Source organism: Rutidosis leptorrhynchoides, chromosome 7, assembly GCF_046630445.1.
Source record: "Rutidosis leptorrhynchoides isolate AG116_Rl617_1_P2 chromosome 7, CSIRO_AGI_Rlap_v1, whole genome shotgun sequence".
Taxonomy (NCBI): domain Eukaryota; kingdom Viridiplantae; phylum Streptophyta; class Magnoliopsida; order Asterales; family Asteraceae; genus Rutidosis; species Rutidosis leptorrhynchoides.
The window spans coordinates 183,263,323-183,335,411 of record NC_092339.1 but is presented as its reverse complement, the minus strand read 5'-3'; positions in this window follow the sequence as shown (position 1 = coordinate 183,335,411).

The window sequence follows — 72,089 nt, the reverse complement described above, 5'->3', positions numbered from 1 at the left end:
GGCTCTAGCTGCTTTAGATGATCTAATGATATCTTTTTCTTGGTGCCACTCATGTGAGTGGGAAGCAGTGTTATCAATAATTTTGTAAGCATCCGTTTCGGTTTTCTTCATAATAGAACCACCAGCTGCTATATCTATGTCTTTTCTTGTAGTGATGTCGCATCCTTGGTAGAATATTTGTACTATTTGACAGGTGTCTAAACCATGTTGCGGACATCCTCTTAACAACTTTCCATATCTTGTCCATGCCTCATATAGAGTTTCATTTGGTTTCTGTGTAAACGTAACAATTTCTGCTTGAAGTCTTACGGCTTTAGATGCAGGAAAGAATTGTTTAAGAAATTTGTCAACTAAAACGTCCCATGTATCGATCGCCCCTTCAGGTAACGATTCCAACCAATCTTTGGCTTCTCCCTTTAAAGTCCAGGGAAATAACATGAGATATATCTGTTCATCCTCCACTTCTCGGATTTTAAATAGTGTGCAGATCCTATTAAAGGTACGTAGATGTTCATTTGGATCTTCCTTCGGCGCACCACTAAATTGGCATTGATTAGTCACCATGTGTAGAATTTATCCTTTGATTTCATAATCTGGCGCATTAATGTCTGGATGAGTAATTGCGTGACCTTGGCCAGTGCGTTTAGCTCTCATTCGGTCTTCCATACTTAAAGGTTCCAGATTTTCCATAATTGAATTTGTTGAATCGGTATCACTAGATGATTCTGATTTAATGGTTCGTTCCTCAACAATCTCTGTTTGAATGATTGGTGGCTCTGGAGGAAAGTTTAATGGTTCAGGATCTACGAACCGTTCCTGAATATTCTCCGGATTCTCAATTGTGAGGTCGGGTTCAAAAAATGGATTATCGGAAATTTGAACTGAAATACTTGGTCGACTGGATGACGATTCTAAAGAAAAATCAACGGCGGTTATATTTGCTAAATGTCTTGATCTAGTTACAGGTGGTGAACGTACAAAAGGTGGTGAACGTCTTGCTCGGTGCATTCACTGAATATCCTATTAGTTTTTAAAAGGAAAGAAAAATTATAATAAGTTATCCAATCAATAGACTTTTCTGATTTTGCCCACGTTTTGAATAGCCAAAAGATGCAGCAGAGGGGCAGGATTCGTTTGGCTCCAATAACCCGGTCCACGTACAAATCCAACTATTACTACGAACCAGAAAATTTTGATGTCTATTAATTTAACCACTTAAAATAAATTTTCGTAATTTTAAGAAATTTAGATAAGAAGTAGAATAAAAATCTATGTCCTAAAACTAGAATAGCGAGAAATAAGAAAGAAAAAGAGTTCGTCGGAAAAAGGTTGAAAAAGAAAAAATGGTTGAAAAAAAATAAAAAATAAAAGGTGACGGAAAAATAAAAGAAACTTATAAAACTTAAAAATACTTGACTAACCTAATCTTATTACTACAACTAACTTAAAATTATAATCGCAAATTGAAATTACTAATCGGAATGATAATTGGTACATAGTAAAAGGTCGTCTAAAAATATTAAAGCTCACAGGAAAAACTAAATCCCAAATGGAAATAACTTAAAAAGAAACTAAAACTTAAAAAGGCGTCGCAAAATTCTAAAGTACCTAAATCTTAGTCTAAAGAAAAAGCACTTAAGGAATTCTACGGCAAAGCCTAAAAATCTAGGAGTAAAAATAACTATAGCAAAAAACTAAGTTTAAAATTAAATATGAGCTAAAAATACAAATATTACGCTAAAACGATTAAAAAGGGACAAAATATAAAAATATACAAAAAGTTGTAAAAAGTACAATTTTTATAAAAATATTATTTTTATATTATTTATTTAATAAAACTACTAATTTTACAATTTAATAAAACTAATTAATACTAAATACATAAATTAAATAAAAAGTAAAATTTAAAATAAAATTAATTATAATAATAATAATAATTAGGGTTAATAATAATAATAATTATTAAATAACCCGTAATTAATGCTGGATTAGGGCTTCCTGTTCGCGTGTCAGAGCAGCTCCGCGAGTCGCGGTAATTAATGCAGAAAACTCCGCGAGTCGCGGGGTTCAGAAATTCAGATGACAGCTTATTAAATTCGACGCGTTTTTCTTTATTTATTTTTTTTTATTTTCTATTTTCTGTTTTTAAATAAATAAAAGATATTTAAATAAAACTTATATTTTTATAAACTAAAATAAAAATAAAGAAACTTATAAAACTTAAATATTTAACAAAATCTTAAAAATACTTATATTTTTGTTTTTCTTTTTATATTTTTGAATAATTAAAACGTATTTTTACAAAAACGAATTTTAATAAAAGTTAACTAAAAATCTCTTTTTTTTATTTATTAATATTAGCGTTGCGCTTCCGGCGTTTAAGAGGTTCCCCGGCAGCGGCGCCAAAAATACTTGATGTCAAAGCTAAGGTATACGAAATAGTTTATATTTTACTAGGAAAATACTATTAAATACGATACAATTTTACACAAGATATTTATTTATTTATAGAATGGATATACTTAAACCTTGCTACAACACTTATAGGCAGTGTACCTAATCGTACAGTAGTGTAGTTTTTAGTAAGTCCGGTTCGTTCCACAGGGAATCTTTTTTAAACAAAGCTCAACGCTATATTAGTTTACTTTTATAAAAATACAAATATATATATAAGTAATATTATTATTATAAAGGGGGGTTTTTTACCGTTTAATGACCGGTTTGTCGATTTTAAAACTTTAGTCGCAGTTAAAACCAAATGTAAAATATTAAAAATAAATACAAGACTTAAATTAAAGCATGAAGTAAATAACGATAAATGAAATTACGAATAATAAAAGTGCGAAATAATAAACTTGCGATAATTAAAGAGTACGATAATTAAAAGTGCAATTAAATAAAATAACAATAAAAATGCGATAATTAGAAGTGCAATTAAATATAAAATAAAGGAAATTAAATATGAAATAAAAGAATTATGCTTATTTAAACTTCCGTAATCATGATGTTTGACGTGTTGATTTTAGTTTTATGCCCATGGGTTAATTGTCCTTTGTCCTGGATTATTTAATATGTCCGTCTGGTTTTTGCCCATAACAGTCCATCAGTCATAAATATAAAGTGCGAGTGTCCTCGTTAAATTATCCTTATACCCGAAGTTAAATATTCCAACTAATTGGGGATTCGAATTGTAACAAGGTTTTAATACTTTGTTTAATGAATACACCAGGTTATCAACTGCGTGTAAACCAAGGTTTTACTACTTTGTTAGCAATTACACCAATTACCCTTGAATGTAATTTCACCCCTGTTTTAATTATTCTAGTGGCTATTAATCCATTCCCGTGTCCGATTAAATGAACGATTATTCGTACATATAAATACCCCGCCCATCGTGTCCGATCGAGTGTATATGGTAATTTATAGGGACGCCCAATTGTAAATCTTTATATTAACATTAACAAACTATCATTTAGTTAAACAAATATAAAGCCCATTAATAGCTCATAGTCTAATTTCCACAAGTGTCGTTCTTTTGTCCAAACCCCAATTATGGTACAAAGCCCAATTACCCAATTTTAGTAATTAGCCCAACATCATGATTACTTCGTTTTAAATAAGCATAATAATAACTTAGCTACGAGACATTAATATAAAAAGGTTGAACATAACTTACAATGATTAAAAATAGCGTAGCGTTACACGGACATAATTTCGACTTACACTCTTACAACATTTGCTAACATACCCTTATTATTAGAATTATAATTAAAATTAAAATTAAAATATAAATTATATATATATATATATATATATATATATCTTATGAATGAGGAGAAAAAAGATGATGAATTGCGATCAGAATTCGGTTGCTTTTATAGGAAAAGTCGAATTTTGGGGCTCCGCGACTCGCGGTGAAAACCTCTTCAAACTCCGCGAGTCGCGGAGAATGAATTTACAACTCAGTCCCTTTGGAGTCTTTCTCTGCCGACGGTTTTTATTTATAAATATAATATATATATAATTAATTATATATTATATTATATTTATATACATAGTTAACTTGTAATTTTTAGTCCGTTGCGTCGAGCGTTAAGAGTTGACTCTGGTCCCGGTTCCGGATTTTCGAACGTCCTTGCGTACAATTTAATATCTTGTACTTTGTGTTTTGAATCTTGTACTCTTGTAATTTCGAGACGTTTCTTATCAATAATTGGAACCTTTTTGATTGTCTTTTGTACTTTTGAGCTTTTTGGTCGTTTGCGTCTTCAATTCGTCGAATCTGTCTTTTGTCTTCACCTTTTATTATTTAAACGAATATCACTTGTAAATAGAACAATTGCAACTAAAAGCTTGTCTTTCTTGAGGAATAATGCTATGAAATATATGTTCGTTTTTAGCATTATCAATCACTATACCATTTATTCCGAATACCGTTAAAAGGGAAAGATTTCTCAAATCAACGTGGACCTCACAACCGAGACCCCTAGTCATATCATTATGTATCTGATAATTCAATCATTTGATATTATCTTTTAATTACGTCGATAAATATATTAAACATATATCGAAACAAATACGTTCATATAAAGTATTATACATCTAATACTTTGTTAACGTTTTTAATTAATATTATTATATATACATATCTATATACACATAAATGTTCGTGAATCGTCGAGCACAGTCAAAGGGTAATTGATTACATGAATATAGTTCCAAAAGTTTTAAGACTCAACATTACAGACTTTGCTTATCTTGTCGAAATCATATAAAGATTAAGTTTAAATTTGGCCGGAAATTTCCGGGTCATCACATTCGGATGAAAGAATTATGATTGGAGTCTCAATCCAAAAAGTGAGCGTAATGGTTGACACGAGACGAGGAACCGTTAGAGGATTTATCACTCCTATGTCTCAAAATAGGCGATTAATATGAATAGAGTAGGGAAGTGAAGTTTCGGTATTAGAGAGTTTCGGTAAATTTACGTTCCACAGCTTCTTAAACTCAGTTACAGTGCAATGGCTATATAATTAGGACTATTAAGGTTACTTATATAACCCTCTTCTAAGGAACCATCTAATAAGCTTGTTTCACATTAACACTTTTCGAGGTCCTAACAATCTCCCCTTAGTGTTAAATGTGAAAAATTACAATGTAATCCTATTTGAAACATCTAAAGGAAATTTGTTCCTCTGAAATGAATCTTTGTTTCGAATCATCTGAGCCTCTCATATCTCCTTATATTCATTCTTGTATTAAGACGAATCCTCAATCTTATGATGATATATTTGACTATCTCACTGCCTTATATTAAATATCATTTACTGTTCAGTCTCCACCTTAAATATTTAAGAGCATACCCCAACGTTCCGTATGAGTATCTCCTGAAATCTGAAACTCCGATGAAGATCTTTGTGTAGTGAGAGTTGACAAACATGAATCCATATGGACAATCACTCACTTATAGTAAGGACATGTATTGTGATCCATCAACCACTTGATTCGGTGGTTTGATTCCAATCTTCTTATGTCCAGATTCTAACCCCATCTGAAAGTTGTGAATGGACTTCCATCTCATTGAATCAAGAATAAACTTGTAGACCGCCTTTAATGCAGTAGCATGATATATTGTCACAGATTTATTCAGATCAGTCAAGTAATTATAGACAAAGATAATGTCGTTATTCCTTAACTTGTCAAAATCTGCCTCTGAGAATTGATAGTCCTCATCATCTGTTCTTGTCACATAGAAAAGTGGCATCTTCACTCCATCCTTGTTGATCATTAAGATCTTGTTAATGCTTCTGATCTCCGAATTTCGTTGATCTTGAAGTTTCTCTTCATTTTTCAGCTTAAACTTATTTCGAACCTTCAGATAAGCTTTGAGGTATTCTGGTTTCTTATGATATTTCCAAGCACGAAGAATACACATTGAAGACACAAGTATGAGATCAGATTCACCATAAATCTTGTAAGCTTGTTGTTCCACGAACGGTGAACGAAGAATTAGCTTCCCCTCATCATTACTTAGTTGATAGTCAGCATCATGATCAAGAACAATTTCTGATATTTGAAAAGGAACATCAGGATTAGGAGGTGTCGTAGTATCTACTTCGCCATTAGAGAAAATATCCTTCTTAAAATGTATTCCAAAATCCTCGGTTAGAAATGTAATGTTGAAAAATTGATGTTCATTGAACTCATTTACAGCACTCTTCCCTTGTAGAATGTCCTCGATTTTATCAAGATAACGATTATCCACGGGTACTGACGTATCCTCTGTTTGTTCTACTGTATCCAAAATCATTAACGTCCCTGAGTCACCTTCTCTCTGAGTAACTGATTCATCTATAAAACTATCACGTTGAATCTCTTCAACCTTATCACTGTCAGAATCAGAAATATAAACTACATCGTCATTTCCCCAATGTTGACTAGACGAACCAGCTTCATAAGATGAGCGTTGAAAAGCACCGGACCCATAATAACCATATATATTCTCCCCCTCATTAAGATTGTCGGGATCGAAATCGTCATGGTTTGTCATGTGAATTAATCCAGGTAACATGCACGGTGAAAGAGGAAACACTACTCTTGCTTGTTTAAGATAGATCATCATCATCTCACGAAATTCGTCAAGATCTGTTCGTTTAGAAAATTCAGCAAGATATAATGCCTCCAACTCATTATCAGAGAGATATTGAAAACCATAATTTTGTGATGTTCGAGAAGGTGACCCAATTGGTTAAACAACTTTGTAGCCAGGTGGAGCCGATGCAGATGATGTCGGTGATGTCGGTGGAAGTGTGTGAGTTACCGTGAAGGCAGGAAAGGATAAAAGTGTGGTATTATTCTTATATGTAGGTTGATACGTACTACTAGTCAGATTATCCCATTCTGATGGAGGTTGATTAACAACCGGAGTTGTAACCGGCGAAGACTCTTTCGGGTCACTCGCCTCCATGATATATTTATTAAGTGAAACAACCTTACTTTTTCAGTTACTATCGTTACTTATCCGTAAAAAGTTTAACGGTGATTACATATGTGTTTAATGGATTTAAATGCATACTTGATCGTAGTGGATTACTTGAATTAATATGGTTATCTTACCTAGAAAACAACACAATTAAGTTAATCGCCTAGAAAGCTTTTCAGTTTATGGAACTCAGAAAAACGATAAAATAATTATTTTTAATAATTATTGACTTTATAAAAACTTTATCTAATTTATTATTTATTTAATGAATTAAACCCGATGATTTCGTTTCAACGACTAGTTAACGTTCTGGAGACCCGGTACGGTTAACAGAACTCAAAACAGACCTCGCGCACATGAGTATTTAAAAAAAACTGAGCCTGAGACCCCACTAAAAGGCCATTCGGCCGAACCCCCTAATGGACCCCTTATTTTGTTGTTTTGGGCTAAGATTTGCTAGTATTGATTTAAGTGAGGCCCTAGTCCATGCTTTAAATAGAAATTAGCACTACAAACCTAACCCATAACCCTAAAATAATTGACTGAGCTCTCCCTCCTCCCTCTTGCTCATCGTTGATCATCATCAACATCAAAACACCATCATCAAATTGAAATTAGAAGAAACCTCGTGACGAATGTTGTTCCTTGTATCATCCTCTACGCGTACGTACTAGCAATTCGTGATTTTAAGTTATAATTGATAACCCTAATTTTATTAGATCAGTTTTTGTTCAATTTCATAGTGTAATCATGTCTAGTGCTCAATTAAATGCGATTAGAGTTGTCGTTAGTCGTTAAATTGCTCGATTGTTGTCGTTTGCATGTGTCACAAATTTGTTTGTTATGAATCTGATCAAATTAATTATTATACTGATCTTTTATTGTATCTATATGGATAGGTATCGAAAAGTTAATAAATTTGGACATTGATTTTGCTTGATTTCGTTATCGTATGCTCAAGTTATGATTAATCGAAGTTTCGTGTAAGGTTTTGCATGCTATACGAATTTTCTGAGTTATGTGCTTTGTGATTTAGTTATTGAAATGATAACCATTGTATTCCTTGCTAAAAATCATGCGAGTAGGACTTAAGAATTGCGTCAAAAGGTTTTGTTATTCTTTCGGTGTCAAAACGAAGATTGGTGTTTTATAGTGAGCTGAAACTGTTTTCGTAGTCACGAGAAATGACCTAATATGAATTATAAGTTAATTGAGACTTTGATCTTCTGGAATATGATTATTTATATGTTCCTAAGCATGTTAAATTTGTATGCTAACTTCTGAAAATGTGAGTTGCTATGTGTTTTACGTTACGCCAAACGACATGTCTGATTGTTGTTTAAAAACTGAAGGTCTGAATTTATTGAATTAACTGTACAAATTGGCTACATGAAAGTCTTTGGTTATTTTATCACTAATACGTTGAAGTTCTTGGAGTAAGCTCCAAATGGCCGTTCATTAAAAGCCATTTTTGATTTTAAATGAGAATTTTTCTAAAACTGATGCCCGAGCAGAAACTAATTTGATAAACTGTAACTAGACCCTTTCTGAAACCTGACTTGTAGACATCGTATGAGGCCCTGGCTAGACTTTTTGGAATCTTTTTTGAGTCTACTTGTGATCTGGAGTTTTCCATGTTGTCATGATTTATGTGCTATGATTTGTGCTTGTTGCTTCTTAGATGTGCGTATTTTCGATGCCATGCAATAAACTGTGTATGTGTAAATTGATGAACTATGAGCTAGAACATGTTACTTGACTTAGGATTGATATGTTGATCAAGATTGCATGACCTACTAAGATGTTTCACTTTAGTTGACCACTTTGACATAGTTGAGTTTTGGTTTGACTTTGGTTGACTTGCTTAAACTAGTTAACTTTTACTTGCATAATGAGTCAGTCTGAGCACTAGGACTATACGTACACTATGGGTTTACATAGTGTGACTTATGTATTTATTTAAGGTAACATATTTGCTTAGGTTACATTTATCGGTCGTGATTGTCCGACTACCGTACGACTTTACTAAGACGTTTTTCAGTGCTTTTGCCAAGGTGAGTCTACAGTCCCTATTAGTTTTTATATGGGATGAGATAACATGCTTTTTCAAATGTTTTACATATTAGGCACGAGTAACTTAAACATATACATATGAGTTTAGATCAAAAATCCCTTAGCTTGATTATATTAATTACTTTAAGTAAGCTCGACTTATAGGGACGGTACCGTTAGGTTTGACAAACCTCGCCTCAACCTACGAGGTTCTTATTCTTTTGTAACTTGTACACTTGATTGGTGTATGCTTAGAAAGGTTATAAGGAAGACGTGTAGCGCTTTAGCTATTTGCAGGGTTAATGTTTTATAATCAATTGCTCATGACAATGTATAACTTTTACGATGCTTTTATTTCAGAAATCTCATGGTCTAACTTACGAAATGTTTTAGTAAACCTTTAGATTCACTCAACGTTTTCGTTGACCTTTTTGCAATTTTTATCTCAGGTCCATAGAGGTACTGCTTCCGCATTGCTGAATATGTCTTGTTTGTTTGCTGCTAGTTCTAGAATGTTGTCCAGCATGCTTTTAATATGATTTATTTCAAGAACTTATATTCGCATTGAATACTGTTGTTTCAAATAATGTTTTGAGTTTACTTATGTTGAAAATTTATGTCAACTGCTTTTCAGATTTGTTTCTTTAATAAATGACTTTTCTTTTGAAACTTATTGCGAATATTTTTCAGAAACTTCTCATATAGAGGGCGTGACCGTTAACTGTGGGACCATAGTTAATACACCGTTAGTGGATTCTGACGGGGTATTACATATGGTATCTGAGCTAAACAGTTACCTAGGCTTAGGCTGCATTAGAGTGTTGGATTTTAGGACACCTTTTGAGTCTAGACCGTAACCATAGACTAGTTAAGTTACATAGAGTATAATTACACTACTTGTTACCTTATTTGATCACTATATCTTAAAAATAATGACTAGTGTACTAACTTGTACTTTTCTTGAGTGCTAGATAACTTCTTCCAATTACATCATTCTTGCTGACTCCAACACAGAATCCGAGGAAACCGTGCAAGCGCAGGGAAACACTATACTCGAGTTCGTGGATGAGTCCGAGCCTGAGATAGAATCTGAAATGAAAGAGGAACCTGTGGAGGATCCCAAGGAGGACCCGGAACCCGATCTCGAATCCGAATCTGAACCTGAACTACCTAAATCACCTACTGGCACCGAATTACCTTTCAGGAACCCTGAATTTGAAAACCCCTACAGACCGAGAGGCCACCGTAGGATACCAAAGGGGCCAGCCAGAGCCAATAACCCATTTTGGAGGAGCTTTCATTATGACAACCAATCACTTAAAATGTGCCATCGTTTCCATCCCTATGATGCTTCTACTTCCCAACCTAACACCTCTACTGCTGCTACTAATGACAACAATACCGATGACCTTAGATCGAGAGTTGAAAACCTAGAAGGGATCATCGAGTACTTATTGTAGGAACTTCAGAAACCGAAATAGAGATGCTAATTAAACTTGTTCCACTAGATACTATTTTACATTATTGCTTATTACTTGGTGCTCGCACATACATTGCTAGACATGGTTTTTCTTTTATGGTTTTTACGTATGACTTGAGGGATATTTTACTTCTTTGTTAACGCATGAGCAATGAATGAATAATTTTGCTACTTAAAGTGCTTGGTTTACTATTATTCTGTAATGCATGATAAGTTATAAATAACTGTTGTGAATTGTTTATTTTCGTTACTGTTATCACTTCATGTTGTTACTTAGTGTTGATACTACTACTGCATACTATCACTGCTACTATTACTACTAAGCACTATGTACCACTACTACTTACTACTGGCACTACTAGAATCTCTGCGATTTAATATTATTTACTATGCAGCACTACTCGTTGCTAGTATATTTGTTTATAGCCTTGTTTATTATTGGAACTACCATGCTATGCTATTCTACGTCGAAGTGCTCCCTATGGTGAAGAACATCGTGGTCGTAATGCTCTAATTTGTGACTGGTGCAAGAAGGCGGGCTACATAGCCAAGGACTTCAGAGATAGAGCTCCAGTTCTTTTCGTTAAGAAGAAGGATGGATCAATGAGACGTTATATAGACTACAGAGAACTGAATAAGCTGACTCTCAAGAATAGATATCCGTTACCTAGGATCGATGATCTGTTTGTTCAGTTACAAAGATCAGGATGTTAATCTAAGATTGATCTGAGGTCATGTTACCATCAGATGAGAGTAAGGGAGACAGATATGCAAAAGACAGCGTTTAGAACACGCTATGGACATCATGAGTTTATAGTAATGCTATTTGGATTGACGAACGCACCAGATTTGCTCATGGATCTCATGAACCGTGTGTGTAAGCCATATCTAGACAAGTTTGTTATTGTGTTTGTTGATGATATTCTGGTATATTCCAAGGAAGAGAAGGAACATGAACAACATCTCCGTATGATACTTGAGATGCTTAGGAAGGAGCAGTTATACACAAAAATTTTGAAGTGTGACTTCTGGCTGCAAGAAGTTCAAATTTTGGGTCATATCGTAGGTGTCAATGGTATTCAAGTTGATCTTGCAAAGATAGAAACGTAGATTCGATAATTCTTAGGTCTCATTGGTTATTATAGAAGATTCATTGAGGGATTTTCTACTATTGCTCGACCGTTGACAGCATTGACTCACAAGGGTAAGAGGTATGAGTGGACTGAGCTACACGAGTCTGCATTTTAGTTGTTAAAACAGAAATTGACTACTGCTCCAATTTTGTCTTTACCCGAAGATAATGAGGACTTCGTGATTTACTGTGATGCTTCACGACAGGGTTTTGGTTGCGTATTGATGCAAAGGAAGAAAGTGATTTAGATCATGACAATTGAAGGTACATGAACAGAACTACACTACGCACGATTTAGAACTTGGTGCGATGATCTTTGTACTGAAGATGTGGAGACATTACTTGTATGGTACTAAGTTTACTGTTATCACCGATCACAAGATTTTGCAGCATATCTTTGATCAGAAACAACTAAACATGAGGCAGAGACGTTGGGTAGAACTATTGAACGACTACGACTGCGAGATACGTTATCATCCTGGAAAGGCTAATGTCGTTGCAAATGCCTTGAGTAGGAAAGAGAAGGCTAAACCTCTCTGAGTCAGAGCGTTGAATATGACTGTCCGAATGAACCTTACTTCTCAGATACGCAACGCACAACTTGAGGCATTGAAAGAAGGGAAAATTACTACTGAGTCACTTAGAGGACTGGATAAGAAATTTGTCGTCCGAGAAGATGGAACCCGATACTTCGTAGATAGAATTTGGGTACCGAAGTTTGGCAATTTAAGGGAACTAGTGCTAGATAAGGCACACAAGATGAGGTATTATATTCACCCTGGATCTGACAAGATGTTTCAAGATCTTAAGGTACTGTACTGGTGGCTTAATATGAAAGCTGACATTGCTACTTACGTTGGAAAGTGCTTGACTTGCGCTAAGGTCAAGGCTGAACATCAGAAACTGTCAGGAATGTTAACACAACCAGAGATTCCCCAATGGAAGTGGGAATGTATTACCATGGATTTTATGACAAAAATGCCAAAAACGGTGGGAGGTTACGACACCATTTGGGTTGTTGTGGATCGTCTCACTAAGTCAGCTCATTTTCTACCGATTAAGGAGATGGATAAAATGGAGAAGTTGGCACAAATTTACATCAAGGAAGTGATTTCACGACATGGAGTGCCGATATCTATTATTTTAGACAAAGACAACATATTTACATCTAAATTCTGGCAATCATTGCAGGATGCCATGAGAACTCGTTTAGACATGAGCACAGCATATCACCCACAAACCGATGGACAGAGCGAGAGAACCATTCAAACATTAGAAGACATGTTGAGAGCGTGTGTTATCGATTTGGAAATGGATGGGATAAGCATCTACCACTGGTAGAATTCTCGTACAACAATAGTTATCACGTAAGCATAAAGGTAGCGCCGTGCGAAGCACTTTATGGCCGAAGGTGCAAATCACCCGTATGTTGGACTGAACTAGGGGATAGTCAATTGACTGGTCTTGAGATTGTACATGAAACAACTGAGAAGATCGTACATATACAAGAGAGACTGAAGATGGCTCAAAGTCGTCAAAAGAGTTATTCCGACGTTAGAAGGCGAGATTTGGAATTTCAAGTTGGAAACAAAGTTATGCTCAAAGTATCACCCTGGAAGGGTGTAGTGCGTTTTGGTAAAAGAGGAAAGCTAAGTCCAAGATATATTGGACCATTTGAGATTACCGAGAGAATTGGACCAGTAGCATACAGACTGAAACTACCGCAAGAACTCAGCGAAATTCATGATACTTTCCATGTTTCTACCTTGAAGAAATGTGTATCGGACGAAAGTCTAGTAATTCCTTTGGAGGAAATATAAGTTGATCCCAAGCTTCACTTTGTTGAAGAACCCGTGGAGATTATGGATCGTGAGGTCAAACAACTAAAACAAAACAAAATCCTGATAGTTAAAGTTCGATGGAATGCCCGCGGAGGACTAGAGTTTACGTGGGAGCATGAAGATCAGATGAGACAAAAGTATCCGCAACTGTTTCCCGAGGAGACGAATACGGTGGACGTGAACTAAAATTCCGGGACGAAATTTTTAATAACAGGTGGGTAATGTAACAACCCTACTTTTTCCGTTACTATCGTTACTTGTCCTTTAAAAGTTAAACTGTGATTACTTAGAATGTTATGTGTTTAATTGATTTCAATGCATACTTGATCCTAGTGGATTACTTGAATTAATATGGTTATGTTAATTAGTGAACTTGTTTAAGATAATGAAATACCTAGAAAACGACACGGTTAAGTTAATCGCCTAGAAAGCTTTTCTGTTTACGGAACTCAGAAAAACGATAAAATAATTATTTTTAATAATTATTGACTTTATGAAAACTTTATCTAATTTATTATTTATTTAATGAATTAAACCAGGTGATTTCGTTTCAACGACTAGTTAACGTTCCGGAGACCTGGTACGGTTAACGGCACTCGAAACAGACCACACGCACATGGGTATTTAACAAAAACTGAGCCTGAGACCCCATTAAAAGGCCATTCGATCGAACCCCCTAATGGACCCCTTATTTTGTTGTTTTCAGCTAAGATTTGCTAGTATTGATTTAAGTGAGGCCTTAGTCCATGCTTTAAATAGAAATTAGCACTACAAACCTAACTCGTAACCCTAAAATAATCGACTGAGCTCTCCCTCCTCCCTCTTGCTCATCTTCGATCATCATCACCAATAAAACAACATCATCAACTTGAAATTAGAAGATTACATGATATAACAATGAAGAATAATTACAATAGCAATTACATGAATATAATCTAGTCACTTTGTCATTTCCATGGTGGTTGGAGCATCAATCCACCATGGATCCTCCTCACCATGAAGGTGAAGAGGAGGAACACATACCTCACACACACTCAAGTGTTCTTGGTGGAAAACCTCAACTCTCAATGAACAAGGAAAACTCTATTTATAATGTCTGTCTACTGTCAGCTCACACGTACGGTTGACCTTTCAACCGTACGAATGACAGTTATCACCCGTACGAGTGACATCAATCACTCGTATGACAGACCTATATTACACCTTTGGTCACATATGCTCCTGCGACATGAGTTTTCTAGTTCAATAACATCCTAGGTGTACAACGTAGACCTAAACCATTCTCAGGTTGTTCGACAGTGATGGACAACTCCATTTAGTGTACCAACAACTCCCTCTTGGACATTACAGACCTATATTACACGTTTGGTCACATATGCTCCTGCGACATGAGTTTTCTAGGACATTGCAGACCTATATTACACGTTTGGTCACATATGCTCATGCGACATGAGTTTTCTAGTTCAAACCTATCCTATGTGTACAACGTAGACCTAAACCTATTCTCAGGTTGTTCGACAGTGATGGACAACTCCATTTAGTGCACTAACAACTCCCCCTTGGACATTGCTGGTGAATCTTGCTGTTGATTAGTCGTTGAAAACACCTCTTGCAATCGTCAGTTAGTCTCCGCAGTGGTACCGGGTCTTCTGAATCTTTAGGTTTCATTAAAGGTATTCTTGAATGCATGTAATGCTAAGCTTCACTCCTCAATAATTTTTAGGTCATTGAGATCCGCCTTACGATTTTCCATTTGATATTCTCAAAGAGACTTCAAATCCACTTGTTACCCACAGAACCAAATGCAGCAGTACTCCCCCTAACACTGAAATGAGATCAATATCTAACGAAATCCTCTGATAAAAGACACTCTCAAAGTATCTTGATTGTAGAATCTTCTTTCTCAGCGTTTAATGTATCCCATTCTCTCAACAATTTGCTCAAGCATGCTCGTCTCATGACTTTACTACTGTAATGGGCAAAATATCAGAGAAATTCGATCCAAAGTTTATCTGATTCATCACACGTCATCAATCTGGTATCTCATGATTGCGCATCACTCTCATCAATTCCCTTGACAGAGTGGAATCTTCTCAAACAAATCCTCTATTTCCAGTGGAATTTCCACAACCAGGTTCCTTCACACGATGAAACTCTCAAATTGCGGAACTTGAAACGTTTTGGCCCATAAATAATCAGATGGTTCTGATTACCCCAAATAGATCTTCATAACACTCGTGTCTCGTATACTCATCTTACACGGATGATGCGGAATTAATCACGTTGTTGGCCCATAAACAGTTAGATGCTCCTGGCTGCCCCACTAATCTTCGCATAACATAAGTGCTTTACATATACACTTACTAAATCAGTTCAACGGACTAAGGAAGTTGTCTACTAAACTTTATCCATCAATTCTTCAGTGAATAGTAAATATCTATCACTATCAATAACGCTTGAGTAGGTCGATGTTGATTTTGCATCTTATAATTACACCCCACGAATAAAAATCCAAAGTAGCTTCGCACAAGTTCAAATCTTCATTCGTACAGATCAATCGAACCTATACGACTGAATTTAAGATACGTGTGACATCACTTAACCCATAACAACAAAGGTTCACGGGCTCATGATGTCTCGTTGGTACTTCTGTTGTGCAAACCAAGTTCAGGTCTGAATTATCATGATGCAAGACCCAGTGAGTCACTAAATTCTTAAATGTGTAGCTTAATTCATATTTCCTGCACAAATCACCTTCTCGTACGCTTCTCGATATAATCACATCTCAATCACATCTCGATCGCATCTCGATCACACACCAATCGGTATAAATTAACTTTGTTGGTTGACAAACGCATAAGCTCATGGGTTACTCGAGTTGCAGTATCAAATCCGGAAAAATATACTTGAATTTCCTTGTATTTCATAGCTATTTTGTTGAAAACTTAAGCATATGCGACCATGGATGAAAAATATAGTCACTTACAAGCTTCTAGGACCATGGTTGAAAAATTCACAAAACTTAAGGGACCAAAAGTGTAAACTTTGAAACTTTAGGGACCAAAAGTGTAAATTTTCCAAAGTTCAGGGGCTGAAAATAAAATTTCAGTAAGTAGAGGGACTAAAACTTAAAATTCTCAAAATTTTTCCAAATTTTGCACTGGAAGTCCCTTGGAGTTAACAGCCGTTAAAATTTATAACTGGAGGACTAATGGTGTTAAAATTGAATGGTATGCTGTTGGGTCGGATCGGGTTAGATCCGCGTTGGATCCGTGGATCTGGTTGGATTTAATTGCTTATGGGTCATGGATCTGGTACTGTATACGGTTCATGAATTAAGGTTGGACCAAATGTGTTGGGAATTAAATAAAGGTTATGTTGTCTAGGGTTAGGGGACAAGGGACACGTGGACCAGCTGGCTTTCATTCTTTCCTTTTCAGCCGACAAACACAAAGAATTCAGTGGGACCCGCCATTAAAAATTCCACTTATTTACTGTCTTGCCATCGACCTGGTACCAGCTATTGTTTCCTGTTTCTTCTTCATCCAAAAACACGACCAACCGTACGAGTAACATGAAATCCTCAAAATATTCTATAATATTTACAAGTCAGGCGTGCGTTTCATGATGTATACTCACATAAACCAAGTTTAATCGTACGGTTCGATAACCCAACATAAATTCTGTAGTGACCCGAACTTTTCCATGTTTATATATATATTAAATGAAATTGTTATCTACATGATTAAGTGTTTCCAACATGTTAAGCAATCAAACTTGTTAAGACTTGATTAATTGAAATATGTTTCATATAGACAATTGACCACCCAAGTTGACCGGTGATTCACGAACGTTAAAACTTGTAAAAATTATATGATGACATATATATGGATATATATATATATATAGTTAACATGATACTATGATAAGTAAACATATCATTAAGTAAATTAACAATGAACTACATATGTAAAAACAAGACTACTAACTTAATGATTTTTAAACGAGACATATATGTAACGATTATCATTGTAAAGACATTTAATGTATATATATCATATTAAGAGATATTCATACATGATAATATCATGATAATATAATAATTTAAAATCTCATTTGATATTATAAACATTGGGTTAACAACATTTAACAAGATCGTTAACCTAAAGGTTTCAAAACAACACTTACATGTAACGACTAACAATGACTTAACGACTCAGTTAAAATGTATATACATGTAGTGTTTTAATATGTATTTATACACTTTTGAAAGACTTCAATACACTTATCAAAATACTTCTACTTAACAAAAATGCTTACAATTACATCCTCGTTCAGTTTCATCAACAATTCTACTCGTATGCACCCGTATTCGTACTCATACAATACACAGCTTTTAGATGTATGTACTATTGGTATATACACTCCAATGATCAGCTCTTAGCAGCCCATGTGAGTCACCTAACACATGTGGGAACCATCATTTGGCAACTAGCATGAAATATCTCATAAAATTACAAAAATATGAGTAATCATTCATGACTTATTTACATGAAAACAAAATTACATATCCTTTATATCTAATCCATACACCAACGACCAAAAACACCTACAAACACTTTCATTCTTCAATTTTCTTCATCTAATTGATCTCTCTCAAGTTCTATCTTCAAGTTCTAAGTGTTCTTCATATATTCTACAAGTTCTAGTTACATAAAATCAAGAATACTTTCAAGTTTGCTAGCTCACTTCCAATCTTGTAAGGTGATCATCCAACCTCAAGAAATCTTTGTTTCTTACAGTAGGTTATCATTCTAATACAAGGTAATAATCATATTCAAACTTTGGTTCAATTTCTATAACTATAACAATCTTATTTCAAGTGATGATCTTACTTGAACTTGTTTTCGTGTCATGATTCTGCTTCAAGAACTTCGAGCCATCTAAGGATCTGTTGAAGCTAGATCCATTTTTCTATTTTCCAGTAGGTTTATCCAAGGAACTTAAGGTAGTAATGATGTTCATAACATCATTCGATTCATACATATAAAGCTATCTTATTCGAAGGTTTAAACTTGTAATCACTAGAACATAGTTTAGTTAATTCTAAACTTGTTCGCAAACAAAAGTTAATCCTTCTAACTTGACTTTTAAAATCAACTAAACACATGTTCTATATCTATATGATATGCTAACTTAATGATTTAAAACCTGGAAACACGAAAAACACCGTAAAATCGGATTTACGCCGTCGTAGTAACACCGCGGGCTGTTTTGGGTTAGTTAATTAAAAACTATGATAAACTTTGATTTAAAAGTTGTTATTTTGAGAAAATGATTTTTATTATGAACATGAAACTATATCCAAAAATTATGGTTAAACTCAAAGTGGAAGTATGTTTTCTAAAATGATCATCTAGACGTCGTTCTTTCGACTGAAATGACTACCTTTACAAAAACGTCTTGTAATTTATTTTTCCAACTATAAACCTATACTTTTTCTGTTTAGATTCATAAAATAGAGTTCAATATGAAACCATAGCACTTTGATTCACTCAAAACGGATTTAAAATGAAGAAGTTATGGGTAAAACAAGATTGGATAATTTTTCTCATTTTAGCTACGTGAAAATTGGTAACAAATCTATTCCAACCATAACTTAATCAACTTGTATTGTATATTATGTAATCTTGAGATACCATAGACACGTATACAATGTTTCGACCTATCATGTCGACACATCTATATATATTTCGGAGCAACCATAGACACTCTATATGTGAATGTTGGAGTTAGCTATACAGGGTTGAGGTTGATTCCAAAATATATATAGTTTGAGTTGTGATCAATACTGAGATACGTATGTAGTGACCCGAACTTTTCCATGTTTATATATATTAATTGAGATTGATATTTACATGATTAAATGTTTCCAACATGTTAAGCAATCAAACTTGTTAAGACTTGATTAATTGAAATATGTTTCATATAGACAATTGACCACCCAAGTTGACCGGTGATTCACGAACGTTAAAACTTGTAAACACTATATGATGACATATATATGGATATATATATAGTTAACATGATACTATGATAAGTAAACATATCATTAAGTATATTAACAATGAACTACATATGTAAAAACAAGACTACTAACTTAATGATTTTTAAACGAGACATATATGTAACGATTATCGTTGTAAAGACATTTAATGTATATATATCATATTAAGAGATATTCATACATGATAATATCATGATAATATAATAATTTAAAATCTCATTTGATATTATAAACATTGGGTTAACAACATTTAACAAGATCGTTAACCTAAAGGTTTCAAAACAACACTTACATGTAACGACTAACGATGACTTAACGACTCAGTTAAAATGTATATACATGTAGTGTTTTAATATGTATTTATGCACTTTTGAAAGACTTCAATACACTTATCAAAATACTTCTACTTAACAAAAATGCTTACAATTACATCCTCGTTCAGTTTCATCAACAATTCTACTCGTATGCACCCGTATTCGTACTCGTACAATACACAGCTTTTAGATGTATGTACTATTGGTATATACACTCCAATGATCAGCTCTTAGCAGCCCATGTGAGTCACCTAACACATGTGGGAACCATCATTTGGCAACTAGCATGAAATATCTCATAAAATTACAAAAATATGAGTAATCATTCATGACTTATTTACATGAAAACAAAATTACATATCCTTTATATCTAATCCATACACCAACGACCAAAAACACCTACAAACACTTTCATTCTTCAATTTTCTTCATCTAATTGATCTCTCTCAAGTTCTATCTTCAAGTTCTAAGTGTTCTTCATAAATTCCAAAAGTTCTAGTTTCATAAAATCAAGAATACTTTCAAGTTTGCTAGCTCACTTCCAATCTTGTAAGGTGATCATCCAACCTCAAGAAATCTTTGTTTCTTACAGTAGGTTATCATTCTAATACAAGGTAATAATCATATTCAAACTTTGGTTCAATTTCTATAACTATAACAATCTTATTTCAAGTGATGATCTTACTTGAACTTGTTTTCGTGTCATGATTCTGCTTCAAGAACTTCGAGCCATCCAAGGATCCATTGAAGCTAGATCCATTTTTCTCTTTTCCAGTAGGTTTATCCAAGGAACTTAAGGTAGTAATGATGTTCATAACATCATTCGATTCATACATATAAAGCTATCTTATTCGAAGGTTTAAACTTGTAATCACTAGAACATAGTTTAGTTAATTCTAAACTTGTTCGCAAACAAAAGTTAATCCTTCTAACTTGACTTTTAAAATCAACTAAACACATGTTCTATATCTATATGATATGCTAACTTAATGATTTAAAACCTGGAAACACGAAAAACACCGTAAAACCGGATTTACGCCGTCGTAGTAACACCGCGGGCTGTTTTGGGTTAGTTAATTAAAAACTATGATAAACTTTGATTTAAAAGTTGTTATTCTGAGAAAATGATTTTTATTATGAACATGAAACTATATCCAAAAATTATGATTAAACTCAAAGTGGAAGTATGTTTTCTAAAATGGTCATCTAGACGTCGTTCTTTCGACTGAAATGACTACCTTTACAAAAACGACTTGTAACTTATTTTTCCGACTATAAACCTATACTTTTTCTGTTTAGATTCATAAAATAGAGTTCAATATGAAATCATAGCAATTTGATTCACTCAAAACGGATTTAAAATGAAGAAGTTATGGGTAAAACAAGATTGGATAATTTTTCTCATTTTAGCTACGTGAAAATTGGTAACAAATCTATTCCAACCATAACTTAATCAACTTGTATTGTATATTATGTAATCTTGAGATACCATAGACACGTATACAATGTTTCGACCTATCATGTCGACACATCTATATATATTTCGGAACAACCATAGACACTCTATATGTGAATGTTGGAGTTAGCTATACAGGGTTGAGGTTGATTCCAAAATATATATAGTTTGAGTTGTGATCAATACAGAGATACGTATACACTGGGTCGTGGATTGATTCAAGATAATATTTATCGATTTATTTCTGTACATCTAACTGTGGACAACTAGTTATAGGTTACTAACGAGGACAGCTGACTTAATAAACTTAAAACATCAAAATATATTAAAAGTGTTGTAAATATATTTTGAACATACTTTAATATATATGTATATATTGTTATAGGTTCGTGAATCAACAGTGGCCAAGTCTTACTTCCCGACGAAGTTAAAATCTGTGAAAGTGAGTTATAGTCCCACTTTTAAAATCTAATATTTTTGGGATGAGAATACATGCAGGTTTTATAAATGATTTACAAAATAGACACAAGTACGTGAAATTACATTCTATGGTTGAATTATCAAAATCGAATATGCCCCTTTTTATTAAGTCTGGTAATCTAAGAATTAGGGAACAGACACCCTAATTGACGCGAATCCTAAAGATAGATCTATTGGGCCTAACAAACCCCATCCAAAGTACCGGATGCTTTAGTATTTCGAAATTTATATCATATCCGAAGGGTGTCCCGGAATGATGGGGATATTCTTATATATGCATCTTGTTATTGTCGGTTACCAGGTGTTCACCATATGAATGATTTTTATCTCTATGTATGGGATGTGTATTGAAATATGAAATCTTGTGGTCTATTGTTACGATTTGATATATATAGGTTAAACCTATAACTCACCAACATTTTTGTTGACGTTTAAAGCATGTTTATTCTCAGGTGAATATTAAGAGCTTCCGCTGTTGCATACTAAAATAAGGACAAGATTTGGAGTCCATGTTTGTATGATATTGTGTAAAAACTGCATTCAAGAAACTGATTTCGATGTAACATATTTGTATTGTAAACCATTATGTAATGGTCGTGTGTAAACAGGATATTTTAGATTATCATTATTTGATAATCTACGCAAAGCTTTTTAAACCTTTATTTATGAAATAAAGGTTATGGTTTGTTTTAAAAATGAATGCAGTCTTTGAAAACCGTCTCATATAGAGGTCAAAACCTCGCAACGAAATCAATTAATATGGAACGTTTTTAATCAATAAGAACGGGACATTTCAGTTGGTATCAGAGCGTTGGTCTTAGAGAACCAGAAAATTTGCATTAGTGTGTCTTATCGAGTTTGTTAGGATGCATTAGTGAGTCTGGACTTCGACCGTGTTTTCTTTAAAAATGATTGCTTAACATTTTTGTTGGAAACTATATATTTTTAACATATGAATATTATGTGATATATTAATCTCTTAACGTGTTTGATATTATGTGATAGATGTCTACCTCTAGAACAAGTCCCATTGACTCACCTAATAATAATGAAGAGTCAAATGTAAATTCGAATGATTTGTGGACTGATTCACAAGTTCCCGAAGAGGAACCAGAAGAAGAGTCGGAACCGGAAGAAGAATCGGAACCGGAAGAAGAATCGGAACCGGATGAAGAAATAAAACCGGTGGGGGAAATAATAAAACGGTTAAGTAAAAGAAAATCCTCAACCAACCGACCAAAGTTAATTATGGTCAATGGTGTTTCCGCCAAGGAAGCAAAATATTGGGAGGATTACCAATTCTCCGATGAATCGGATTCCGACGAGAATTCCGATGATGTTATAGAAATTACCCCAACTGAATTTAAAAAGGCAAAAGAAAATAATAAGGGAAAGGGCATAAAAATAGAGAAATCTAATTCCAACCCCGATGAACTTTATATGTATCGTCAACCCCCGAAGTCCTTAAGTTGTAACAATGACCCGGGAACCTCTAAACCACCAGGTTTTTCTAAACCAATGTGGACAACGACGGCTCGTATTAGGGGAACATCATATATCCCTAGAAACTTGGCAAAACGAACCAAAACCGAAGAAGAAGAAACGAGCGAGTCGGAATAAGATAGTTGTATTCGTGTGGTGTAATATATGTAATATAGTGTTCTTATGCTTTATGATATATGTAAAAATTGCTTGTATTAATAAGTATTTTTTTATGAAACTAACTCTTGTCTATTTTACAGTTTAAAAACACAAAATGGATAGACAACCCAATATTTTAAGAGACCTACCCGGAGACATGATTGATGAAATCTTGTCTAGAGTCGGCCAGAATTCTTCGGCACAACTATTTAAGGCGAGATCAGTTTGTAAGACATTCGAAGAACGTTCCAAGAATGTCTTGGTTTATAAGAGACTTTTGTTTGAAAGATGGGGGATATCACATTGGGAAACCCATAAGTTACGATGTGTTTACTTTGACGCATATATTGCGGGGAACCCAAATGCTATTTTACGCAACGGGTTAAGAAATTATTTTGACTCAATATATCCGAATATTGGACTTCGTGATTTAGAAAAAGCGGCTAACATGCAACATAAAGAAGCATGTTATGCTTACGGATTAGTAATGTTCGCTTCTCACCAAAGTGAGAACAAAAACATCGGGCTACAACTATTAAACAAAACGTTTCCACAAGTGACGGAGTCGGTAATTGGGGTAAGAAATGAGGTTTTTAGATTATTACGGGACTGTTGGACATTACGTAACCCTCGTCCCTTTGATGACGTTACAACACGCTGTCTTATCAACGGCCATAACGGTTATGTTGCACAAGACCAAGGATGGGAAGTAGTCCTAGTAAAACCAGAATGCATGACTTGTTTCTGGACGTATGAATTACGTGTCTTTATTGCCTTTGCCGAACGACTTGTGTACTAGCTAGAATTGTCTTCACAACTATCTTGTATCAAAGTTATTGTGTGCTATATTTCATGCTTTATGTAAAATAAGCGGTATTGTAAGTTTGTAAAATATTGTATAAAAGTTTGAACGCGAAATATTATTACAATCAGTTTTTCATATAGAATTGTAGTAGTTGAATTGTATATTAGCTACTAAGTATGAACTTAACGGGTAGGTACTACCCGAATTTAAACTTATAAAACGCTAATATGAAGAAAAAGCTTTTATAAATGAGTTCATATTATGCTACGAAATACTATTAACTACTCTTAATATTCTGTATGATTAACTTGTTCCATTTAACTATTTTGAAGGAAATGGCACCGACTACTCGACACACCGTGAATATGAATGAAGAGGAATTCCGTACTTTTCTAGCTTCAAACATAGCCGCAGTACAGGCTGCGCAACATACCAACAATAACCTTGGATCTAGCAGTACAGGAAATCGTGTAGGATGCACCTACAAAGAATTCACTGCCTGCAAACCTTTGGAATTTGATGGAACCGAAGGACCGATCGGATTGAAACGGTGGACCGAGAAGGTTGAATCGGTGTTTGCCATAAGTAAGTGTACTGAAGAGGAGAAAGTGAAGTACGCTACGCATACCTTCACAGGTTCTGCGTTAACATGGTGGAATACCTATCTAGAGCAAGTGGGACAAGATGATGCGTACGCACTACCGTGGTCAGCATTCAAGCACTTGATGAACGAGAAGTACCATCCCAGAACCGAGGTCAATAAGCTCAAGACAGAACTTAGAGGGTTACGAACCCAAGGATTTGATATTACCACGTACGAAAGACGATTCACAGAATTGTGCCTATTGTGTCCGGGAGCATTCGAAGATGAGGAAGAGAAGATCGACGCGTTTGTGAAAGGATTACCGGAAAGAATCCAAGAAGATATAAGTTCACACGAGCCCGCCTCCATACAACAGGCATGTAGAATGGCTCACAAACTAGTGAACCAGATTGAAGAAAGAATTAAAGAACAGACTGCTGAAGAGGCCAATGTGAAGCAAGTCAAAAGAAAGTGGGAGGAAAACGGTGATAAGAATCACCAATACAACAACAACAGTAATTACAACAATAATCGCAACAATTATCCCAACAATCGCAACATCAATCGCAACTACAACAAACGGCCCAACAACAACAACAACAACAACAACAACAGCAACTACAACAATCATCCCAATAACAATAATAACCGCAACAACAACAACAATCAGAAGCAGCTATGCCAAAGGTGTGAAAAGAATCACTCGGGGTTCTGCACCAAATTTTGCAACAAGTGTAAAAGAAATGGTCATAGCGCGGCGAAGTGTGAGGTCTACGGACCAGGGGTTAATAGAACGAAAGGAACAAATGGTGTCGGAACGAGTAATGGCGGAGCAAGTAGTGTCGGAGCAAGTTATGCCAATGTAGTTTGTTATAAATGTGGAAAACCGGGCCACATTATTAGAAATTGCCCGAACCAGGAGAACACGAATGGACAAGGCCGTGGAAGAGTTTTCAATATTAATGCGATAGAGGCACAGGAAGACCCGGAGCTTGTTACGGGTACGTTTCTTATTGACAATAAATCTGCTTACGTTTTATTTGATTCGGGTGCGGATAGAAGCTATATGAGTAGAGATTTTTGTGCTAAATTAAGTTGTCCATTGACGCCTTTGGATAGTAAATTTTTACTCGAATTAGCAAATGGTAAATTAATTTCAGCAGATAATATATGTCGGAATCGAGAAATTAAACTGGTTAGCGAAACATTTAAGATTGATTTGATACCAGTAGAGTTAGGGAGTTTTGATGTGATAATCGGTATGGACTGGTTGAAAGAAGTGAAAGCGGAGATCGTTTGTTACAAAAATGCAATTCGCATTATACGAGAAAAAGGAAAACCCTTAATGGTGTACGGAGAAAAGGGCAACACGAAGCTACATCTTATTAGTAATTTGAAGGCACAAAAACTAATAAGAAAAGGTTGCTATGCTGTTCTAGCACACGTCGAGAAAGTACAAACTGAAGAAAAGAGCATCAATGATGTTCCCATTGCAAAAGAATTTCCCGATGTATTTCCGAAAGAATTACCGGGATTACCCCCACATCGATCCGTTGAATTTCAAATAGATCTTGTACCAGGAGCTGCACCAATAGCTCGTGCTCCTTACAGACTCGCACCCAGCGAGATGAAAGAACTGCAAAGCCAATTACAAGAACTTTTAGAGCGTGGTTTCATTCGACCAAGCACATCACCGTGGGGAGCTCCTGTTTTGTTTGTCAAGAAGAAAGATGGTACATTCAGGTTGTGTATCGACTACCGAGAGTTGAACAAACTTACCATCAAGAACCGCTACCCACTACCGAGAATCGATGACTTATTTGATCAACTACAAGGCTCGTCTGTTTATTCAAAGATTGACTTACGTTCCGGGTATCATCAAATGCGGGTGAAAGAAGATGATATTCCAAAGACTGCTTTCAGAACACGTTACGGTCATTACGAGTTTATGGTCATGCCGTTTGGTTTAACTAATGCACCAGCTGTGTTCATGGACCTTATGAACCGAGTGTGTGGACCATACCTTGACAAGTTTGTCATTGTTTTCATTGATGACATACTTATTTACTCAAAGAATGACCAAGAACACGGTGAACATTTGAGAAAGGTGTTAGAAGTATTGAGGAAGGAAGAATTGTACGCTAAGTTTTCAAAGTGTGCATTTTGGTTATAAGAAGTTCAATTCCTCGGTCACATAGTGAACAAAGAAGGTATTAAGGTGGATCCGGCAAAGATAGAAACTGTTGAAAAGTGGGAAACCCCGAAAACTCCAAAACACATACGCCAGTTTTTAGGACTAGCTGGTTACTACAGAAGGTTCATCCAAGACTTTTCCAGAATAGCAAAACCCTTGACTGCATTAACGCATAAAGGGAAGAAATTTGAATGGAATGATGAACAAGAGAAAGCGTTTCAGTTATTGAAGAAAAAGCTAACTACGGCACCTATATTGTCATTGCCTGAAGGGAATGATGATTTTGTGATTTATTGTGATGCATCAAAGCAAGGTCTCGGTTGTGTATTAATGCAACGAACGAAGGTGATTGCTTATGCGTCTAGACAATTGAAGATTCACGAACAAAATTATACGACGCATGATTTGGAATTAGGCGCGGTTGTTTTTGCATTAAAGACTTGGAGGCACTACTTATATGGGGTCAAAAGTATTATATATACCGACCACAAAAGTCTTCAACACATATTTAATCAGAAACAACTGAATATGAGGCAGCGTAGGTGGATTGAATTATTGAATGATTACGACTTTGAGATTCGTTACCACCCGGGGAAGGCAAATGTGGTAGCCGATGCCTTGAGCAGGAATGACAGAGAACCCATTCGAGTAAAATCTATGAATATAATGATTCATAATAACATTACTACTCAAATAAAGGAGGCGCAACAAGGAGTTTTAAAAGAGGGAAATTTAAAGGATGAAATACCCAAAGGATCGGAGAAGCATCTTAATATTCGGGAAGACGGAACCCGGTATAGGGCTGAAAGGATTTGGGTACCAAAATTTGGAGATATGAGAGAAATGGTACTTAGAGAAGCTCATAAAACCAGATACTCAATACATCCTGGAACGGGGAAGATGTACAAGGATCTCAAGAAACATTTTTGGTGGCTGGGTATGAAAGCCGATGTTGCTAAATACGTAGGAGAATGTTTGACGTGTTCTAAGGTCAAAGCTGAACAACAGAAACCATCAGGTCTACTTCAACAACCCGAAATCCTGGAATGGAAATGGGAAAACATTACCATGGATTTCATCACTAAATTGCCAAGGACTGCAAGTGGTTTTGATACTATTTGGGTAATAGTTGATCGTCTCACCAAATCAGCACACTTCCTGCCAATAAGAGAAGATGACAAGATGGAGAAGTTAGCACGACTGTATTTGAAGGAAGTCGTCTCCAGACATGGAATACCAATCTCTATTATCTCTGATAGGGATGGCAGATTTATTTCAAGATTCTGGCAGACATTACAGCAAGCATTAGGAACTCGTCTAGACATGAGTACTGCCTATCATCCACAAACTGATGGGCAGAGCAAAAGGACGATACAAACGCTTGAAGACATGCTACGAGCATGTGTTATTGATTTCGGAAACAGTTGGGATCGACATCTACCATTAGCAGAATTTTCCTACAACAACAGCTACCATTCAAGCATTGAGATGGCGCCGTTTGAAGCACTTTATGGTAGAAAGTGCAGGTCTCCGATTTGTTGGAGTGAAGTGGGGGATAGACAGATTACGGGTCTGGAGATTATACAAGAAACTACCGAGAAGATCATCCAAATTCAACAACGGTTGAAAACCGCCCAAAGTCGACAAAAGAGCTACGCTGACATTAAAAGAAAAGATATAGAATTTGAAATTGGAGAGATGGTTATGCTTAAAGTTGCACCTTGGAAAGGCGTTGTTCGATTTGGTAAACGAGGGAAATTAAATCCAAGGTATATTGGACCATTCAAGATTATTGATCGTGTCGGACCAGTAGCTTACCGACTTGAGTTACCTCAACAACTCGCGGCTGTACATAACACTTTCCAAGTCTCGAATTTGAAGAAATGTTTTGCTAAAGAAGATCTCACTATTCCGTTAGATGAAATCCAAATCAACGAAAAACTCCAATTCATCGAAGAACCCATTGAAATAATGGATCGTGAGGTTAAAAGACTTAAGCAAAACAATATACCAATTGTTAAGGTTCGATGGAATGCTCGTAGAGGACCCGAGTTCACCTGGGAGCGTGAAGATCAGATGAAGAAGAAATACCCGCATCTATTTCCAGAAGATTCGTCAACACCTTCAACAGCTTAAAATTTCGGGACGAAATTTATTTAACGGGTAGGTACTGTAGTGACCCGAACTTTTCCATGTTTATATATATTAATTGAGATTGATATTTACATGATTAAATGTTTCCAACATGTTAAGCAATCAAACTTGTTTAGACTTGATTAATTGAAATATGTTTCATATAGACAATTGACCACCCAAGTTGACCGGTGATTCACGAACGTTAAAACTTGTAAACACTATATGATGACATATATATGGATATATATATAGTTAACATGATACTATGATAAGTAAACATATCATTAAGTATATTAACAATGAACTACATATGTAAAAACAAGACTACTAACTTAATGATTTTTAAACGAGACATATATGTAACGATTATCGTTGTAAAGACATTTAATGTATATATATCATATTAAGAGATATTCATACATGATAATATCATGATAATATAATAATTTAAAATCTCATTTGATATTATAAACATTGGGTTAACAACATTTAACAAGATCGTTAACCTAAAGGTTTCAAAACAACACTTACATGTAACGACTAACGATGACTTAACGACTCAGTTAAAATGTATATACATGTAGTGTTTTAATATGTATTTATGCACTTTTGAAAGACTTCAATACACTTATCAAAATACTTCTACTTAACAAAAATGCTTACAATTACATCCTCGTTCAGTTTCATCAACAATTCTACTCGTATGCACCCGTATTCGTACTCGTACAATACACAGCTTTTAGATGTATGTACTATTGGTATATACACTCCAATGATCAGCTCTTAGAAGCCCATGTGAGTCACCTAACACATGTGGGAACCATCATTTGGCAACTAGCATGAAATATCTCATAAAATTACAAAAATATGAGTAATCATTCATGACTTATTTACATGAAAACAAAATTACATATCCTTTATATCTAATCCATACACCAACGACCAAAAACACCTACAAACACTTTCATTCTTCAATTTTCTTCATCTAATTGATCTCTCTCAAGTTCTATCTTCAAGTTCTAAGTGTTCTTCATAAATTCCAAAAGTTCTAGTTTCATAAAATCAAGAATACTTTCAAGTTTGCTAGCTCACTTCCAATCTTGTAAGGTGATCATCCAACCTCAAGAAATCTTTGTTTCTTACAGTAGGTTATCATTCTAATACAAGGTAATAATCATATTCAAACTTTGGTTCAATTTCTATAACTATAACAATCTTATTTCAAGTGATGATCTTACTTGAACTTGTTTTCGTGTCATGATTCTGCTTCAAGAACTTCGAGCCATCCAAGGATCCATTGAAGCTAGATCCATTTTTCTCTTTTCCAGTAGGTTTATCCAAGGAACTTAAGGTAGTAATGATGTTCATAACATCATTCGATTCATACATATAAAGCTATCTTATTCGAAGGTTTAAACTTGTAATCACTAGAACATAATTTAGTTAATTCTAAACTTGTTCGCAAACAAAAGTTAATCCTTCTAACTTGACTTTTAAAATCAACTAAACACATGTTCTATATCTATATGATATGCTAACTTAATGATTTAAAACCTGGAAACACGAAAAACACCGTAAAACCGGATTTACGCCGTCGTAGTAACACCGCGGGCTGTTTTGGGTTAGTTAATTAAAAACTATGATAAACTTTGATTTAAAAGTTGTTATTCTGAGAAAATGATTTTTATTATGAACATGAAACTATATCCAAAAATTATGATTAAACTCAAAGTGGAAGTATGTTTTCTAAAATGGTCATCTAGACGTCGTTCTTTCGACTGAAATGACTACCTTTACAAAAACGACTTGTAACTTATTTTTCCGACTATAAACCTATACTTTTTCTGTTTAGATTCATAAAATAGAGTTCAATATAAAATCATAGCAATTTGATTCACTCAAAACGGATTTAAAATGAAGAAGTTATGGGTAAAACAAGATTGGATAATTTTTCTCATTTTAGCTACGTGAAAATTGGTAACAAATCTATTCCAACCATAACTTAATCAACTTGTATTGTATATTATGTAATCTTGAGATACCATAGACACGTATACAATGTTTCGACCTATCATGTCGACACATCTATATATATTTCGGAACAACCATAGAAACTCTATATGTGAATGTTGGAGTTAGCTATACAGGGTTGAGGTTGATTCCAAAATATATATAGTTTGAGTTGTGATCAATACAGAGATACGTATACACTGGGTCGTGGATTGATTCAAGATAATATTTATCGATTTATTTCTGTACATCTAACTGTGGACAACTAGTTATAGGTTACTAACGAGGACAGCTGACTTAATAAACTTAAAACATCAAAATATATTAAAAGTGTTGTAAATATATTTTGAACATACTTTAATATATATGTATATATTGTTATAGGTTCGTGAATCAACAGTGGCCAAGTCTTACTTCCCGACGAAGTTAAAATCTGTGAAAGTGAGTTATAGTCCCACTTTTAAAATCTAATATTTTTGGGATGAGAATACATGCAGGTTTTATAAATGATTTACAAAATAGACACAAGTACGTGAAATTACATTCTATGGTTGAATTATCAAAATCGAATATGCCCCTTTTTATTAAGTCTGGTAATCTAAGAATTAGGGAACAGACACCCTAATTGACGCGAATCCTAAAGATAGATCTATTGGGCCTAACAAACCCCATCTAAAGTACCGGATGCTTTAGTATTTCGAAATTTATATCATATCCGAAGGGTGTCCCGGAATGATGGGGATATTCTTATATATGCATCTTGTTATTGTCGGTTACCAGGTGTTCACCATATGAATGATTTTTATCTCTATGTATGGGATGTGTATTGAAATATGAAATCTTGTGGTCTATTGTTACGATTTGATATATATAGGTTAAACCTATAACTCACCAACATTTTTGTTGACGTTTAAAGCATGTTTATTCTCAGGTGAATATTAAGAGCTTCCGCTGTTGCATACTAAAATAAGGACAAGATTTGGAGTCCATGTTTGTATGATATTGTGTAAAAACTGCATTCAAGAAACTGATTTCGATATAACATATTTGTATTGTAAACCATTATGTAATGGTCGTGTGTAAACAGGATATTTTAGATTATCATTATTTGATAATCTACGCAAAGCTTTTTAAACCTTTATTTATGAAATAAAGGTTATGGTTTGTTTTAAAAATGAATGCAGTCTTTGAAAAACGTCTCATATAGAGGTCAAAACCTCGCAACGAAATCAATTAATATGGAACGTTTTTAATCAATAAGAACGGGACATTTCAACGTATACACTGGGTCGTGGATTGATTCAAGATAATATTTATCGATTTATTTCTGTACATCTAACTGTGGACAACTAGTTGTAGGTTACTTACGAGGACAGCTGACTTAATAAACTTAAAACATCAAAATATATTAAAAGTGTTGTAAATATATTTTGAACATACTTTGATATATATGTATATATTGTTATAGGTTCGTGAATCAACCAGTGGCCAAGTCTTACTTTCCGACGAAGTAAAAATCTGTGAAAGTGAGTTATAGTCCCACTTTTAAAATCTAATATTTTTGGGATGAGAATACATGCTGGTTTTATAAATGATTTACAAAATAGACACAAGTACGTGAAACTACATTCTATGGTTGAATTATCGAAATCGAATATGCCCCTTTTTATTAAGTCTGGTAATCTAAGAATTAGGGAACAGACACCCTAATTGACGCGAATCCTAAAGATAGATCTATTGGGCCTAACAAACCCCATCCAAAGTACCAGATGCTTTAGTACTTCGAAATTTATATCATATCCGAAGGGTGTCCCGGAATGATGGGGATATTCTTATATATGCATCTTGTTAATGTCGGTTACCAGGTGTTCACCATATGAATGATTTTTATCTCTATGTATGGGATGTGTATTGAAATATGAAATCTTGTGGTCTATTATTATGATTTGATATATATAGGTTAAACCTATAACTCACCAACATTTTTGTTGACGTTTTAAGCATGTTTATTCTCAGGTGATTATTAAGAGCTTCCGCTGTCGCATACTTAAATAAGGACGAGATTTGGAGTCCATGCTTGTATGATATTGTGTAAAAACTGCATTCAAGAAACTTATTTTGTTGTAACATATTTGTATTGTAAACCATTATGTAATGGTCGTGTGTAAACAGGATATTTTAGATTATCATTATTTGATAATCTTCGTAAAGCTTTTTAAACCTTTATTGATGAAATAAAGGTTATGGTTTGTTTTAAAATGAATGCAGTCTTTGAAAAACGTCTCATATAGAGGTCAAAACCTCGCAACGAAATCAATTAATATGGAACGTTTTTAATCAATAAGAACGGGACATTTCAGTTGGTATCCGAGCGTTGGTCTTAGAGAACCAGAATTTTGCATTAGTGTGTCTTATCGAGTTTGTTAGAATGCATTAGTGAGTCTGGACTTCGACCGTGTTTACTTGAAAAATGATTGCTTAACAAATTTTGTTGGAAACTATATATTTTTAACATGTGAATATTATGTGATATATTAATCTCTTAACGCGTTTGATATTATGTGATAGATGTCTACCTCTAGAACAAGTCCCATTGACTCACCTAATAATAATGAAGAGTCAAATGTAAATTGGAATGATTCGTGGACTGATTCACAAGTTCCCGAAGAGGAACCGGAAGAAGAGTCGGAACCGGAAGAAGAATCGGAACCGGAAGAAAAATCGGAACCGGATGAAGAAATAGAACCGGTGGGGGAAATAATAAAACGGTTAAGTAAAAGAAAATCCTCAACCAACCGATCAAGGTTAATTATGGTCAATGGTGTTTCCGCCAAGGAAGCTAAATATTGGGAGGATTACCAATTCTCCGATGAATCGGATTCCGACGAGAATTCCGATGATGTTATCGAAATTACCCCAACTGAATTTAAAAAGGTAAAAGAAAATAATAAGGGAAAGGGTATAAAAATAGAGAAATCTAATTCCAACCCCGATGAACTTTATATGTATTGTCAACCCCCGAAGCCCTTAAGTTGTAACAATGACCCGAGAACCTCTAAACCACCAGGTTTTTCTAAACCGTTGTGGAAAACGACAGCTCGTATTAGGGGAACATCATATATCCCTAGAAACTTGGCAAAACGAACCAAAATCAAAGAAGAAGAAACGAGCGAGTCAGAATAAGATAGTTGTATTCGTGTGGTGTAATATATGTAATATAGTGTGCTTATGCTTTATGATATATGTAAAAATTGCTTGTATTAATAAGTATTTTTTTTATGAATCTAACTCTTGTCTATTTTACAGTATAAAAACACAAAATGGATAGACAACCCAATATTTTAAGAGACCTACCCGGAGACATGATTGATGAAATCTTGTCTAGAGTCGGTCAGAATTCTTCGGCACAACTATTTACGGCGAAATCAGTTTGTAAGACATTCGAAGAACGTTCCAAGAATGTCTTGGTTTATAAGAGACTTTTGTTTGAAAGATGGGGGATATCACATTGGGAAACCCATAAATTACGATGTGTTTACTTTGACGCATATATTGCGGGGAACCCAAATGCTATTTTACGCAACGGGTTAAGAAATTATTTTGACTCAATGTATCCGAATATAGGACTTCATGATTTAGAAAAAGCGGCTAACATGCAACATAAAGAAGCATGCTATGCTTACGGGTTAGTAATGTTCGCTTCTCACCAAAGTGAGAAAAAGAACATCGGGCTACAACTATTAAACAAAACGTTCACACAAGTGACGGAGTCGGTAATTGGGGTAAGAAATGAGGTTTTTAGGTTATTACGAGACTGTTGGTCATTACGTAACCCTCGTCCCTTTGACGACGTTACAACACACTGTCTTATCAACGGACATAACGGTTATGTTCCACAAGACCAAGGATGGGGAGTAGTCCTAGTAAAACCAGAATGCATGACTTGTTTCTGGACGTATGAATTACGTGTCTTTATTGCCTTTGCTGAACGAATTGTGTACTAGCTAGAATTATCTTCACAACTATCTTGTATCAAAGTTATTGTGTGCTATATTTCATGCTTTATGTAAAATAAGCGGTATTGTAAGTTTGTAAAATATTGTATAAAAGTTTGAACGCGAAATATTATTATAATCAGTTTTTCATATAGAATTGTAGTAGTTGAATTGTATATTAGCTACTAAGTATGAACTTAACGGGTAGGTACTACCCGAATTTAAACTTATAAAACGCTAATATGAAGAAAAAGCTTTTATAAATGAGTTCATATTATGCTACGAAATACTATTAACTACTCTTAATATTCTGTATGATTAACTTGTTCCATTTGACTATTTTGAAGGAAATGGCACCGACTACTTGACACACCGTGAATATGAATGAAGAGGAATTCCGTACTTTTCTAGCTTCAAACATAGCAGCAGTACAGGCTGCGCTATATACCAACAATAACCTTGGATCTAGCAGTACATGAAATCATGTAGGATGCACCTACAAAGAATTCACTGCCTGCAAACCTTTGGAATTTGATGGAACCGAAGGACCGATCGGATTGAAACGGTGGACCGAGAAGGTCGAATCGGTGTTTGCCATAAGTAAGTGTACTGAAGAGGACAAAGTGAAGTACGCTACGCATACCTTCACAGGTTCTGTGTTAACATGGTGGAATACCTATCTAGAGCAAGTGGGACAAGATGATACGTACGCACTACCGTGGTCAGCATTCAAGCACTTGATGAACGAGAAGTACCGTCCCAGAACCGAGGTCAATAAGCTCAAGACAGAACTTAGAGGGTTACGAACCCAAGGATTTGATATTACCACGTACGAAAGACGATTCACAGAATTGTGCCTATTGTGTCCGGGAGCGTTCGAAGATGAGGAAGAGACGATCGACGCGTTTGTGAAAGGATTACCGGAAAGAATCAAAGAAGATATAAGTTCACACGAGCCCGCCTCCATACAACAGGCATGTAGAATGGCTCACAAACTAGTGAACCAGATTGAGGAAAGAATTAAAGAACAGACGGCTGAAGAGGCCAATGTGAAGCAAGTCAAAAGAAAGTGGGAGGAAAACGGTGATAAGAATCACCAATACAACAACAACAGCAATTACAATAATAATCGCAACAATTATCCCAACAATCGCAACATCAATCGCAACTACAACAAACGGCCCAACAACAACAACAACAACAACAACAACAACAATAGCAACTACAACAATCATCCCAACAACAATAATAATCGCAACAACAACAAAAATCAGAAGCAGCTATGCCAAAGGTGTGAAAAGTATCACTCGGGGTTCTGCACCAAATTTTGCAACAAGTGTAAAAGAAATGGTCATAGCGCGGCGAAGTGTGAGGTCTACGGACCAGGGGTTAATATGTAGTGACCCGAACTTTTCCATGTTTATATATATTAATTGAGATTGATATTTACATGATTAAATGTTTCCAACATGTTAAGCAATCAAACTTGTTAAGACTTGATTAATTGAAATAGGTTTCATATAGACAATTGACCACCCAAGTTGACCGGTGATTCACGAACGTTCAAACTTGTAAAAACTATATGATGACATATATATGGTTATATATATAGTTAACATTATATTATGATAATTAAACATATCATTAAGTATATTAACAATGAACTACATATGTAAAAACAAGACTACTAACTTAATGATTTTGAAACGAGACATATATGTAACGATTATCGTTGTAACGACATTTAATGTATATATATATCATATTAAGAGATATTCGTACATCATAATATCATGATAATATAATAATTTAAAATCTCTTTTGATATTATAAACATTGGGTTAACAACATTTAACAAGATCGTTAACCTAAAGGTTTCAAAACAACATTTACATGTAACGACTAACGATGACTTAACGACTCAGTTAAAATGTATATACATGTAGTGGTTTAATATGTATTTATACACTTTTGAAAGACTTCAATACACTTATCAAAATACTTCTACTTAACAAAAATGCTTACAATTACATCCTCGTTCAGTTTCATCAACAATTCTACTCGTATGCACCCGTATTCGTACTCGTACAATACACAGCTTTTAGATGTATGTACTATTGGTATATACACTCCAATGATCAGCTCTTAGCAGCCCATGTGAGTCACCTAACACATGTGGGAACCATCATTTGGCAACTAGCATGAAATATCTCATAAAATTACAAAAATATGAGTAATCATTCATGACTTATTTACATGAAAACAAAATTACATATCCTTTATATCTAATCCATACACCAACGACCAAAAACACCTACAAACACTTTCATTCTTCAATTTTCTTCATCTAATTGATCTCTCTCAAGTTCTATCTTCAAGTTCTAAGTGTTCTTCATAAATTCCAAAAGTTCTAGTATCATAAAATCAAGAATACTTTCAAGTTTGCTAGCTCACTTCCAATCTTGTAAGGTGATCATCCAACCTCAAGAAATCTTTGTTTCTTACATTAGGTTATCATTCTAATACAAGGTAATAATCATATTCAAACTTTGGTTCAATTTCTATAACTATAACAATCTTATTTCAAGTGATGATCTTACTTGAACTTGTTTTCGTGTCATGATTCTGCTTCAAGAACTTCGAGCCATCCAAGGATCCATTGAAGCTAGATCCATTTTTATCTTTTCCAGTAGGTTTATCCAAGGAAATTAAGGTAGTAATGATGTTCATAACATCATTCAATTCATACATATAAAGCTATCTTATTCGAAGGTTTAAATTTGTAATCACTAGAACATAGTTTAGTTAATTCTAAACTTGTTTTCGCAAACAAAAGTTAATCCTTCTAACTTGACTTTTAAAATCAACTAAACACATGTTCTATATCTATATGATATGCTAACTTAATGATTTAAAACCTGGAAACACGAAAAACACCGTAAAACCGTATTTATGCCGTCGTAGTAACACCGCGGGCTGTTTTGGGTTAGTTAATTAAAAACTATGATAAACTTTGATTTAAAAGTTGTTATTCTGAGAAAATTATTTTTATTATGAACATGAAACTATATCCAAAAAATTATGGTTAAACTCAAAGTGGAAGTATGTTTTCTAAAATGGTCATCTAGACGTCGTTCTTTCGACTGAAATGACTACCTTTACAAAAACGACTTGTAACTTATTTTTTCGACTATAAACCTATACTTTTTCTGTTTAGATTCATAAAATAAAGTTCAATATGAAACCATAGCAATTTGATTCACTCAAAACGGATTTAAAATGAAGAAGTTATGGGTAAAACAAGATTGGATAATTTTTCTCATTTTAGCTACGTGAAAATTGGTAACAAATCTATTCCAACCATAACTTAATCAACTTGTATTGTATATTATGTAATCTTGAGATACCATAGACACGTATACAATGTTTCGACCTATCATGTCGACACATCTATATATATTTCGGAACAACCATAGACACTCTATATGTGAATGTTGGAGTTAGCTATACAGGGTTGAGGTTGATTCCAAAATATATATAGTTTGAGTTGTGATCAATACTGAGATACGTATACACTGGGTCGTGGATTGATTCAAGATAATATTTATCGATTTAGTTCTGTACATCTAACTGTGGACAACTAGTTGTAGGTTACTAACGAGGACAGCTGACTTAATAAACTTAAAACATCAAAATATATTAAAAGTGTTGTAAATATATTTTGAACATACTTTGATATATATGTATATATTGTTATAGGTTCGTGAATCAACCAGTGGCCAAGTCTTACTTCCCGACGAAGTAAAAATCTGTGAAAGTGAGTTATAGTCCCACTTTTAAAATCTAATATTTTTGGGATGAGAATACATGCAGGTTTTATAAATGATTTACAAAATAGACACAAGTACGTGAAACTACATTCTATGGTTGAATTATCGAAATCGAATATGCCCCTTTTTATTAAGTCTGGTAATCTAAGAATTAGGGAACAGACACCCTAATTGACGCGAATCCTAAAGATAGATCTATTGGGCCTAACAAACCCCATCCAAAGTACCGGATGCTTTAGTACTTCGAAATTTATATCATATCCGAAGGGTGTCCCGGAATGATGGGGATATTCTTATATATGCATCTTGTTATTGTCGGTTACCAGGTGTTCACCATATGAATGATTTTTATCTCTATGTATGGGATGTGTATTGAAATATGAAATCTTGTGGTCTATTGTTACGATTTGATATATATAGGTTAAACCTATAACTCACCAACATTTTTGTTGACGTTTAAAGCATGTTTATTCTCAGGTGAATACTAAGAGCTTCCGCTGTTGCATACTAAAATAAGGACAAGATTTGGAGTCCATGTTTGTATGATATTGTGTAAAAACTGCATTCAAGAAACTGATTTCGATGTAACATATTTGTATTGTAAACCATTATGTAATGGTCGTGTGTAAACAGGATATTTTAGATTATCATTATTTGATAATCTACGTAAAGCTTTTTAAACCTTTATTTATGAAATAAAGGTTATGGTTTGTTTTAAAAATGAATGCAGTCTTTGAAAAACGTCTCATATAGAGGTCAAAACCTCGCAACGAAATCAATTAATATGGAACGTTTTTAATCAATAAGAACGGGACATTTCAGTTGGTATCCGAGCGTTGGTCTTAGAGAACCAGAAAATTTGCATTAGTGTGTCTTATCGAGTTTGTTAGGATGCATTAGTGAGTCTGGACTTCGACCGTGTTTTCTTTAAAAATGATTCCTTAACATTTTTGTTGGAAACTATATATTTTTAACATATGAATATTATGTGATATATTAATCTCTTAACGTGTTTGATATTATGTGATAGATGTCTACCTCTAGAACAAGTCCCATTGACTCACCTAATAATAATGAAGAGTCAAATGTAAATTGGAATGATTCGTGGACTGATTCACAAGTTCCCGAAGAGGAACCGGAAGAAGAGTCGGAACCGGAAGAAGAATCAGAACCGGAAGAAGAATCGGAACCGGAAGAAGAAATAGAACCGGTGGGGGAAATAATAAAACGGTTAAGTAAAAGAGAATCCTCAACCAACCGACCAAGGTTAATTATGGTCAATGGTGTTTCCACCAAGGAAGCAAAATATTGGGAGGATTACCAATTCTCCGATGAATCGGATTCCGACGAGAATTCCGATGATGTTATAGAAATTACCCCAACTGAATTTAAAAAGGCAAAAGAAAATAATAAGGGAAAGGGCATAAAAATAGAGAAATCTAATTCCAACCCCGATGAACTTTATATGTATCGTCAACCCCCGAAGTCCTTAAGTTGTAACAATGACCCGGGAACCTCTAAACCACCAGGTTTTTCTAAACCAATGTGGACAACGACGGCTCGTATTAGGGGAACATCATATATCCCTAGAAACTTGGCAAAACGAACCAAAACCGAACAAGAAGAAACGAGCGAGTCGGAATAAGATAGTTATATTCGTGTGGTGTAATATATGTAATATAGTGTGCTTATGCTTTATGATATATGTAAAAATTGCTTGTATTAATAAGTATTTTTTTTTATGAATCTAACTCTTGTCTATTTTACAGTATAAAAACACAAAATGGATAGACAACCCAATATTTTAAGAGACCTACCCGGAGACATGATTGATGAAATCTTGTCTAGAGTCGGTCAGAATTCCTCGGCACAACTATTTAAGGCGAGATCAGTTTGTAAGACATTCGAAGAACGTTCCAAGAATGCCTTGGTTTATAAAAGGCTTTCGTTCGGAAGATGGGGGATATCACATTGGGAAATCCATAAGTTACGATGTGTTTACTTTGACGGATATATTGCGGGGAACCCAAATGCTATTTTACGCAACGGGTTAAGAAATTATTTTGACTCAGTATATCCGAATATAGGACTTCGTGATTTAGAAAAAGCGGCTAACATGCAACATAAAGAAGCATGTTATGCTTACGGGTTAGTAATGTTCGCTTCTCACCAAAGTGAGAACAAGAACATCGGGCTACAACTATTAAACAAAACGTTCCCACAAGTAACGGAGTCGGTAATTGGGATAAGAAATGAGGTTTTTAGGTTATTACGAGACTGTTGGTCATTACGTAACCCTCGTCCCTTTGACGACGTTACAACACGCTGTCTTATCAACGGCCATAACGGTTATGTTCCACAAGACCAAGGATGGGAAGTAGTCCTAGTAAAACCAGAATGCATGACTTGTTTCTAGACATATGAATTACGTGTCTTTATTGCCTTTGCTGAACGACTTGTGTACTAGCTAGAATTATCTTCACAACTATCTTGTATCAAAGTTATCGTGTGCTATATTTCATGCTTTATGTAAAATAAGCGGTATTGTAAGTTTGTAAAATATTGTATAAAAGTTTGAACGTGAAATATTATTACAATCAGTTTTTCATATAGAATTGTAGTAGTTGAATTGTATATTAGCTACTAAGTATGAACTTAACGGGTAGGTACTACCCGAATTTAAACTTATAAAATGCTAATATGAAGAAAAAGCTTTTATAAATGAGTTCATATTATGCTACGAAATACTATTAACTACTCTTAATATTCTGTATGATTAACTTGTTCCATTTGACTATTTTGAAGGAAATGGCATCGACTACTCGACACACCGTGAATATGAATGAAGAGGAATTCCGTACTTTTCTAGCTTCAAACATAGCCGCGGTACAGGCTGCGCTACATACCAACAATAACCTTGGATCTGGCAGTACAGGAAATAGTGTAGGATGCACCTACAAAGAATTCACTGCCAGCAAACCTTTGGAATTTGATGGAACCGAAGGACCGATCGGATTGAAACGGTGGACCGAGAAGGTCGAATCGGTGTTTGCCATAAGTAAGTGTACTGAAGAGGACAAAGTGAAGTACGCTACGCATATCTTCACAGGTTCTGCGTTAACATGGTGGAATACCTATCTAGAGCAAGTGGGACAAGATGATGCGTACGCACTACCGTGGTCAGCATTCAAGCACTTGATGAACGAGAAGTACCGTCCCAGAACCGAGGTCAATAAGCTCAAGACAGAACTTAGAGGGTTACGAACCCACGGATTTGATATTACCACGTACAAAAGACGATTCACAGAATTGTGCCTATTGTGTCCGGGAGCATTCGAAGATGAGGAAGAGAAGATCGACGCGTTTGTGAAAGGATTACCGGAAAGAATCCAAGAAGATATAAGTTCACACGAGCCCGCCTCCATACAACAGGCATGTAGAATGGCTCACAAACTAGTGAACCAGATTGAAGAAAGAATTAAAGAACAGACTGCTGAAGAGGCCAATGTGAAGCAAGTCAAAAGAAAGTGGGAGGAAAACGGTGATAAGAATCACCAATACAACAACAACAGCAATTACAACAATAATCGCAACAATTATCCCAACAATCGCAACATCAATCGCAACTACAACAAACGGCCCAACAACAACAACAACAACAACAACAACAACTACAACAATCATCCCAACAACAATAATAACCGCAACAACAACAACAATCAGAAGCATCTATGCCAAAGGTGTGAAAAGTATCACTCGGGGTTCTGCACCAAATTTTGCAACAAGTGTAAAAGAAATGGTCATAGCGCGGTGAAGTGTGAGGTCTACGGACCAGGGGTTAATAGAACGAAAGGAACAAATGGTATCGGAACGAGTAATGGCGGAGCAAGTAGTGTCGGAGCAAGTTATGCCAATGTAGTTTGTTATAAATGTGGAAAACCGGGCCACATTATTAGAAATTGCCCGAACCAGGAGAACACGAATGGACAAGGCCGCGGAAGAGTTTTCAATATTAATGCGGCAGAGGTACAGGAAGACCCGGAGCTTGTTACGGGTACGTTTCTTATTGACAATAAATCTGCTTACGTTTTATTTGATTCGGGTGCGGATAGAAGCTATATGAGTAGAGATTTTTGTGCTAAATTAAGTTGTCCATTGACGCCTTTGGATAGTAAATTTTTACTCGAATTAGCAAATGGTAAATTAATTTCAGCCGATAATATATGTCGGAATCGAGAAATTAAACTGGTTAGCGAAACATTTAAGATTGATTTGATACCAGTAGAGTTAGGGAGTTTTGATGTGATAATCGGTATGGACTGGTTGAAAGAGGTGAAAGCAGAGATCGTTTGTTACAAAAATGCAATTCGCATTATACGAGAAAAAGGAAAACCCTTAATGGTGTACGGAGAAAAGGGCAACACGAAGCTACATCTTATTAGTAATTTGAAGGCACAAAAACTAATAAGAAAAGGTTGCTATGCTGTTCTAGCACACGTCGAGAAAGTACAAACTGAAGAAAAGAGCATCAATGATGTTCCCATTGCAAAAGAATTTCCCGATGTATTTCCGAAAGAATTACCGGGATTACCCCCACATCGATCCGTTGAATTTCAAATAGATCTTGTACCAGGAGCTGCACCAATAGCTCGTGCTCCTTACAGACTCGCACCCAGCGAGATGAAAGAACTGCAAAGCCAATTACAAGAACTTTTAGAGCGTGGTTTCATTCGACCAAGCACATCACCGTGGGGAGCTCCTGTTTTGTTTGGCAAGAAGAAAGATGGTACATTCAGGTTGTGTATCGACTACCGAGAGTTGAACAAACTTACCATCAAGAACCGCTACCCACTACCGAGAATCGACGACTTATTTGATCAACTACAAGGCTCGTCTATTTATTCAAAGATTGACTTACGTTCCGGGTATCATCAAATGCGGGTGAAAGAAGATGATATTTCAAAGACTGCTTTCAGAACACGTTACGGTCATTACGAGTTTATGGTCATGCCTTTGGTTTAACTAATGCACCAGCTGTGTTCATGGACCTTATGAACCGAGTGTGTAGACCATACCTTGACAAGTTTGTCATTGTTTTCATTGATGACATACTTATTTACTCAAAGAATGACCAAGAACACGGTGAACATTTGAGAAAGGTGTTAGAAGTATTGAGGAAGGAAGAATTGTACGCTAAGTTTTCAAAGTGTGCATTTTGGTTGGAAGAAGTTCAATTCCTCGGTCACATAGTGAACAAAGAAGGTATTAAGGTGGATCCGGCAAAGATAGAAACTGTTAAAAAGTGGGAAACCCCGAAAACTCCGAAACACATACGCCAGTTTTTAGGATTAGCTGGTTACTACAGAAGGTTCATCCAAGACTTTTCCAGAATAGCAAAACCCTTGACTGCATTAACGCATAAAGGGAAGAAATTTGAATGGAATGATGAACAAGAGAAAGCGTTTCAGTTATTGAAGAAAAAGCTAACTACGGCACCTATATTGTCATTGCCTGAAGGGAATGATGATTTTGTGATTTATTGTGACGCATCAAAGCAAGGTCTCGGTTGTGTATTAATGCAACGAACGAAGGTGATTGCTTATGCGTCTAGACAATTGAAGATTCACGAACAAAATTATACGACGCATGATTTGGAATTAGGCGCGGTTGTTTTTGCATTAAAGACTTGGAGGCACTACTTATATGGGGTCAAAAGTATTATATATACCGACCACAAAAGTCTTCAACACATATTTAATCAGAAACAACTGAATATGAGGCAGCGTAGGTGGATTGAATTATTGAATGATTACGACTTTGAGATTCGTTACCACCCGGGGAAGGCAAATGTGGTAGCCGATGCCTTGAGCAGGAAGGACAGAGAACCAATTCGAGTAAAATTTATGAATATAATGATTCATAATAACCTTACTACTCAAATAAAGGAGGCGCAACAAGGAGTTTTAAAAGAGGGAAATTTAAAGGATGAAATACCCAAAGGATCGGAGAAGCATCTTAATATTCGGAAAGACGGAACCCGGTATAGGGCTGAAAGGATTTGGGTACCAAAATTTGGAGATATGAGAGAAATGGTACTTAGAGAAGCTCATAAAACCAGATACTCAATACATCCTGGAACGGGGAAGATGTACAAGGATCTCAAGAAACATTTTTGGTGGCCGGGTATGAAAGCCGATGTTGCTAAATACGTGGGAGAATGTTTGACGTGTTCTAAGGTCAAAGCTGAGCATCAGAAACCATCAGGTCTACTTCAACAACCCGAAATCCTGGAATGGAAATGGGAAAACATTACCATGGATTTCATCACTAAATTGCCAAGGACTGCAAGTGGTTTTGATACTATTTGGGTAATAGTTGATCGTCTCACCAAATCAGCACACTTCCTGCCAATAAGAGAAGATGACAAGATGGAGAAGTTAGCACGACTGTATTTGAAGGAAGTCGTCTCCAGACATGGAATACCAATCTCTATTATCTCTGATAGGGATGGCAGATTTATTTCAAGATTCTGGCAGACATTACAGCAAGCATTAGGAACTCGTCTAGACATGAGTACTGCCTATCATCCACAAACTGATGGGCAGAGTGAAAGGACGATACAAACGCTTGAAGACATGCTACGAGCATGTGTTATTGATTTCGAAAACAGTTGGGATCGACATCTACCATTAGCAGAATTTTCCTACAACAACAGCTACCATTCAAGCATTGAGATGGCGCCGTTTGAAGCACTTTATGGTAGAAAGTGCAGGTCTCCGATTTGTTGGAGTGAAGTGGGGGATAGACAGATTACGGGTCCGGAGATTATACAAGAAACTACCGAGAAGATCATCCAAATTCAACAACGATTGAAAATCGCCCAAAGTCGACAAAAGAGCTACGCTGACATTAAAAGAAAAGATATAGAATTTGAAATTGGAGAGATGGTCATGCTTAAAGTTGCACCTTGGAAAGGCGTTGTTCGATTTGGTAAACGAGGGAAATTAAATCCAAGGTATATTGGACCATTCAAGATTATTGATCGTGTCGGACCAGTAGCTTACCGATTTGAGTTACCTCAACAACTCGCGGCTGTACATAACACTTTCCACGTCTCGAATTTGAAGAAATGTTTTGCTAAAGAAGATCTCACTATTCCTTTAGATGAAATCCAAATCAACGAAAAACTCCAATTCATCGAAGAACCCGTCGAAATAAAGGATTGTGAGGTTAAAAGACTTAAGCAAAACAAGATACCAATTGTTAAGGTTCGATGGAATGCTCGTAGAGGACCCGAGTTCACCTGGGAGCGTGAAGATCAGATGAAGAAGAAATACCCGCATCTATTTCCAGAAGATTCGTCAACACCTTCAACAGTTTAAAATTTCGGGACGAAATTTATTTAACGGGTAGGTACTGTAGTGACCCAAACTTTTCCATGTTTATATATATTAATTGAGATTGATATTTACATGATTAAATGTTTCCAACATGTTAAGCAATCAAACTTGTTAAGACTTGATTAATTGAAATAGGTTTCATATAGACAATTGACCGCCCAAGTTGACCGGTGATTCACGAACGTTAAAACTTGTAAAAACTATATGATGACATATATATGGTTATATATATAGTTAACATTATATTATGATAATTAAACATATCATTAAGTATATTGACAATGAACTACATATGTAAAAACAAGACTACTAACTTAATGATTTTGAAACGAGACATATATGTAACGATTATCGTTGTAACGAAATTTAATGTATATATATCATATTAAGAGATATTCGTACATCATAATATCATGATAATATAATAATTTAAAATCTCTTTTGATATTATAAACATTGGGTTAACAACATTTAACAAGATCGTTAACCTAAAGGTTTCAAAACAACATTTACATGTAACGACTAACGATGACTTAACGACTCAGTTAAAATGTATATACATGTAGTGTTTTAATATGTATTTATACACTTTTGAAAGACTTCAATACACTTATCAAAATACTTCTACTTAACAAAAATGCTTACAATTACATCCTCGTTCAGTTTCATCAACAATTCTACTCGTATGCACCCGTATTCGTACTCGTACAATACATAACTTTTAGATGTATGTACTATTGGTATATACACTCCAATGATCAGCTCTTAGCAGCCCATGTGAGTCATCTAACACATGTGGGAACCATCATTTGGCAACTAGCATGAAATATCTCATAAAATTACAAAAATATGAGTAATCATTCATGACTTATTTACATGAAAACAAAATTACATATCCTTTATATCTAATCCATACACCAACGACCAAAAACACCTACAAACACTTTCATTCTTCAATTTTCTTCATCTAATTGATCTCTCTCAAGTTCTATCTTCAAGTTCTAAGTGTTCTTCATAAATTCCAAAAGTTCTAGTTTCATAAAATCAAGAATACTTTCAAGTTTGCTAGCTCACTTCCAATCTTGTAAGGTGATCATCCAACCTCAAGAAATCTTTGTTTCTTACAGTAGGTTATAATTCTAATACAGGGTAATAATCATATTCAAACTTTGGTTCAATTTCTATAACTATAACAATCTTATTTCAAGTGATGATCTTACTTGAACTTGTTTTCGTGTCATGATTCTGCTTCAAGAACTTCGAGCCATCCAAGGATCCATTGAAGCTAGATCCATTTTTCTCTTTTCCATTAGGTTTATCCAAGGAAATTAAGGTAGTAATGATGTTCATAACATCATTCGATTCATACATATAAAGCTATCTTATTCGAAAGTTTAAACTTGTAATCACTAGAACATAGTTTAGTTAATTCTAAACTTGTTCGCAAACAAAAGTTAATCCTTCTAACTTGACTTTTAAAATAAACTAAACACATGTTCTATATCTATATGATATGCTAACTTAATGATTTAAAACCTGGAAACACGAAAAACACCGTAAAACCGGATTTACGCCGTCGTAGTAACACCGCGGGCTGTTTTGCGTTAGTTAATTAAAAACTATGATAAACTTTGATTTAAAAGTTGTTATTCTGAGAAAATGATTTTTATTATGAACATGAAACTATATCCAAAAATTATGGTTAAACTCAAAGTGGAAGTATGTTTTCTAAAATGATCATCTAGACGTCGTTCTTTCGACTGAAATGACCACCTTTACAAAAACGACTTGTAACTTATTTTTCCGACTATAAACCTATACTTTTTCTGTTTAGATTCATAAAATAGAGTTCAATATGAAACCATAGCAATTTGATTCACTCAAAACGGATTTAAAATGAAGAAGTTATGGGTAAAACAAGATTGGATAATTTTTCTCATTTTAGCTACGTGAAAATTGGTAACAAATCTATTCCAACCATAACTTAATCAACTTGTATTGTATATTATGTAATCTTGAGATACCATAGACACGTATACAATGTTTCGACCTATCATGTCGACACATCTATATATATTTCGGAACAACCATAGACACTCTATATGTGAATGTTGGAGTTAGCTATACAGGGTTGAGGTTGATTCCAAAATATATATAGTTTGAGTTGTGATCAATACTGAGATACGTATACACTGGGTCGTGGATTGATTCAAGATAATATTTATCGATTTAGTTCTGTACATCTAACTGTGGACAACTAGTTGTAGGTTACTAACGAGGACAGCTGACTTAATAAACTTAAAACATCAAAATATATTAAAAGTGTTGTAAATATATTTTGAACATACTTTGATATATATGTATATATTGTTATAGGTTCGTGAATCAACCAGTGGCCAAGTCTTACTTCCCGACGAAGTAAAAATCTGTGAAAGTGAGTTATAGTCCCACTTTTAAAATCTAATATTTTTGGGATGAGAATACATGCAGGTTTTATAAATGATTTACAAAATAGACACAAGTACGTGAAACTACATTCTATGGTTGAATTATCGAAATCGAATATGCCCCTTTTTATTAAGTCTGGTAATCTAAGAATTAGGGAACAGACACCCTAATTGACGCGAATCCTAAAGATAGATCTATTGGGCCTAACAAACCCCATCCAAAGTACCGGATGCTTTAGTACTTCGAAATTTATATCATATCCGAAGGGTGTCCCGGAATGATGGGGATATTCTTATATATGCATCTTGTTATTGTCGGTTACCAGGTGTTCACCATATGAATGATTTTTATCTCTATGTATGGGATGTGTATTGAAATATGAAATCTTGTGGTCTATTGTTACGATTTGATATATATAGGTTAAACCTATAACTCACCAACATTTTTGTTGACGTTTAAAGCATGTTTATTCTCAGGTGAATACTAAGAGCTTCCGCTGTTGCATACTAAAATAAGGACAAGATTTGGAGTCCATGTTTGTATGATATTGTGTAAAAACTGCATTCAAGAAACTGATTTCGATGTAACATATTTGTATTGTAAACCATTATGTAATGGTCGTGTGTAAACAGGATATTTTAGATTATCATTATTTGATAATCTACGTAAAGCTTTTTAAACCTTTATTTATGAAATAAAGGTTATGGTTTGTTTTAAAAATGAATGCAGTCTTTGAAAAACGTCTCATATAGAGGTCAAAACCTCGCAACGAAATCAATTAATATGGAACGTTTTTAATCAATAAGAACGGGACATTTCATAATAGAACAAAAGGAACAAATGGTGTCGGAACGAGTAATGGCGGAGCAAGTAGTGTCGGAGAAAGTTATGCCATTGTAGTTTGTTATAAATGTGGAAAACCGGGCCACATTATTAGAAATTGCCCGAACCAGGAGAACGCGAATGGACAAGGCCACGGAAGATTTTCAATATTAATGCGGCAGAGGCACAGGAAGACCCGGAGCTTGTTACGGGTACGATTCTTATTGACAATAAATCTGCTTACGTTTTATTTGATTCGGGTGCGGATAGAAGCTATATGAGTAGAGATTTTTGTGCTAAATTAAGTTGTCCATTGACGCCTTTGGATAGTAAATTTTTACTCGAATTAGCAAATGGTAAATTAATTTCAGCAGATAATATATGTCGGAATCGAGAAATTAAACTGGTTACCGAAACATTTAAGATTGATTTGATACCAGTAGAGTTAGGGAGTTTTGATGTGATAATCGGTATGGACTGGTTGAAAGAAGTGAAAGCAGAGATCGTTTGTTACAAAAATGCAATTCGCATTATACGAGAAAAAGGAAAACCCTTAATGGTGTACGGAGAAAAGGGCAACACGAAGCTACATCTTATTAGCAATATGAAGGTACAAAAACTAATAAGAAAAGGTTGCTATGCTGTTCTAGCACACGTCGAGAAAGTACAAACTGAAGAAAAGAGCATCAATGATGTTCCCATTGCAAAAGAATTTCCCGATGTATTTCCGAAAGAATTACTGGGATTACCCCCACATCGATCCGTTTAATTTCAAATAGATCTTGTACCAGGAGCTGCACCAATAGCTCGTGCTCCTTACAGACTCGCACCCAGCGAGATGAAAGAACTGCAAAGCCAATTACAAGAACTTTTAGAGCGTGGTTTCATTTGACCAAGCACATCACCGTGGGGAGCTCCTGTTTTGTTTGTCAAGAAGAAAGATGGTACATTCAGGTTGTGTATCGACTACCGAGAGTTGAACAAACTTACCATTAAGAACCGCTACCCACTACCGAGAATCGACGACTTATTTGATCAACTACAAGGCTCGTCTGTTTATTCAAAGATTGACTTACGTTTCGGGTATCATCAAATGCGGGTGAAAGAAGATGATATTCCAAAGACTGCTTTCAGAACACGTTACGGTCATTACGAGTTTATGGTCATGCCGTTTGGTTTAACTAATGCACCAGCTGTGTTCATGGACCTTATGAACCGAGTGTGTGGACCATACCTTGACAAGTTTGTCATTGTTTTCATTGATAACATACTTATTTACTCAAAGAATGACCAAGAACACGGTGAACATTTGAGAAAGGTGTTAGAAGTATTGAGGAAGGAAGAATTGTACGCTAAATTTTCAAAGTGTGCATTTTGGTTGGAAGAAGTTCAATTCCTCGGTCACATAGTGAACAAAGAAGGTATTAAGGTGGATCCGGCAAAGATATAAACTGTTGAAAAGTGGGAAATCCCGAAAACTCCGAAACACATACGCCAGTTTTTAGGACTAACTGGTTACTACAGAAGGTTCATCCAAGACTTTTCCAGAATAGCAAAACCCTTGACTGCATTAACGCATAAAGGGAAGAAATTTGAATGGAAGGATGAACAAGAGGAAGCGTTTCAGTTATTGAAGAAAAAGCTAACTACGGCACCTATATTGTCATTGCCTTAAGGGAATGATGATTTTGTGATTTATTGTGACGCATCAAAGCAAGGTCTCGGTTGTGTATTAATGCAACGAACGAAGGTGATTGCTTATGCGTCTAGACAATTGAAGATTCACGAGCAAAATTATACGACGCATGATTTGGAATTAGGCGCGGTTGTTTTTGCATTAAATACTTGGAGGCACTACTTATATGGGGTCAAAGTATTATATATACCGACCACAAAAGTCTTCAACACATATTTAATCAGAAACAACTGAATATGAGGCAGCGTAGGTGGATTGAATCGTTGAATGATTACGACTTTAAGATTCGTTACCACCCGGGGAAGGCAAATGTGGTAGCCGACGCCTTGAGCAGAAAGGACAGAGAACCTATTCGAGTAAAATCTATGAATATAATGATTCACACTAACCTTACTACTCAAATAAAGGAGGCGCAATAAGGAGTTTTAAAAGAGGGAAATTTAAAGGATGAAATACCCAAAGGATCGGAGATGCATCTTAATATTCGGGAAGACGGAACCCGGTATAGGGCTGAAAGAATTTGGGTACCAAAATTTGGAGATATGAGAGAAATGGTACTTAGAGAAGCTCATAAAACCAGATACTCAATACATCCTGGAACGGGGAAGATGTACAAGGATCTTAAGAAACATTTTTGGTGGCCAGGTATGAAATCCGATATTGCTAAATATGTAGGAGAATGTTTGACGTGTTCTAAGGTCAAAGCTGAACATCAGAAACCATCAGGTCTACTACAACAACCTGAAATCCCGGAATGGAAATGGGAAAACATTACCATGGATTTCATTACTAAATTGCCAAGGACTGCAAGTGGTTATGATACTATTTGGGTAATAGTTGATCGTCTCACCAAGTCAGCACACTTCCTGCCAATAAGAGAAGATGACAAGATGGAGATGCTAGCACGACTGTATTTGAAGGAAGTCATCTCCAGACATGGAATACCAATCTCTATTATCTCTGATAGGGATGGCAGATTTATTTCAAGATTCTGGCAGACATTACAGCAAGCATTGGGAACTCGTCTAGACATGAGTACTGCCTATCATCCACAAACTGATGGGCAGAGCGAAAGGACGATACAAATGCTTGAAGACATGCTACGGGCTTATGTTATTGATTTCGAAAATAGTTGGGATCGACATCTACCATTAGCAGAATTTTCCTACAACAACAGCTACCATTCAAACATTAAGATGGCGCCGTTTGAAGCACTTTATGGTAGAAAGTGCAGGTCTCCGATTTGTTTGAGTGAAGTGGGGGATAGACAGATTACGGGTCCGGAGATAATACAAGAAACTACCGAGAAGATCATCCAAATTCAACAACGGTTGAAAACCGCCCAAAGTCGACAAAAGAACTACGCTGACATTAAAAAAAAAGATATAGAATTTGAAATTGGAGAGATGGTCATGCTTAAAGTTGCACCTTGGAAAGGCGTTGTTCGATTTGGTAAACGAGGGAAATTAAATCTAAGGTATATTGGACCATTCAAGATTATTGATCGTGTCGGACCAGTAGCTTACCGACTTGAGTTACCTCAACAACTCGCGGCTGTACATAACACTTTCCACGTCTCGAATTTGAAGAAATGTTTTGCTAAAGAAGATCTCACTATTCCGTTAGATGAAATCCAAATCAACGAAAAACTTCAATTCATCGAAGAACCCGTCGAAATAATGGATCGTGAGGTTAAAAGACTTAAGCAAAACAAGATACCAATTGTTAAGGTTCGATGGAATGCTCGTAGAGGACCCGAGTTTACCTGGGAACAAGAAGATCAGATGAAGAAGAAATACCCGCATTTATTTCTAGAAGATACGTCAACACCTCCAACTGCTTAAAATTTCGGGACGAAATTTATTTAACGGGTAGGTACTGTAGTGACCCAAACTTTTCCATGTTTATATATATATTAAATGAAATTGTTATCTACATGATTAAGTGTTTCCAACATGTTAAGCAATCAAACTTGTTAAGACTTGATTAATTGAAATATGTTTCATATAGACAATTGACCACCCAAGTTGACCGGTGATTCACGAACGTTAAAACTTGTAAAAATTATATGATGACATATATATGGATATATATATAGTTAACATGATAATATGATAAGTAAACATATCATTAAGTATATTAACAATGAACTACATATGTAAAAACAAGACTACTAACTTAATGATTTTTAAACGAGACATATATGTAACGATTATCGTTGTAAAGACATTTAATGTATATATATCATATTAAGAGATATTCATACATGATAATATCATGATAATATAATAATTTAAAATCTCATTTGATATTATAAACATTGGGTTAACAACATTTAACAAGATCGTTAACCTAAAGGTTTCAAAACAACACTTACATGTAACGACTAACGATGACTTAACGACTCAGTTAAAATGTATATACATGTAGTGTTTTAATATGTATTTATACACTTTTGAAAGACTTCAATACACTTATCAAAATACTTCTACTTAACAAAAATGCTTACAATTACATCCTCGTTCAGTTTCATCAACAATTCTACTCGTATGCACCCGTATTCGTACTCGTACAATACACAGCTTTTAGATGTATGTACTATTGGTATATACACTCTAATGATCAGCTCTTAGCAGCCCATGTGAGTCACCTAACACATGTGGGAACCATCATTTGGCAACTAGCATGAAATATCTCATAAAATTACAAAAATATGAGTAATCATTCATGACTTATTTACATGAAAACAAAATTACATATCCTTTATATCTAATCCATACACCAACGACCAAAAACACCTACAAACACTTTCATTCTTCAATTTTCTTCATCTAATTGATCTCTCTCAAGTTCTATCTTCAAGTTCTAAGTGTTCTTCATATATTCTACAAGTTCTAGTTACATAAAATCAAGAATACTTTCAAGTTTGCTAGCTCACTTCCAATCTTGTAAGGTGATCATCCAACCTCAAGAAATCTTTATTTCTTATAGTAGGTTATCATTCTAATACAAGGTAATAATCATATTCAAACTTTGGTTCAATTTCTATAACTATAACAATCTTATTTCAAGTGATGATCTTACTTGAAATTGTTTTCGTGTCATGATTCTGCTTCAAGAACTTCGAGCCATCCAAGGATCCGTTGAAGCTAGATCTATTTTTCTCTTTTCCAGTAGGTTTATCCAAAGAACTTAAGGTAGTAATGATGTTCATAACATCATTCGATTCATACATATAAAGCTATCTTATTCGAAGGTTTAAACTTGTAATCACTAGAACATAGTTTAGTTAATTCTAAACTTGTTCACAAAAAAAAGTTAATCCTTCTAACTTGACTTTTAAAATCAACTAAACACATGTTCTATATCTATATGATATGCTAACTTAATTATTTAAAACCTGGAAACAGGAAAAACACCGTAAAACCGGATTTACGCCGTCGTAGTAACACCGCGGGCTGTTTTGGGTTAGTTAATTAAAAACTATGATAAACTTTGATTTAAAAGTTGTTATTCTGAGAAAATTATTTTAATTATGAACATGAAACTATATCCAAAAATTATGGTTAAACTCAAAGTGGAAGTATGTTTTCTAAAATGATCATCTAGACGTCGTTCTTTCGACTAAATGACCACCTTTACAAAAACGACTTGTAACTTATTTTTCCGACTATAAACCTATACTTTTTCTGTTTAGATTCATAAAATAGAGTTCAATATGAAACCATAGCAATTTGATTCAATCAAAACGGATTTAAGATGAAGAAGTTATGGGTAAAACAAGATTGGATAATTTTTCTCATTTTAGCTACGTGAAAATTGGTAACAAATCTATTCCAACCATAACTTAATCAACTTGTATTGTATATTATGTAATCTTGAGATACCATAGACACGTATACAATGTTTCGACCTATCATGTCGACACATCTATATATATTTCGAAACAACCATAGACACTCTATATGTGAATGTTGGAGTTAGCTATACAGGGTTGAGGTTGATTCCAAAATATATATAGTTTGAGTTATGATCAATACTGAGATACGTATACACTGGGTCATGGATTGATTCAAGATAATATTTATCGATTTATTTCTGTACATCTAACTGTGGACAACTAGTTGTAGGTTACTAACGAGGACAGCTGACTTAATAAACTTAAAACATCAAAATATATTAAAAGTGTTGTAAATATATTTTGAACATACTTTGATATATATGTATATATTGTTATAGGTTCGTGAATCAACCAGTGGCCAAGTCTTACTTCCCGACGAAGTAAAAATCTGTGAAAGTGAGTTATAGTCCCACTTTTAAAATCTAATATTTTTGGAATGAGAATACATGCAGGTTTTATAAATGATTTACAAAATAGACACAAGTACGTGAAACTACATTCTATGGTTGAATTATCGAAATCGAATATGCCCCTTTTTATTAAGTCTGGTAATCTAAGAATTAGGGAACAGACACCCTAATTGACGCGAATCCTAAAGATAGATCTATTGGGCCTAACAAACCCCATCCAAAGTACCGGATGCTTTAGTACTTCGAAATTTATATCATATCCGAAGGGTGTCCCGGAATGATGGGGATATTCTTATATATGCATCTTGTTAATGTCGGTTACCAGGTATTCACCATATGAATGATTTTTATCTCTATGTATGGGATGTGTATTGAAATATGAAATCTTGTGGTCTATTATTATGATTTGATATATATAGGTTAAACCTATAACTCACCAACATTTTTGTTGACGTTTTAAGCATGTTTATTCTCAGGTGATTATTAAGAGCTTCCGCTGTCGCATACTTAAATAAGGACGAGATTTGGAGTCCATGCTTGTATGATATTGTGTAAAAACTGCATTCAAGAAACTTATTTTGTTGTAACATATTTGTATTGTAAACCATTATGTAATGGTCGTGTGTAAACATGATATTTTAGATTATTATTATTTGATAATCTACGTAAAGCTTTTTAAACCTTTATTGATGAAATAAAGGTTATGGTTTGTTTTAAAATGAATGCAGTCTTTGAAAAACGTCTCATATAGAGGTCAAAACCTCGCAACGAAATCAATTAACATGGAACGTTTTTAATCAATAAGAACGGGACATTTCAAAGTCGAACAAAAATCACAGGTAAAGCGTACGTCTCTTTATTCCACTCGTGTATAAGAAGCTCAAACGTATGTTTCATCTATCCTCTCGTACGCCTCACTTGTTCATCGTGTTCTTCCTGTTTTTCCAGTTCCAGCGACTTGTGGAGGAGCTCACGGTGGTAGGTGGCGGTTCTAATGGAAAATCACTCAAAAATCAACCAAAATGCACCAAATTTGGTAGGAAGCACCATTAGGACCCGCTAAACATAAATGTGACGACCCGACAAAATCTCCATTGACGGCACCGTCAACTTAGGTCCCGTTACGTGGTCATAGTCCCTAAATGAGACTCGTTTGACCAAAATTATGTCGCATTCATTTGAAACGTGTATGACTTGCAAAGTTTTAAGTAAACCAAATGGTTCGACAACATGTATAATTTTACAAAAGTTAATAAGTATAAATGAAATAACTTGGACATAATATAAGTTGAAAATCACGATTGCTATAAATAGCGTAAGTATGTATGCTTTAAGTTTGAATCCAAAGGTATTATCACTAGCCTATGCATGTATGCTTGACCCCAAGCAAGTAATCAAAGTGTGTGGAAGCATGTATCAAGTAGCCAAGTATGAACCTGAGAAACATATAGAAAACTGTCAACGAAAAATGTTGGTGAAATCATAGGTGTATTTGTAAACGTTGTTTTTAAACCACAAGATTTTGTATAAGTTGATTATCCAAATCATTTGCATTCCAAAGTTGTTGTACGTTTGCGAGCACCCAATTATCAAGACTTAACTATTTTGTACCCTGTTACATAGTGTTAGAACATACACTATACAAGAATATATATTCCATCCACTAAGGGTAGCGAACCGTCCGAATGAGGGCGCGTCAAGCCCGTATGGATCCACACAACATAATTTCACGTTTACACCCTACAAGTGTAACTAATGATAATTGAATTGAGGCTTTTTGTTTTAACTCGCTGTGGAATGTTTGTTTTCGTACTTGTGTTCAAAGCATAAAAGTATGATACGTATATGTTTCTCATTCCATAATTTAAAGAGTAAAAGTTGTCGAAAAGGTGGGACTATGATCTGACCTTGAGTGCACGAGTATAAACGTACTTCACAAAGTAAACGTATGCATGAAAGTTGTTTAGTCTTGACCTAAACAAGTAAGTCGTATCAATACCGGGTAAGACATAAGGTCGGGCAAAATGTGTTCAATTAGTCCTATGGCTCGTTACGACTAGATTATATAGCATGTGAATCAAGTTGTCAAGTTTCATGCAAGAATCAAGTATAAGAGCAAAGTTATAATGATTAAATAAAGTATTGGTTAAGTTTTAATAAAAGTCAACTTTGGTCAAGTCAAAGTCAATGAAAAAGTCAACACGTTCGGGTCGGGTCTCGGACAATTTTTCTGAGTTATATATTCATATATGAGTATGTTAGGGCAAGTTACATGTTAATTGGAGGTGCGTAGCATAGTTAGAATTAAACATGAAAATGCAAAGTTGAACAGCCCCCAATCCAGGCAAATGCCGCGCCGCGCCAAAGGTGGGCTGCGCTGTAACGACCCTGGATTTTCTGAATTTTATTTATTAATATTTATTATTAATACTTGCGCTTTAATAAATGTATTCTTATACAATTACTTGTTACCGTACTTGACTTTCCATGTCCCGACTTGACTTTTCGACACGTGCTTTTCACGATGAATATTTCGAATATTATTTACGTTTATGATTAATTATTATTAATCATTTCTAATTAACTAATGCAAGTAGTTAAATACTTGGTCTTTATTTATTTAATTGTTACATACTTGGACTTGAGCTTTTATTAATGGATTTGGACTTGGAAACCCACCCTACTTTTCTTAATGGACTAGTTGTGAGCCCACTATATTACTAGTAACTTATTAATGTTAAGCAAGGTTAATTAAGTTAATGAGGAGACAAAAATGTTCAAGCATGCAAGACCTCTTTCCCATACATTTAACTTGTTACACCTTCCTAGCAAACACCACAATCCAACACTTGAAAGATCACTTTTGACTTCCCCATTTGGGAGCTCCTTTGCCGTCGGCCTTTTGATGGGTGGAGGGAGTTCCATTTCATTTTTTTGTTACTTATTTACTAGTGTTTCTATCTCATTTCACACACACACACACACACTTACACCACTTCTTTTACTCTCACTTTTCTCTCAAAACTTGTAAGTAACAAAACTTTATTTTCTTTCTTTTTCTTCCATTGAAGTCGACATCTATCATCATCATTTCTTCTAGTTTGTTGTTTGATTGTTCAAGATCAAACTTTATAGTTTGTATCTTCATGAATCTTGTTTCTTCCATCTTTGTTTGATGAGAAATCAAGAACAAGGATCTGAAGGTTTTTCGTATGCCCGAGAGACATATTAAATTAGCGTGGCTAAAATGTTTTGATCCAAGTCGGGTCATACCCAATAATAAGCTTACCAACACCTTATTCGTATTTGATTTTAGCGATTGGATCGTTGATTGAATACGTGACACTTGAATTTAAGAAAATGGTTTCCAAAATTATGACACTTGATATGTATATATAAATTATGGAATAATTTATATGATATGGATTTAATTATTTATAGGTTAAATAATTAATTAATTATGTTACATTTTATAAAATAGGTTTTATAAATGATGTAGACATAATAAATAAAATGGAAGTTTTATAAAATGTATTTTATAAAATTTATTGAATGTTTTATAAAATGGATTTTATAAAATCTATTAAAAACATTTTATTTAAATGAATGTAAGTGGCATTGGGACAAAAGAAAACATGCTAAGATTCCTTCTTGGATTGACCACACTTTTCCATCTATCTATAAGCAAGTTCATTGACTCAATGCTACTAACATACATGCAAACATATCAAGAAAAATAGCAAAAAAAAACTGCATTCTGCAGCCATTTTGGCCGTGGGGTTTGAGGCTCCCAAACAAGTCCTTCAAGCTCATTTTGCAAGTTAATTTCAAGTGTTATTCAAATCCTAACTAAAGGCAAGGGTGTTGGGGTTATTGCTTGGGGTATTACTTGCTTGAGGCTTCAAGTTAGAAGCTCCAATTTCATCATCTTCATCACCATCTTGCAACTTGTAAACAACCCTCAACTAGCTTGAGGAGGTATATATATCTTCTCTACTTGTTATATTTGTAAGCATTTATCCAAGACTTGATATTATCATGGAATTTAACTTAATAGCTCTACATTTAAACATGAACTTAAACTTTTGCTTCCGCTTGCTTTAACACTACTACAAATTGGTTTTGTAATTATGTTAACTATAAGAACATGTTTTATGAATTTGTTAAATTCCATCAATGGTATCTAGAGCTGAGGTCTATGGATTATGCTTCTTATTTTGTCTTTAAACCTATTATATTTGCATCCCAAGTACATGCATGAAAATGGAATACAAAAATTTTCGGGTTTGGGAGGGTTGCATTGTTTGGCCGATTTTGGGAGACCCAAAAGTGGGTTTGGGCTCTTCCATTTTGGTCATATTTGTTGTATGTTGAAGTTCACAATCAAGCCTTGACTTTTTGTTTGAATGGTTGCATGTTTGGATGATTATTAATAATTCATTTGGTATGTAATATTAATTCATTCATGTGGTTGTAATATTCATTCAATTTGGTTTGTAATATTATTATTTTGGTTATGTAATTTATTTTATATTTGGTATGTAAAATAGATTAGGTTGTATTTTCATTTTTTAGAAAAATGTATTAGGATATATTTTTTGTAAAAATGAAGATGCAAGATGGAGACAAGGAAGATGCAAGATTAAGTGGGAGATTTGAAATCTCCTACTTTGTGTTATAAACCTTATCGGTGGCATTTGTTTTCGGCTAAACAAATGTCTACCAAAATGGCTTGATTGTGAACATATTTGTTTTGCATGCATGGTTGTTTATTGTATGATTGTGGATTGTATGTTTGTATGCTACAAGTTAATCACACAAGTTAAAAACAAACTAAAATGGCAATTTAATTGGTTAAATTAGACATTATTAACGACATGCAAAACGACGATTTAATTGGTTAAATTAAAAGTGGCAAAAGGACATTAATAAATGGTTGTTAAGAACACTAAAAGGATTATAATAAATGGTTATTGAATCACATATATAAAAAGGTTTATATCAAGTAATTGGCTAAATTACAAGACATGAAAATGGTTTTTCATAAGTACCATACACTAAATGCATGTTGGTGTATGGCATAAAAGTTTTCTTAAACTAGAAATAATGGAAACTTAAAATCCCTTTAATTAACAAGGTAAACAAGTTAAACGCCATCCTTATTGTGTGACACTTAGGCATATTAGGGAACTCATAATGGGATAAAGGTCACCTAACCGTTATGAGCAAACTAATATGATTAAGGTGAATTTCGCACACTTGTGGGATAAAGGTCACCTAACCACTTGTGAGTTAAATTTACACGTTTACACAAGTAGGACGACTTGATTTGGGAATCATGAACTTAGGGTCACGAAGCATGAGGAACAAATAGGCGTTGATGGGATAAATATTCCATGCAAAAGGATTGCATGATCCCATAACTTAGAAGTTGCAAAAGGATTGCAATTGTCATATAATGACTACCTATCTAAATCAAATGACGGGATAAAGGTCACCTAACTGAAATTTGGTTTACCATTGGATTCTAAAATTTAATAAATATCAATTGGATTTAAAGGGTATTGATTGTTAAATTAAAATTAATACTTAAACAACTTTGTTAAATTTTGTAGATGGCTGCCAATAACAACAACATTCCAAATGCACCAATAAACTTTAACAACCTGTCGTTGAGGTAAATCCTCGAAAAGGAAAAACTCAACCATACGAACTTCATGGATTGGTTCCGCAATCTAAGAATTGTCCTCAAACTAGAGGACAGGGCGTATGTGTTGGAAGACCTCATTCCCGATCAACCGGACGAGGATGATACGGAAGGCATGGCTTATTGGGAGAAATATTGCACCGATTTGTTGCAAGTTTCTTGCCTCATGCTTGGGACTATGATACCCGAACTCCAAAAGGATTTTAAGCATCATAGTTGTCATAACCCGACCTTAACCATAAGGACGAATACAATAACATATGAATTCATCGCGAGGTATTGACCTCTATATGTGACATTTTTCAAAAACTGCATTCGTTTTTACAATACAAACCATCGCTTTTATTACAAATACAAGGTTTAAACAACTTAATAATGATTATCGTTTAGCGATAATCTTAGACTTACAAACTTTACATGTGATAATAACAATACGACTTCCAACATATTTTACATTACAAATCCTCCGATATGCAGTTTTATTTTTGACACAAATATGCATACTCAAGATCTTGCTTAAATTCAACATGTTGCAGCGGAAGCTTTTAGTTATCACCTGAGAATAAACATGCTTAAAACGTCAACATAAAGTTGGTGAGATATAGGTTTAATGCCGGCAGCGTTATAAATATAGACCACAAGATTTCATATATAAACGTTTTAATAAAAATATTCTAAGTGGTTGAGCACTTGATAACCATACTTAACATTTAATCAACGTCGCATATTCCCTTTATTATGAAATCTCACTACACTGTACCAAGTGTAGTCACCGAAATGAAGTACTGTGCAACCGTTGAATACTGGTCGTCCAGTCCGGTTGGGGTTGTCAGGCCCGATAGATCTATCAACAGGATTCGCGGTTACAATACCACATGTAAATAGTAGTTACCAAGCTAAAGGGAAGTATGCCAGTGGTACAACTTAACGTAGAATATATATTTTTTTTCACTTGTGTCCATAACGTAAATCATAAAATGCATGTATTCTCATCCCGAAATATTTAGAGTTTAAAATTGGGACTATATACTCACTTTTGCCTTGAATGTATTTATCACGACTTGGTCTCCGATAGATATCACGAACCTAACCATATATATAATATATCAACATATTTTCTTTTTAAGTAATCGTTACATATATTTATATATATACTTTTAATACTTTTAATATTTTCTTAGTTCGTAGTTAGCAGTCCGATGTTAGTGGTCTACAATTAGTTGCTCAATAAAATAAATAAAGACCCCATCGTATTCGTATTGATCAGAATTAATCTTGACCCATGGTACCATGTTGTCAAATGACGTGTTGCGTACATAAAGTACCGTGTTGTCAAATGATGTGTTGCGTACAATCATGAGGTCTTATGATTAATCTTCTCGTGTTGTTTACGGGTGGTCCTGAAATATATAAAATCAAATCATAAGTAAATATATATGAAATATCATATTAATTAGAAATATATGATTAATTTAATTTTTCTCCAAATATTTTCGTAGCTAAACTAGCTTCGGATACCCGATCTTGTTTTAGTCGTAGTTTCTTCATTACAACTCCGTTTTTGTTGGTTCAACTTGCCACTTCCTTGGATCGAGTGAATTTAAGAATATGAACTGAAAATACCTTAGTTGGTATTCGAAATCACAGGTTATAGGTCAAACTTTGGTGAAACTTATGAAAGTGATCATTTTCCATCATAAAAACAACATTTAATGATCATTTTTCTAAAAATACTTACACTTTGAGTTAAACCATGAAATTTTTATGTGTTAACATATTCATAAGAAATATCATTTTTCCAGAACATGAACTTCTAATTCAAGGCTTAAGATGGTTTTTAATTATCCAACCCAAAACAGCCCCCGGTTGCACTCCGACGACGTAGATTCAGTTTTAAGGTGTTCTTTGTAAAACCAAGTTATATCTTGTTAAGTTAGCATATCATTATGATATATTACAGGTCTTGAAGTGTTTTAAATGTTAAGTTAGAAGGATCTATTTAGTTTGCAAACAAGTTTGAAATCATTCAAACTATGTTCTTGTTGTTAAAATTTTACAACATAAAATAAGATAGCTATATAAATATGAATCGAATAAGGTTATGAACAAGGTTACTACCTCAAGTTACTTGGACAAAGTTACTGTAAAAGATGAGAAAAATCTTAGAACCAAAAGAGTGGTGGAGTTGGATCAAAAGGTTGGAAGTAAACTTGTTTACTTGGAAGGATTTTTGAAGTGTTCTTGAATGGATTTTCTTATGATGATTAAGGGTTGTTTTTGAAGCTAGATCTTCATGGTTATTTGCTGAGATTGTGAAGAACACTTAAGGTTCCTAAGAGTGTGTTTTTGGTTAGAGAAAATGTGTAGTAAAAATGAAAATGGAATGGAGTATAAATGGTGGTGAAAAAATGTATAAATTTGTAATATTGTGCAAAAGTCTTGTAATATGCCAAATTGATTAATCATGCATGCTAAGATCCAAAATTGGCTGACTCATGGCTGCTAATAAAGTGATTGTAATGTGTATATACCAATAGTAAATACGTATAGAAGCTGGGTATGATACGGGTACATATACCCTAGATATACGTATAAAAATCTTGAGAAAACGGAACGAGGATTCAAATATAGCTATCTTTTGTAAATATACTTATATTGTTTTATGTATATAAATCCTTTAAAAGTGATAAAATACATATCTATACGATACATGTATAAGCATTATAAGTTTTAAGTATTTAAGTCGAAGAACGTCACATATAGTTATCGTTTTGAAAACTTAAGTTAGTAGTCTCAAAATATACTTATAACTCATTGTTATTAGTACACAATGAGATGTTAAAACATTCTTAGATCATGTTAAATATATAAAAATACATATATATACACAAACATATAATTATCATATGTTATATAGTTCGTGATATCATCGGTCAAATTGGACGGTCAAACGTTGTGTAAAACTCTTTTCAAAAACATAAGTCTCAACAATTTAGATTACTTATCATGTTGGTAAGGTTTAATTTATGTAAATATTAATCTCATAGGTATAAAATGATCGAAAAAATCCGGGTCGTTACAGTACCTACCCGTTAAATAAATTTCGTCCCGAAATTTTAAAATTGTACCTATTTTGCGTTCTCGGGAAACAAATGTGGGTACTTTCATTTCATCTGATCCTCTCATTCCCAAGTAAACTCGGGACCCCTTCGAGCATTCCAACGAACCTTAACGATTGGTATGTTGCTCCGCTTGAGCCGTTTAACTTCACGGTCCATGATTTCGACTGGTTCTTCTATAAATTGTAGTTTCTCATCGACTTGGATTTCTTCAAGAGGAATGGTGAGATCTTCCTTTACAAGACATTTCTTGAGGTTTGAGACGTGAAATGAATTATGTACTCCGGCGAGTTGTTGTGGTAACTCGAGTCAATAGGCTACCGGTCCGATGCGTTCGATGATCTTGAACGGGCCTACATACCTTGGGTTCAGTTTACCCCTTTTTACAAAACGTATTACACCTTTCCAAGGTGACACCTTTTGCATAACCATGTCACCGATCTGAAACTCTAATGGTTTCCTTCGGACATCCGCGTAGCTCTTTTGGCCACTACGGGCTGTTTTCAATCTCTCCTTGATTTGTACTATCTTCTCAGTTGTTTCGTGTATGATCTCGGGACCAGTTAATTGTCGATCTCCTACTTCATTCCAACAGATAGGGGATCTACACTTCCTTCCATACAGTGCTTCAAATGGTGCAGCTTTAATGCTCGCATGATAACTGTTATTATACGAGAATTCTGCTAATGGTAGATATTTATCCCATCCGTTTCCAAAATCGATCACACATGCCCTGAGCATGTCTTCAAGAGTCTGAATTGTTCTTTCACTCTGCCCATCAGTTTGTGGATGATATGCGGTGCTCATATCCAAACGAGTTCCCAGGGCTTCCTGTAGTGATTGCCAGAACTTTGATGTAAATCTACTATCACGATCGGATATAATGGAAATAGGTATTCCATGCCTTGAAACAATTTCCTTTATGTACAGTCGTAATAGTTTCTCCATCCTATCCGTTTCCTTTATAGGCAAGAAATGTGCAGATTTGGTGAGACGATCAACTATTACCCAAATGGTGTCATAACCCCAGGCAGTCTTAGGTAACTTTGTGATGAAATCCATGGTAATACCATCCCATTTCCATTCTGGGATTTCTGGTTGTTGAAGTAACCCTGATGGCTTCTGGTGTTCTGCTTTGCCTTTGGAACAAGTTAAACATTCCCCAACATATGTTGCAACATCTGTCTTTAAATTAGGCCACCAATAATGCGTCTTAAGATCTTGATACATCGTTCCAACTCCAGGATGTATCGAGTATCTTGTCTTATGTGCCTCGTTCAATATCAACTTCCTTAATCCACCCAACTTTGGTACCCAAATACGGTTTGCAAAATATCGAATTCCGTCTTCCCGTATAACGAGTTGTTTCCCATACTTCTTCATTATTTCATTTCCTATGTTTTCTTTAGTAAGAGCTTCTCGTTGAGCCTCTTTGATTTGTGAGTTGAGATTCATGCGAATTTTTATGTTCATCGCTCGTACTCGAATTGGTTCCCGTTCCTTTCTGCTTAGAGCGTCGGCCACTACATTCGCTTTCCCGGGATGATAGCGATTCTCACAATCATAGTCGTTTATCAGCTCGACCCACCTACGTTGCCTCATGTTCAGCTGTTTCTGATCAAAAATATGTTGAAGGCTTTTATGATCAACAAACACAGTGCATTTAACCCCATATAAATAGTGTCTCTATATCTTCAATGCAAACACTACTGCTCCCAATTCTAAATCATGCGTCGTATAATTCCGCTCGTGAATCTTCAATTGTTGGGATGCGTATGCTATAACTTTCTTCCGTTGCATAAGGACGCAACCAAAACCTTGTCGCGAAGCATCACAATATATCTCAAAATCATCGTTCCCTTCAGGTAACGATAAAATAGGTGCTGTAGTCAACTTCTTCTTCAGTAATTGAAATGCACTTTCCTGCTCAGAAGTCCATTCGTACTTCTTCCCTTTTTACGTTAACGCTGTTAATGGTTTAGCTATTCGGGAAAAATCTTGAATAAACCTTCTATAATAACCAGCTAAACCCAAAAATTGGCGTATCTGCGTTGGTGTCTTAGGAGTCTCCCATTTTTCAATGGCCTCAATTTTAGCTGGATCAACCTGAATTCCTTTGCTACTAACAACATGGCCAAGAAATTGCACTTCTTTCAACCAAAATGCACAATTAGAAAATTTAGCGTATAACTGTTCTTTTCTTAACAATTCTAATACCAACCTTAAATGCTGCTCATGCTCTTGCTCACTCTTGGAATAGATAAGAATATCGTCAATGAAAACGATAACAAACTTATCTAAATACGGACTACAAACTCGATTCATGAGGTCCATGAATACAGCTGGCGCATTAGTCAACCCAAACGGCATAACCAACAATTCGTAATGACCATAACGTGTCTGAAAAGCAGTTTTCGGAATATCTTCTTCTTTGACACGTAATTGATGATAGCCCGATCTTAAGTCGATTTTCGAGTACACACATGATCCTTGCAGTTGATCAAATAAGTCGTCAATTCTCGGTAGTGGATACCGATTCTTGATAGTTAACTTATTTAATTCACGATAATCTATACACATCCTAAAAGATCCATCTTTCTTCTTGACGAATAAAATCGGAGCTCCCCACGGTGAAGTACTTGGTCGTATAAATCCACGGTCCAGTAATTCTTTTAACTGACTCTGAAGTTCTTTTAACTCAGACGGTGCAAGTCTATATGGAGCACGAGCCACTGGTGCAGCTCCTGGTACTAGATCTATTTGAAATTCTACAGATCTAGATGGAGGTAATCCCGGCAACTCTTCCGGAAAGACTTCAGGAAAATCTCTTGCCACAGGCACGCCATTGATGCTCTTCACTTTTTCCTTCATTTCGACTTTATTAACATGTGCTAAGATAGCATAACACCCTTTCTTCAAGCACTTTTGAGCTTTCAAACAACTAATGAGTTTTAGCTTTGAGTTACCCTTCTCTCCATAAATCATTACTAGCGTTTTATCCTTACGAGGAATGCGAATTGCCTTCTTGGCACACACAACTTCAGCTCCTATTTTGGACATCCAGTCCATGCCGACTATTACATCAAAACTTCCTAATTCTACGGGTATCAAATCAATCTTAAATATTTCTCCGGCTAAATTTATTTTACAATCACGGCAAATTTTATCGGCTTTAATTAGTTTACCATTAGCTAACTCAATCATGTACTTAGCATCTAGAGGTAATGATGAACAATTCAATTTAGCGTAAAAGTCTCTACACACGTAACTTCTATCGGCACCAGTATCAAATATAATAGATGCGGATAAGTTATTAATGGTAAACGTACCCGTAACAAGCTCCGGGTCTTCACACGCCACTCTAGCATTAATAACAAATGCTCTTCCACGTGCAGATCCATTATTCTACTCTGGATTCGGACACTGGCTCTTATAATGACCCTGTTTCCCACACCCATAACAGGTAACAGTGGCCAAGGCAGTTCTATTTGCATTAGTGGCAGGAGTCTTGGTGCCATTTATATTTGTAACATGAATCCGACAATCTTCAGCAAGATGACCCCTTTGATTACAATTTTCGCACACCACATTACAATAACCAGAGTAATGTTTGTGGCATCTGTTACATAAAGGATTTTGTCCTTTGTAACCTGAGTTCGAACCGCTACCCGCACCTTGCGTGGTTTCTTGTTTCTTGTTGGATTGTTGATGATTACCTTCCCACTTTCTTTTGTTTCCCGATGTCTTGACATCGGTGTTCTTATCCAGAATAATCTGGTCCATCAACTCGTTCGCCATGGTGATGGCTTCGTGAATAGTCTTGGGTTTCGATGCTGTAACATTTGCTTTGAAATTTTTAGGCAATCCATCTTTGTACAGTTCTATCTTCCGTTCTTCGGTTGGTACCAATTCAGGACATAGCAAAGCTAATTCCATGAATTGCTGATTGTAGTTGGTGAGTTCAGTACCAACAACTTTCAGGCTTCGTAATTCAGCTTCCAACTTCCTAACCTCGTTCCTTAGACAATACTCGTTGATTAGCATTGTTTTGAATTCTTCCCAGGGAGTATCATAAGCTACATCTCCTCCTACGGCCTTCACATAGTTTTTCCACCATGTGAGTGCACTATCTTGTAAGGTGCATGATGCATACTTGGTCATGTCCTTCTCAATACAACCACTGATTTTAAACACATACTCAATCTTTTCGATCCACCGAGTTAAACCGACTGGTCCTTCTGTTCCACTGAATGATGAGGGCTTACAACCTTGAAAAGTTTTGTAAGTACATCCCACACGAGGATTTGGGTTAACTGCAGCACCTCTCGCAGCCTCGACCCATAACATTCTATCGTCCACGCACTGATTGATGAGTTCCTCGATTTCTTGTTCCGTCATTTGGTTCAATCGCGCCATAATCTTCAATAAGAATGAAAAATAATAATTATTCACATGAAATATTATAGATGTAGTATGTATTTACAGTACATCGTAGCTTATTAATAATATAAACCAGTTATTATTATAAAAGCCTTTTCTTCTTTTTAGCGTTTTATAATTATATCTAGGGTAGTACCTACCCGTTAAAGTTCATACTTAATAGCTTAGTACATAAATCAATTACTATCACCCAAATAATACTCAACCATGGAAAATTATTGCATTTCACACTTCACTATTTTACATATGCTTATCTTACATCAAACATTAAGCAAACCACACTAGTAATATTATACAAAACGTTATATGATCCCATGGTTTAAAACAACAGAGCATCATTTAACCCAAAACGTTTGTGTTCAAAGAAATCGCTTATAGGTTATCTTGACTGTCTCCCTGCGTTTTGGCGGAGGGGCTGAAGAACTGGATGCCGGGATAGAACTAATAGGAATAGCAGGAATAGGTGTGGAAGTATCTGGTGGAGTTGGTGCCACAACATCCTCTCTAGACTCGGGATTTGGATTTTCCATTTCAGTAGCCTTTCGTTTCTTTCCTCGTTCGAACTTGTCTTTCGTAATTTCCTGTATTTCTTCCTCCTCAGGATCACTTTCCGGTTCCTCTTCAATTGATTCATCCGGAACTTGTGAGTCTTCCCCAAAGGTGTCATTTTCATCATCGGATAGGTTAATGACTGGAACACCATCTGAAGATTCTGGTTCGGAGTCGCTGAATGTGATAACAAGTTCTAAGCTAGACATCTATCACATAACAACTAGCATGTTAGCATCACATAATATTTACATATTAATTTTTTTAACCAACAGGGATAAGCAATAGTTTTCTAAATCAAACACGGTCAAAGTCCAGACTCACTAATGCATCCTAACAAACTCGATAAGACACACTAATGCAAATTTTCTGGTTCTCTAAGACCAACGCTCTGATACCACATGTCATAACCCGACCTTAACCATAAGGACGAATACAATAACATATGAATTCATCGCGAGGTATTGACCTCTATATGCGACATTTTTCAAAAACTGCATTCGTTTTTACAATACAAACCATAGCTTCTATTACAAATACAAGGTTTAAACAACTTAATAATGATTATCGTTTAGCGATAATCTTAGACTTACAAACTTTACATGTGATAATAACAATACGAATTCCAACATATTTTACATTACAAATCCTCCGATATGCAGTTTTATTTTTGACACAAATATGCATACTCAAGATCTTACTTAAATTCAACATGTTGCAGTGGAAGCTTTTAGTTATCACCTGAGAATAAACATGCTTAAAACGTCAACATAAAGTTGGTGATATATAGGTTTAATGCCGGCAGCGTTATAAATATAGACCACAAGATTTCATATATAAACGTTTTAATAAAAATATTCTAAGTGGTTGAGCACTTGATAACCATACTTAACATTTAATCAATGTCGCATATTCCCTTTATTATGAAATCTCACTACACTGTACCAAGTGTAGTCACCGAAATGAAGTACTGTGCAACCGTTGAATACTGGTCGTCAAGTCCGGTTGGGGTTGTCAGGCCCGATAGATCTATCAACAGGATTCGCGTTTACAATACCACAAGTAAATAGTAGTTACCAAGCTACAGGGAAGTATGCCAGTGGTACAACTTAACGTAGAATATATATTTTTTTCACTTGTGTCCATAACGTAAATCATAAAATGCATGTATTCTCATCCCGAAATATTTAGAGTTTAAAAGTGGGACTATATACTCACTTTTGCCTTGAAGGTATTTATCACGACTTGGTCTCCGATAGATATCACGAACCTAACCATATATATAATATATCAACATATTTTCTTTTTAAGTAATCGTTACATATATTTATATATATACTTTTAATACTTTTAATATTTTCTTAGTTCGTAGTTAGCAGTCCGATGTTAGTGGTCTACAATTAGTTGCTCAATAAAATAAATAAAGACCCCATCGTATTCGTATTGATCAGAATTAATCTTGACCCATGGTACCATGTTGTCAAATGACGTGTTGCGTACATAAAGTACCGTGTTGTCAAATGATGTGTTGCGTACAATCATGAGGTCTTATGATTAATCTTCCCGTGTTGTTTACGGGTGGTCCTGAAATATATAAAATCAAATCATAAGTAAATATATATGAAATATCATATTAATTAGAAATATATGATTAATTTAATTTTTCTCCAAATATTTTCGTAGCTAAACTAGCTTCGGATACCCGATCTTGTTTTAGTCGTAGTTTCTTCATTACAACTCCATTTTTGTTGGTTCAACTTGCCACTTCCTTGGATCGAGTCAAATTTTAAGAATATGAACGGAAAATACCTTAGTTTGTATTTGAAATCACAGATTATAGGTCAAACTTTGGTGAAACTTATGAAAGTGATCATTTTCCATCATAAAAACAACATTTAATGATCATTTTTCTAAAAATACTTACACTTTGAGTTAAACCATGAAATTTTTATGTGTTAACATATTCATAAGAAATATCATTTTTCCATAACATGAACTTCCAATTCAAGGCTTAAGATAGTTTTTAATTATCCAACCCAAAACAGCCCCCGGTTGCACTCTGACGACGTAGATTCAGTTTTAAGGTGTTCTTTGTAAAACCAAGTTATATCTTGTTAAGTTATCATATCATTATGATATATTACAGGTCTTGAAGTGTTTTAAATGTTAAGTTAGAAGGATCTATTTAGTTTGCAAACAAGTTTGAAATCATTCAAACTATGTTCTTGTTGTTAAAATTTTACAACATAAAATAAGATAGCTATATAAATATGAATCGAATAAGGTTATGAACAAGGTTACTACCTCAAGTTACTTGGACAAAGTTACTGTAAAATATGAGAAAAATCTTAGAACCAAAAGAGTGGTGGAGTTGGATCAAAAGGTTGGAAGTATACTTGTTTACTTGGAAGGATTTTTGAAGTGTTCTTGAATGGATTTTCTTATGATGATTAAGGGTTGTTTTTGAAGCTAGATCTTCATGGTTATTTGCTGAGATTGTGAAGAACACTTAAGGTTCCTAAGAGTGTGTTTTTAGTTAGAGAAAATATGTAGTAAAAATGAAAATGGAATGGAGTATAAATGGTGGTGAAAAGATGTA